At 43.0% G+C, this 72,089-nt stretch overlaps 1 protein-coding gene across 3 annotated transcripts; it reads right to left on the bottom strand.

Annotated features, from left to right (window-relative positions):
* Window positions 1–37,290: 37,290 nt before the first annotated feature.
* LOC138675542 (uncharacterized) lies at window positions 37,291–65,427 on the bottom strand. 3 transcript variants are annotated; one of them, XM_069763870.1, is made up of 4 exons: window positions 65,247–65,427; window positions 44,200–44,277; window positions 41,928–42,587; window positions 37,291–39,387 (listed from the first exon to the last, which is right to left on the bottom strand). In XM_069763870.1, exons 1-4 carry the CDS (start codon window positions 65,304–65,306, stop codon window positions 39,364–39,366), a joined length of 822 nt encoding a protein of 273 aa, XP_069619971.1. In that variant the 5' UTR covers window positions 65,307–65,427; the 3' UTR covers window positions 37,291–39,363. The 3 variants fall into 3 exon arrangements, with proteins under 3 accessions (XP_069619971.1, XP_069619972.1, XP_069619973.1); XM_069763871.1 differs by having other exon boundaries at window positions 37,291–39,384; XM_069763872.1 differs by lacking the exon at window positions 44,200–44,277.
* Between the last annotated feature and the right edge of the window lie 6,662 nt (window positions 65,428–72,089).

The raw sequence follows: 72,089 nt of genomic DNA, 5'->3' as shown, positions 1-72,089 counted from the left end.
ATTTCTCTGAGGCAAGGTAGGCTTATTTTCGATCTTCGGGCTAGCTAGTTTCTCAGGCTGTGTCGAGTTGCATAGGGAGCGTTAGGCGCAATCCACGGCTGCCTTTAGTGTGTTGGTGAGGATTAGGGATTGCGGTCAGCAGAGTTTCCACGTCTCAGAGTTCGTTCTATGTTTTTGGGTTATTGTCAGGTCACTGTATGTGCTCTGACCTCAATGTCCATTGTGGTACTGAATTACCTTTTCATGACAGAAAGGGGTATTGTGGTGCGTCGTATTTCTTGGCAGGCTGTCCACTCACAGCATATGCTACAACAGCTTAGGAGACCCACTGTTTAGTAATGGCCCTTTAAGAAGATTAATGCCGACTGATGAAAAAATTGGCTCTGTGACTTTAAGAGTCCCTCTTTGATAAATGAAACAAGATGGGTCTGCTTATGTGTCACACACCACATGGCCAGCTAGGGTTGTTAAATGTTACAATGACATTTCCAAGTGAATGCATTTGTAGTGGTTGAAAGAGGACTAGAACTCTAGTGCCACCTATTGGAAGTAGCAATCCTAACAGTCAATGTCGACTCTTTAACGAGCCTTGTCACATGACTTAGGATAATAGCCAAACCATAATCTCAATTTGCAGACACTGTGTTTCGGGGTACTGCCCCTCGTCAGTGCAAAGTGGAGTCGACATTGACTGTTAGGATTGCTACTTCCAATAGGTGGCACTAGAGTTCTAGTCCTCTTCCTCTCTGAAGAGACAATTTGCATATTTCCCAGAGGAGCATTGTGGCTTTAAGTCTCCTCACCTTGACATGCTTAACATGTCACTCTCCGCAAGGAGGAACGATACTTCTTGGATAGTGGTTGAAAGCAATGTTAAAGTTGAAAAACGCTTCAAAACGCTGCGTCTGAACTAAGCCTAAGTGGGGGAGGAAATTTTCGGTCTGGGGTTAATTTTTTAGCCTTACAGGCAAGTCATTAACCTGCAAAGGATGTACCTTGACATATTTCCAAGCAAAATCCGTTTTGGTTTCATTTTCATGTGTTTTTTGTGGCAGCGGGAAAAATGGCATGAATCTCTGAAAAAATTGATTAAAGCTGTGAACTAGGAGTCAGGAATGCTTCCAGGGGCGATCCCCATGGTGTCCCTGTGTCATTTGAGCAGTGATTCCCTCATTTTCAGACGTTTTCGACCTTAAAAGGACTCCCCGGGGGGATTGCGGTAAAAATACTCGGTTCTCCCATAAACTTACATTGGTCTTGTTGTTCTGGCCGAGTACCCGAGTATACCATTGTGCTCGACCTGAGCAACGAGCACCCGAGCATTTTAGTGCTCGCCCATCACTAATCTTAATATTTGGTAAAGAAACCTTTGTATGCAATTACAGAGGTCGTACGTTTCCTGTAGTCCTTGACCAAGTTTGCACACACTGCAGCAGATATATCACCTAGCCATGCAGTCTGCTATATAAATTGAAATTCTCTTACACAACATATTATATATTATATAATAAATGATACTATATATATATATATATATATATATATATATATATATATATATATATATATATATATATATATATATATACTGAAAGAGAATTGGAATTTTGGATATCACTGTTGAAGTTCTAACATGATTATAGGCAATAAAATCTTTCAATGAATGACTCACTGAACCAAAGATAAGGCATCTCTTCTCCCGCATGTGACAGTAAAAAGCCTGGCATATTTGTTTTGTTTCCATGTTCTCTGCAATCAGCACGTGGAATACAATGACAGCAGTAACCTCTAACATAGACACTAATGCTAAACTATTCATTTTAAATAAGAAGCCTCCAGGGAGGGGGTTAGACTTCAGCAGCTCTTGCCATATCTGGTTCTTTCTGGTTCATTCTCACTATCACTAGAAAAGAGAAAGTTAATAGTCTGAAAACATTATCACCTGTGTTCAAAAAGGGATTGTGCTGAAAAAAAAGTCTTAAATTAGTTGCTATCTACTTCACAAGTCTTTTCTTTTACATCAGTTGTATCTGTTCACTATTAGCTAGAATGTAAAAAAGTAAGGAAAAACTGGAGACAGTTCACATTTACTCTTTCCGTATTAAATATGATTGACTAGCCAAGAATTTTACAGGTGTTGTGTGATTGCTGAGATATCCCAACATGCAATCTCCTATTTAGCTGCCTGAGAATAGCGACGCAAAACTGGCAGGAGCTTTTCAGTGATTAGTGAAGCTCACAGCAATCGGTCGCCTAATGATCTAATATTGGTGGAAGCATATTGGCCATATACCACCAAAGGCAGCGACTGCATAGCTTCATAGCGGATATGCTTGTAAAAAGACAAAGATCCATCAAGTTCAAATGAGGAATAGGACAGGATAAAAGGGATGTTTGTATGTACAACCACTATTCAGGATCCAGTCATCCCCAAAGAACGAATCTTTCCCTTCTGATCCCAATTGTTGATCCACTGAACCATCATTCATTAAATAACTATACCAAAGCATTTATGTTATTTTCTTCTAAAAGCAACTAGGGCTTTTCTGAAACCATCAAAGGTTCCCACTGTGAACAGCTTTAGAGGTAGACTGTTCCACAGATTAAAGGGACACTGTCACCTGAATTTGGAGGGAACAATCTTCAGCCATGGAGGCGGGGTTTTAGGGTTTTTGATTCACCCTTTCCTTACCCGCTAGCTGCATGCTGGCTGCAATATTGGATTGAAGTTCATTATCTGTCCTCCGTAGCACATGCCTGCGCAAGGTAATCTTGCCTTGCGCAGGCGTGTACTATGGAGGACAGAGAATGAACTTCAATCCAATATTGCAACCAGCATGCAGCCAGCGGGTAAGGAAAGGGTGAATCAAAAACCCCAAAACCCCCCCTCCATGGCTGAAGATTGTTCCCTCCAAATTCAGGTGACAGTGTCCCTTTAAGGCTTCCGTCACACTAGCAGTATTTGGTCAGTATTTTACAGCAGTATTTGTAAGCCATAACCAGGAGTGGGTGATAAATGCAGAAGTGGTGCATATGTTTCTGTTATACTTTTCCTCTAATTGCTCCACTCCTGGTTTTGGCTACAAATACTGATGTAAAATACTGACCAAATACTGCTAGTGTGACGGCAGCCTAATAGTTCTTATGGGAAAAATAATGTCTTTCTCCTCTGGAGATTAAACCTTTCTTTTTTCTAGGTAAAGGGAATGCCTCCTTGTCTTTTTAAGGTGGGTTTTGCTAGAAATTACTTTTAACCCCTTAGTGACAGAGCCAATTTGCAGCTTAATGACCAGGCCAATTTTTACAATTTCTTACCTCTGTCACTATATGAGGTTATAACTCTGGAACGCTTTAACGGATCCCACTGATTCTGAGAGTGTTTTTTCGTAACATATTGTACATCATGTTAGTGGTAAAAATTTGTTCTATATTACTGGTGTTTATTTATGAAAAAATGAAAAAAAGGTGAACATTTTTAAAATTTTGCAATTTTCAAATTTTGAATTTTATGCCCTTAAATCAGAGAGATATGTCACACAAAATAGATAATAAATAATATTTCCCACATGTCTACTTTACATCAGCACAATTTTAGAAACAATTTTTTTTTTGTCAGCAAGTTGTAAGGGTTAAAAAATGACCAGTAATTTCTCATTTTTACAACAAAATTTACAAAACCATTTTTTTAGGGACCATCTCACAGTTAAAGTCACTTTGAGGGGTGTAAAAGACAGAAAATACCAAAAAGTGACACCATTCTAAAAACTACACCCCTCAAGGTGCTCAAAACCACATGCAAGAAGTTTATTAACTCTTTACATGCTTCACAGGAACTGAAACAATGTGGATGGAAAAAAATAACATTTAACATTTTCTTTTTAACAAACATTTTACTTTAGAACCATTTTTTATTTTCACAAGCGTAAAAAGAGAAAATGAACCACAAAATTTGTTGCGCGATGTCTGAATACGCCAATACCCCAATATGTGGGGGCAAAGCACTGTTTGTGCGTATGGCAGAGCTTGGAAGAGAAGGATTGCCGTTTGACATCAATGCAGAATTGGCTGGAATTGAGATCGGACACCATGTCGCTTTTGGGGGGCCCCTGATGTGCCTAAACAGTGGAAACCTCCACAAATGACACCATTTTGGAAACTAGACCCCTTAAAGAACTTATCTAGATGTGTGGTGAGAAATTTGAACCTCCAAGTCCTTCACAGAAGTTTATAACATAAAGCCGTGAAAATAAAAAATCGTAATTTTTTCCAGAAAAATAATTTTTTGCCCCCAAATTTTTATTTTCACAAGGGTAACATGATAAATTAGACCACAACCTTTGTTGTCCAATTTTTCCTGAGTACGCTGATACCCAATATGTGGGGATAAACCACTCTTTGGGTGCACGGCAAAGCATGGAAGAGAAGGAGTGCCGTTTGTCTTTTTCAATGCAGAATTGGCTGGAATTGAGATCGGACGCCATGTCGCGTTTGGAGAGCCCCTGATGTGCCAAAACAGTGGAAAACCCTACAATGACACCATTTTGGAAACTTGACCACTTAAGGAACGTATCTAGATGTGTGGTGAGCACCTTCAACAGAAGTTTATAACGCCGAGCATTGAAAATAAAAAATCTTTTTATTTTCCTCAAAAAATTATTTTTTAACCCACAGTTTTTAATTTTCACAAGGATAACAGGAGATATTGGACCCCAAAATGTTGTTGTCTAGTTTTTCATGAGTACGCCTATACCCCATATGTGGGGGGACCACTGTTTGGGCACACATCGGGGCTCGGAAGAGAAGTACTGACATTTTAAAATGCAGACTTTGATGGAATAGTCTGCTGGCGTCATGTTGCATTTGCACAGCCCTTAATGTACCTAAACAATAGAAATCCCCACAAGTGACCCCATTTTGGAAACTAGACCCACCAAGGAGCTTATCTAGATGTGTGATGAGCACTATGAACCCCCAAGTGCTTCACAGAAGTTTATAATGCAGAGCCATGAAAATTAAAAATCATTTTTTTCCACAAAAATGATATTTTCACCCCCAAATATTTACTTTCACAAAGGTAACAGGAGAAATCGGACCATGATAATTGTTTCGCAATTTGCCCTGAGCACGCTGATACCCCAAATGTGGGGTGGACCACTGTTTGGGTGCATGGCAGTGCTCGGAAGGGATGGAGTGCGTTTTGGAATGCAGATTTTGATAGAATGGTCTGCGTGGGTCATGTTGCGTTTGCAGAGCCCCTGATGTTCCTAAACAGTAGAAACCCCCCACAAGTGACCCTATTTTGGAAACTAGATCCCCCAAGGAACGTATCTAGATGTGTGGTGAGCACTTTGAATGCCCAAATGCTTCACATAAGTTTATAATGCAGAGCCGTGAAAATACAAAAAAAAATTTCCCACAAAAATGATTTTTTAGCCCCCAATTTTTTATTTTTCCAAGGGTAACAGGGGAAATTGGACCCAAAAAGTTGTCCAATGTTTCCTGAGTAAGCTGATGCCCCATGTATGGGAGAAACCTCATGTTTGGGCACACGTAGTAATGTTTTGGAATGCAGACTTTGATGGAATAGTCTGCAGGCATCATGTTGCATTTGCAGAGCCCTTGATGTGCCTAAACAGAAGAAACCCCCCACAATTGACCCCATTTTGGAAACTAGATCCTCCCAACACACCCCTAATGCAAACCCTAACCATATCCCTAATCAAAACCCTAACCCCAACACACCCCTAACCCTAATCCCAACCCTAACCATAACCCTAATGACAACCCTAACCCCAACACACCCCTAACCCTAATCCCAACCCTAACCATAACCCTAATCAAAACCCTAACCCCAACACACCTTTAACCCTAATCCCAACCCTAAACATAACCCTAATCACACATCTAACCCCAACACACCCCTAACCCTAATCCCAACCCTAACCATAACCCTAATTACAACCCTAACTCCAACACACCCATAACCCTAATCCCAACCCTAACTATAACCCTAATCACAACCCTAACCCTAGCACACCCCTAAACCTAATCCCAACCCTATCCATAACTACAAACCTAATCCTAATCCCAACCCTAATCCCAATATACCCCTAACCCTAATCCCAACCCTAAAAATAACCCTAATCAAAACCCTAACCCCAACACACCCTTAACTCTAATCCTAACCCTAACCATAACCCTAATCAAAACCCTAACCCCAACACACCTCTCACCCTAATCCCAAACCTAACCATAACCCTAATCACAACCCTAACCCCAACACACCCCTAACCCTAATCCCAACCCTAACCATAACCCTAATCACAACCCTAATCCCAATACACCCCTAACCCTAATTCCAAACCTAACCCTAATCCTAAACCTAACCCTAATCCCAAACCTAGCCCTTATCCCAACCCTAACCCTAATCTCAACCCTAACCCTAATCCAAACCTTAATCCCAACCCCAACCCTAACCCTATCTTTATCCCCAACCCTAAACTTAACTTTAGCCCAACTCACTTTAGCCCAACTCTAACCCTAATTGGAAAATATAAATAAATATATTTTCTTTATTTTATAATTTTTTCCTAACTAAGTTGGTGGGGTGGTAAAAAAGGGGTTTATTTACTTTTTTTTTATTTTGATCACTGTGATAGGGTCTATCACAGTGACCATAATGAACCAATAGGAAAAATCTTCCAATTGTTGCTGGGTACCGGCCGGCAGATCTCACCTGGCGCACTGTAGCAGGAGGGACGAGGAGCACTGGGAGACACTGGTAAGTATCGGGGGCCATCAGAGACCTTATTTCTCTGTCCTCTGATACAAACTTTTTTTTGTGGTCACCGGTAAACGGTTAATACCGGCGATCGCAACCCTGGGGTCAGTAAAAACTGACCCGAATCATGTTCTCTGAGGTCTCAGCTACCCCCGGCAGACCCCGGAGAAAATCCAACTCTAGGAGGCGCTATATACTTTTTACAATGCTGTGGTTTAAGTACCCTTAACTACCGCCATTAAAAGGCGTAACGACAGTCGTTCAGGGTTTAATTATGCTTCTTGCATGAACCATTTATAAGTTCATCATGTTACTCCTTATTCATCTATTCTCATTACAAAATAAATGTAATCATTTTAATCTTTCCTCATAACCCATATCCTCCATCACCTTCACTAGAAAACTCTATTCAGGAAAATCTATTAAAGGGAACTTGTCATGCGAAAAATGGTATTCGATCTTCAGGAAGGAGGTTATTAAACTGGAGGAGCTGATCAGAATTATATATATACATTTTTTAGGGAATCATTTCAGTAAAACTTACTTTTTATCCATTGAAATCACTGGTATTGTATGCATATGAGTCTGGGGCATGGTCCTATTCAGTGATTGACAGTCTCCCCAGCAGAGATAACTGTCAATCACTGAGTAGGACCGCCCACATGACTCATATGCATAGAACTCCAGGGATTTCAATCAATAAAATACGTGTTATGCTGAATTTTTTTCAACAAATCTATTTCTGATTGTGCTCAGCTTCTCCTTCTCTATACCGTGCTGACGACAGATATACAACATATACAATGTGACAAGTTCCTTTCAATGTCTTGTTTCTTTTCAGTCTTTTGTTCTGATATATTTAATGAGAGACTAAATGTAACACATTACTTTTCTTGACAAATGTGCGGCGTCATTACATCCAGAAGTAGTTTGGTAAATTAGTAATAATGACTTCATATAACAATATTGCAGCAAGGCCAGGTGACATACTCTAAAGCATGTTCTCGGAATTGAACGATGTAGGAGCATGGAAGGTAGTTATTTTTTGAAATACTGTTTCTATCATGTGACCGTACTTCCTCATAATGAGTAGCTGCTATGCAAAGTAGTATCTGACAAAGACCTGCATATCTGTCTTTACTCAAGCCAGCGTCTTGTGGTTCAAAGCCAGGAGGTGTTGGCAAGGTGCGTGCTCAGCTTTATGGAGCGCCTCGAAGCTGTTTCTGTCATCACAAGGATCTGGTTTGATCTAGCGCAGCCTGCCTCCCTTTGTTTACTACAAACATAAGAAGCATGCCTGGCTCCTGCCCTGTTTATGCACAGAAATACCCTTTCGCTTGTACTTTATTTCTAGACAATTATTGTAGACAGAATAGAATCAAAGTTAAGTGTGTGGTTCAATGCAGGCCACAACAATCACATTTGTTTTTCCCTCCTTTTTACCTTGTGAGTGATAACAACAGTAAGCGATCATTGATCGGCATCATTGACTGATCAAAATCAAGGTTTGGCTTCTGACACAACATTTTCTGGCAGCATTCTGTTTGGCTTGTGGTAAATGAATTGCATTTGTTTCTACAAGCGCTTTTGATTTTTCACACTTTTTTGCATGCTTTTTTTTTTTTAGATAAGTATAAGCATAGCAGAATATATTAAACAAGTTAAAGAAGTGTCTAATAGAGTTCCCAGAAGGGGACTACTGCACAACCTCGGCTTCCAGCCATGTTGGCACCACTGTTCCTGGTGGTGACAGGATATCACTGTGTCACATGGCGGCTGAAGCCAATAACCGGCCTTTCTATGTCATCACAGCATGCATCTTTGTACCACACTTTGTTCATATGTTGATCATCAATTCAACAGTATCAGCAAATACAAATATTTATTTTATAAAGGTTGAAACCTTTTATAAAGGTCATATATGGCACGCTAGTATTTTGGACCTCCCCGAGTCTCCCCGATATAATGAACTTGGCTGTTGTACCAGTTCATCTTTATGAATGGAACCTAATGACTAACATTAAGATATAATCCATACAGGGGTCTGTCAAGTGTGTCTCTAATATGTTTCAAGGCATCTTATATTTCTGATTTTCAACGCTGCCAAAAAATAACAGAAGCCTTTCTGAATCGGAAAAAACAGAGCCTGAGATTTAAAAAGCAATCTTAGCACAACAATCTTTCTGTGATATATGTAAATGAACTGTTACAAAGTAGTATAGGAAATGTGGCTGAAAATGGTAAATAGTTCATGAAGTCCAACCATAATACTATGTTAGTGACCCCAAAACAGGAATCCCTTTAGGACAGATGATCCATATTAAGTTAAAAATCCTTCCATCCTAAGGGATGGGCTGTGGTGAGACATTTACTTTTCATATGCAAAGCGTCATGGAATATATGGTGCTATATTAATAAATAATAATAATACGAGGGGCGATCCAAAAGTAATGATAATCAATACTAAACACAATGAATATAGTCAAAAAATTTTTTTATTTTTTTACATAGTCTCCTATCAAGTCTATTCATTTAGTCCATCTCTTTTCTAAACTTAGAATTCCCTTAGAAAAAAATTCTTGATCTTAACCCTCAAAAAAATCCCCAACAGCGGTTATCACGTAGCTATTGTCATCAAATTTCTTGCCCCGGAGGTGTTCCTTGAGTCGAGGAAAGAGAAAGAAGTCACTGGGGGCTAGATCTGGCCAATAGGGGGGGTGTTCCACCAGTTCAAAGCCCGCTTCTTGAATGGTAGCCATGGCAACTGCAGCTTTGTGAGCCGGCGCGTTATCTTGGTGAAACAGCACTCCAGCCCGCAGTTTGCCGCGCCTTTTCTCCTTGATAGCCTCCCACAATCTTCTTATTTGTTCTGCGTAGTAGGAGCCCGTAATAGTGGCTCCCTTCTCCAAATAGTCCACCATAATAATTCCTTCATCGTCCCAAAAAACGGACGCCATAACCTTCCCTGCTGAGCTTGACACTTTGAATTTCTTCGGCGTTGGTTCGTCGGCTCGTTTCCACGTCATCGATTGTTGTTTAGTTTCGGGATCAAAGTGGTGGATCCAGGTCTTGTCCATGGTCAAAAAACGTGACAAAAAATTTTCCTTGTCTGCTTGGAACTTTTCGAGATTTACTATTGAAATGTCAACTCGTTTCTTCTTTTGCTCGTCGGTTAACATTTTTGGCACCCAACGCGCGGAGACCTTTCTCATATGCAATTCTTTTGCAAGGATTCTTTGAATACTGCCATATGAGATCCCTGGGACCTCAGCTACATGCCTGATAGTCACTCTTCGATCTGCCAATACAACTTCTTCAACTTTTTTCACGTTTTCTTCATTGAGGGACGTGGATGGGCGTCCTTGACGATGTTCATCTTCCGTCGATGTTCTTCCCAGCTTAAATTCCTTGGCCCAGCATGCAACTGTGGAATATGGAGGAGAAGAGTCCCCCAATGTTTCCACCAAGTCGCTGTGTATGTCTTTGGTAATCATTTTTTTCAAGCAGAGGTATTTGATGACAGCTCTGAGCTCGTTTTTTTCCATTTTGATGTTCACTCCTCGGCAGTTCATATTCAAATGAATGTAGCTCCCGGGAATCGTGGTCTATTTAAGTGATTTTGTTTCCTGGACTAGTGGGTACCTAAGAGAGAAGAAAACATTTTATTTTAATTTCTGTGTGCAATAGAAATAACCGATTATCATTTCTTTTGGATCGCCCCTCGTATAATAACAATTTGCATATCAAAACTGGATTTGTGATTACACAACCTTAATAAATATTCTTACTACAGTCATTCTATTCATGGAGATTCTCCAGGATAGGATGTCATAGAAAACATCATATTTTACCTATAATAGAGGTAAAACTTGCAAGCTTATAGAGCTCATAGAGCGCTGCACCGCTTTAAGAGAATGGGGTTCTTGCCAGTCCATCACAGTTTGGCAGCATCCATAGCCAATCCCTGGGCAAAGATGATATAGCCAAGGAAAGGCAAGGACTCCTGCTCAAACACACACTTCTCCAACTTGGCATAGAGGGAATTAGCTCGTAAGAGGTCGAAGACTTTGCAAACATCTCTCCGGTGGGAGTCTATATCCGGAGAGTAGATGAACTACCATCCAGATAGACTATGACCGAGGTGGAAAACATATCCCGGAATATATCGTTTACAATGTCTTGGAAAAAGGCTTGGGCATTACAGAGCCCAAAGTGTTGTGAATTCTGTGGCTGAGTTCACTTCTGTGGTCACAAGTGGTATTGCAGTCTCTGGGCTTCCTCCCTCAGGTGTTTTGGTGAGCTCGTTGGCTGCCTTGCTATTTAGCTCCACCTGAGTCTGTCTTCCTTGCTCCTTGTCAATGTTCCAGTGTTGGATCTGAGCTACTGCATCTTTCCTTGGGCCTGATGCTCTGCTAGATAAGTGCTTCTAGTTTGTTTTCTGTTTTTTCTGTCCAGCTTGCTATTAACTTTTGCTGGAAGCTCTGAGAAGCAAAGGGGTGCACCGCCGTGCTGTTAGTTCGGCACGGTGGGTCTTTTTGCCCCTTTGCGTGGTTTTCGTTTTAGGGTTTTTTGTAGACTGCATAGTTCTCTTTGCTATCCTCGCTCTGTCTAGAATATCGGGCCTCACTTTGCTGAATCTATTTCATTCCTACGTTTGTCTTTTCATCTTGCTAACAGTCATTATATGTGGGGGGCTGCCTATTCCTTTGGGGTATTTCTCTGAGGTAAGTCAGGCTTGTATTTCTATATTCAGGCTAGTCAGCTCCTCAGGCAGTGCCGAGTTGCATAGGTAGTGATAGGCGCAATCCACTGCTGCTTATAGTTGTGTGAGGATAGATCAGGTACTGCAGTCTACAGAGATTCCACGTCTCAGAGCTCGTCCTATTGTTTTTGGTTATTGCCAGATCTCTGTATGTGCGCTGATTACTGCACGCTGTGTTGCCTGATTGCCGGCCATAACAGTACAAGGAGCCACACCAATGATTCCCAATAGAGGGAAAAAAGAAATCCTGACATCATTTTTTTTTCTTAGCTCTGTCTTCAGTCTTTTTTTCCCCCTAGACATTAGAGTGCTTCAGGACACAGCTGTGGACATGGATATTCAGGCTCTGTGCTCCTCAATGGATAATCTCGTTGTAAATGTACAAAAGATTCAAGATACTATTGATCAGAAATCGATGCTAGAACCAAGAATTCCGATTCCTGATTTGTTTTTTGGTGACAGAACTAAGTTCCTGAGCTTCAGAAATAATTGTAAGCTATTTTTGGCCTTGAAACCTCATTCTTCTGGTAATCCTATTCAACAGGTTTTGATTATTATTTCTTTTTTGCGCAGCGACCCACAGGACTGGGCGTTTTCTCTTGCACCAGGAGATTCTGCATTGAGTAATGTTGATGCATTTTTCCAGGCGCTGGGATTGCTTTACGATGAGCCTAATTCAGTGGATCAGGCTGAGAAAAATCTGCTGGCTTTATGCCAGGGTCAGGATGATGTAGAGGTATATTGTCAGAAATTTAGGAAGTGGTCAGTACTCACTCTGTGGAATGAATCTGCACTAGCGGCTTTGTTCAGAAAGGGTCTCTCTGAAGCTCTTAAGGATGTAATGGTGGGATTTCCTATGCCTGCTGGTTTGAATGAGTCTATGTCCTTGGCCATTCAGATCGGTCGTCGCTTGCGCGAGCGTAAATCTGTGCACCATCTGGCGGTATTGTCTGAGAGTAAACCTGAGCCTATGCAGTGCGACAGGACTATGACTAAAGTAGAACGGCAAGAACACAGACGTCTGAACAGGCTGTGTTTCTATTGTGGTGATTCTACTCATGCTATTTCTAATTGTCCTAAACGCACTAGGCGGTTCGATAGCTCTGCCGTTATTGGTACTGTACAGTCCAAATTCCTTTTGTCCATTACCTTAATGTGCTCTTTGTCATCGTATTCTGTCATGGCGTTTGTGGATTCAGGCGCTGCCCTGAATCTGATGGATTTGGATTATGCTAAACGTTGTGGATTTTTCTTGGAGCCTTTGCGGTGTCCTATTCCGTTGAGAGGAATTGATGCTACACCTTTGGCCAAGAATAAGCCTCAGTACTGGGCCCAGCTGACCATGTGCATGGCTCCTTCACATCAGGAAGTTATTCGCTTTCTGGTACTGCATAATTTGCATGATGTGGTCGTGTTGGGGTTGCCATGGCTACAAACCCATAATCCAGTATTGGATTGGAACTCTATGTCGGTAACCAGCTGGGGTTGTCAGGGAGTACATGGTGATGTTCCATTTTTGTCTATTTCGTCATCCATTCCTTCTGACATCCCAGAGTTCTTGTCGGACTTTCAGGATGTATTTGAAGAGTCCAAGTCTGATGCCCTACCTCCGCATAGGAATTGTGATTGTGCTATCGATTTGATTCCTGGTAGTAAATTCCCTAAGGGTCGTTTATTTAATTTGTCCGTACCTGAACACACCGCTATGCGCAGTTATGTGAAGGAGTCCCTGGAGAAGGGACATATTCGCCCATCGTCGTCACCATTGGGAGCAGGGTTCTTTTTTGTAGCCAAGAAGGATGGTTCGCTAAGACCGTGTATTGATTACCGCCTTCTTAATAAGATCACTGTTAAGTTTCAGTATCCCTTGCCATTGATTTCTGACTTGTTTGCTCGGATTAAGGGGGCTAGTTGGTTTACTAAGATTGATCTTCGTGGTGTGTATAATCTGGTGAGAATCAGGCAGGGAGATGAATGGAAAACGGCATTTAATACGCCCGAGGGTCATTTTGAGTATCTGGTGATGCCGTTCGGACTTGCCAATGCTCCATCTGTTTTTCAGTCTTTTATGCATGACATTTTCCGTGAGTATCTGGATAAATTCTTGATTGTTTACTTGGATGACATTTTGATCTTCTCAGATGATTGGGAGTCTCATGTGAAGCAAGTCAGAATGGTTTTCCAGGTACTGCGTGCTAATTCCTTGTTCGTGAAGGGATCAAAGTGTCTCTTCGGTGTGCAGAAAGTTTCATTTTTGGGGTTCATCTTTTCCCCTTCTACTATCGAGATGGATCCGGTTAAGGTTCAGGCCATCCAGGATTGGACTCAGCCGACATCTCTAAAAAGTCTGCAGAAATTCCTGGGCTTTGCTAATTTTTATCGTCGCTTCATCTGTAATTTTTCTAGCATTGCCAGACCATTGACCGATTTGACCAAGAAGGGTGCTGATTTGGTTAATTGGTCTTCTGCTGCCGTGGAAGCTTTTCAGGAGTTGAAGCGTCGTTTTTGCTGTGCCCCTGTGTTGTGTCAACCTGATGTTTCTCTTCCGTTCCAGGTCGAGGTTGATGCTTCTGAGATTGGTGCAGGGGCGGTTTTGTCACAGAGAGGTTCTGGTTGCTCAGTGTTCAAACCATGTGCTTTCTTTTCCAGGAAATTTTCTGCTGCTGAGCGTAATTATGATGTGGGCAACCGAGAGTTGCTGGCCATGAAGTGGGCATTCGAGGAGTGGCGTCATTGGCTTGAGGGTGCTAAGCATCGCGTGGTGGTATTGACTGATCATAAGAACCTTACTTATCTTGAGTCTGCCAAGCGCTTGAATCCTAGACAGGCCCGTTTGTCGTTATTTTTTGCTCGTTTTGATTTTGTGATTTCATACCTTCCGGGCTCTAAAAATGTGAAGGCGGATGCTCTGTCTAGGAGTTTTGTGCCCGACTCTCCGGGTTTATCTGAGCCGGCGAGTATCCTCAAGGAAGGAGTCATTGTGTCTGCCATCTCCCCTGATTTGCGGAGAGTGTTGCAGAAATTTCAGGCTAATAAACCTGATCGTTGTCCGGCCGAGAAACTGTTCGTCCCTGATAGGTGGACTAGTAAAGTTATCTCTGAACTTCATTGTTCGGTGCTGGCCGGTCATCCAGGAATCTTTGGTACCAGGGAGTTGGTTGCTAAATCCTTCTGGTGGCCATCTCTGTCACGGGATGTGCGTGCTTTTGTGCAGTCCTGTGGAATTTGTGCTAGGGCTAAGCCCTGCTGTTCACGTGCCAGTGGGTTGCTTTTGCCCTTGCCGGTCCCGAAGAGGCCTTGGACACATATTTTGATGGATTTCATTTCTGACCTTCCCGTTTCTCAAAAAATGTCGGTCATTTGGGTGGTCTGTGATCGCTTTTCTAAAATGGTCCATCTGGTGCCCTTGGTTAAATTGCCTTCCTCCTCTGATTTGGTGCCTTTGTTCTTCCAGCATGTGGTTCGTTTACATGGCATTCCTGAGAATATTGTTTCTGACAGAGGTTCCCAGTTTGTCTCGAGGTTCTGGCGAGCCTTTTGTGGTAGGATGGGCATTGACCTATCTTTCTCCTCGGCCTTCCATCCTCAGACTAATGGCCAGACCGAACGAACCAATCAGACCTTGGAAACATATCTGAGATGTTTTGTTTCCGCTGACCAGGATGATTGGGTGTCATTTTTGCCGTTGGCTGAGTTCGCCCTTAATAATCGGGCCAGCTCGGCTACCTTGGTCTCTCCATTTTTCTGCAATTCTGGGTTCCATCCTCGTTTCTCTTCAGGACAGGTTGAGTCTTCGGACTGTCCTGGTGTGGATTCTGTGGTGGACAGGTTGCAGCAGATCTGGACTCAGGTAGTGGACAATTTGACCTTGTCCCAGGAGAAGGCTCAGCTTTTCGCTAATCGCAGATGCCGTGTGGGACCCCGACTTCGTGTTGGGGATCTGGTTTGGTTATCTTCTCGTCATATTCCTATGAAGGTTTCCTCTCCTAAATTTAAACCTCGTTTTATTGGTCCGTATAGGATTTCTGAGATTCTCAATCCGGTGTCTTTTCGTCTGACCCTCCCAGACTCCTTTTCCATACATAATGTATTCCATAGGTCGTTGTTGAGGAGATACGTGGCACCTATGGTTCCATCTGTGGAGCCTCCTGCCCCTGTTTTGGTGGAGGGGGAATTGGAGTATATTGTGGAGAAGATTTTGGATTCTCGTGTCTCTAGACGGAAACTCCAGTATCTGGTCAAATGGAAGGGTTATGCTCAGGAAGATAATTCCTGGGTTTTTGCCTCTGATGTCCATGCCCCAGATCTTGTTCGTGCCTTTCATGTGGCTCATCCTGGTCGGCCTGGGGGTTCTGGTGAGGGTTCGGTGACCCCTCCTCAAGGGGGGGGGGTACTGTTGTGAATTCTGTGGCTGAGTTCACTTCTGTGGTCACAAGTGATATTGCAGTCTCTGGGCTTCCTCCCTCAGGTGTTTTGGTGAGCTCGTTGGCTGCCTTGCTATTTAGCTCCACCTGAGTCTGTCTTCCTTGCTCCTTGTCAATGTTCCAGTGTTGGATCTGAGCTACTGCATCTTTCCTTGGGCCTGCTGCTCTGCTAGATAAGTGCTTCTAGTTTGTTTTCTGTTTTTTCTGTCCAGCTTGCTATTAACTTTTGCTGGAAGCTCTGAGAAGCAAAGGGGTGCACCGCCGTGCTGTTAGTTCGGCACGGTGGGTCTTTTTGCCCCTTTGCGTGGTTTTCGTTTTAGGGTTTTTTGTAGACTGCATAGTTCTCTTTGCTATCCTCGCTCTGTCTAGAATATCGGGCCTCACTTTGCTGAATCTATTTCATTCCTACGTTTGTCTTTTCATCTTGCTAACAGTCATTATATGTGGGGGGCTGCCTATTCCTTTGGGGTATTTCTCTGAGGTAAGTCAGGCTTGTATTTCTATCTTCAGGCTAGTCAGCTCCTCAGGCAGTGCCGAGTTGCATAGGTAGTGATAGGCGCAATCCACTGCTGCTTATAGTTGTGTGAGGATAGATCAGGTACTGCAGTCTACAGAGATTCCACGTCTCAGAGCTCATCCTATTGTTTTTGGTTATTGCCAGATCTCTGTATGTGCGCTGATTACTGCACGCTGTGTTGCCTGATTGCCGGCCATAACACCAAAGGGCATCACTAGATATTTATAGTGCCCATTCCTGGTGTTAAAAGCCGTCTTCCCTTCGTCCCCCTCACGGATGCGAATCAGGTTGTAAGCACCCCGCAGATCTAGCTTAGTAAATACCCTTGCTCCCCGAAGCCTATCAAAAAGCTCAGATATCACGGGCAGGGGATATTTATTCTTAACATTGATGGCGTTAAGGCCCCTGTAGTCTACAGTATGCATGGACGTAGTTCCCCGTTCTTCTTCTGCACGAAGAAGAACCCAGCCCCTGCAGGTGACACTGACTTCCCAATGAATCCTCTTGCTAGATTTTCCTGGTTGTACTGAGACATTGCCTCCATCTCCAAGAGAGATAATGGATAGACTCAACCCCGGGGAGGCTCACCACCAGGCAAGAGGTCAATAGGACAGTCATAGGGGTGGTGAGGCGGAAAGGTCTCAGCAGCCTTTTTGGAGAACACGTTCACATAGGACCAATATTGCTTGGGGAGAGAGGATAGATCTGCGGGTACCTCAGTAGTAGCAACCTGAACGCTTTCCCTCTGACATCTACCCCCACAAGATTCAACCCATCCCAAAATTCTGCCTGTGGACCACTCGATATGAGGAGAGTGGTACCGTAGCCAAGGTATCCCTAACAGGACCTCTGTTATGATCTGGTGGCCTGGGAGCAGCATGAGACGTACTCTGGAGAAGGTGGTACCTGTACTGACTGCAGACCCTGAACTTAACACCGCAACTAGAAGCAGCCGTGGGATGTACCTAACTCTCCCTAGACACCTCGACACAGCCTGAGGACTAAATACCCCTAAAGATAGAAACGGGAAAACTATCTTGCCTCAGAGAAATTCCCCAAAGGATAGACAGCCCCCCACAAATATTGACTGTGAGAGGAGAGGGAAATGACATACGTAGACTGAAATCAGGATATAGCACAGGAGGCCATTCAAGCTAGAAAGAAAGTATAGGACAGAGTACTATGCGGTCAGTATTAAAACACTAGAAAATATCCACCACAGACCATACAAAATCTCCACATCTAACTAAAGACATGGAGGGTATATCTGCATCTCCAGAGATACAGCTTGGCTGAATAAATCCTTACACAGACCAAGCTGGACAAGGCAAAACATATAAATGCACTGAACTATAAGGCCCACAGAATGTGGACAGCAAAAACAAAGCCAGAATTTATCTTTGTTGAAATGAACAGCAAAAGCAGGAGAGACCATGCAGGATGTGAATCCTCCAAAAACAATGGACAACTGGCACTGACTAAAGAAACAAGCAGGACTAAATAGCCCAGTCCAAAACACTAAGTGGACACACCTGATGAATGCTGTGATCCAAAGACAGCAGCACTACCACTCATAACCACCGGAGGGAGCCCAAGAGCAGAATTCACAACAGTACCCCCCCTTGAGGAGGGGTCACTGAACCCTCACCAGAGCCCCCAGGCCGATCAGGACGAGCCAAATGAAAGGCACGAACCAAATCGTCAGCATGAACATCGGAGGCAACAACCCAAGAATTATCTTCCTGTCCATAACCCTTCCATTTGACAAGATACTGAAGCTTCCGCCTCGAAAAACGAGAATCCAAAATCTTCTCAACCACATACTCCAACTCCCCATCAATCAACACCGGGGCCGGAGCATCAACAGAGGGGACAACTGGCATCACATATTTCCGCAACAAAGATCTATGGAAAAGATTATGGATGGAAAAAGAGGCTGGAAGGGCCAAACGAAAAGACACAGGATTGATAATCTCAGAAATCCTATAAGGACCAATAAACCGAGGCTTGAACTTAGGGGAAGAAACCTTCATAGGAACATGACGGGAAGACAACCAGACCAAATCCCCAACCCGAAGCCGGGAACCAACACACCGACGACGGTTAGCAAAATGCTGAGCTTCCTCCTGAGACAACACCAAATTGTCCACCACATGAGCCCAAATTTGCTGCAACCTGTCAACCACAGAATCCACACCAGGACAATCAGAAGGCTCAACCCGCCCTGAAGAAAAACGAGGATGAAAACCAAAATTAAAAAAAAAAAGGCGAAACCAAGGTAGCAGAACTAGCCCGATTATTAAGGGCAAACTCGGCCAATGGCAAGAAAGCCACCCAATCATCCTGATCAGCAGGCACAAAGCATCTCAAATAAGTTTCCAAAGTCTGATTAGTTCGCTCGGTTTGGCCATTTGTCTGAGGATGAAATGCGGAAGAAAAAGACAAATCAATGCCCAGCCTAGCACAAAAGGCCCGCCAAAACCTAGAAACAAACTGGGAACCTCTATCGGATACAATATTGTCCGGAATGCCATGCAAACGAACCACATGCTGAAAAAACAACGGAACCAAATCAGAAGAGGAAGGCAATTTAGGCAAAGGTACCAAATGAACAATCTTAGAAAACCGGTCACAAACCACCCAGATAACCGACATCCTCTGGGAAACCGGAAGATCTGAAATAAAATCCATAGAAATATGCGTCCAAGGCCTCTCAGGGATCGGCAAAGGCAAAAGCAACCCACTAGTGCGGGAACAGCAAGGCTTGGCCCGCGCACAAGTCCCACAGGACTGCACAAAAGAACGCACGTCCCGCGACAAAGAAGGCCACCAAAAGGATCTACCAACCAAATCTCTGGTACCAAAAATCCCAGGATGGCCAGCCAATACAGAACAATGAACCTCAGAAATCACTTTACTAGTCCATCTATCAGGAACAAACAGTTTCCCCACTGGACAGCGGTCAGGTTTACTAGCCTGAAATTCCTGAGAACCCATCGTAAATCAGGGGAGATGGCAGAAAGAGTCACCCCTTCCTTCAGAATGCCGACCGGCTCAAGGACCCCCGGGGAATCAGGCAAAACACTCCTAGAGAGGGCATCAGCCTTAACATTCTTAGAACCCGGAAGATACGAGACCACAAAATCAAAACAGGAGAAAAACAGGGACCATCGAGCCTGTCTAGGATTCAACCGTTTGGCAGACTCGAGGTAAATCAGATTCTTATGATCGGTCAGGACTAGGGTTGAGCGACCTTCACTTTTATAGGATCGGGTCGGGTTTCACGAAACCCGACTTTTTCAAATGTCGGGTCGAGTGAAATCGGCCGATCCTATAAAAAAGTCGGGGTCGGTGTCGGCCGAAACCTGAAACCCAATGCAGTGCATTGGGTTTCCATGGTTCCCAGGGTCTGAAGGAGCGGAAACTCTCCTTCAGGCCCTGCGATCCATATTTTAGTGTAAAATAAAGAATTAAAATAAAAAATATCGCAATACTTACCCTCTGACGCGCCCTGGTACTAACCGGGAACCTTCCTTCCTTAGAATCAGCCTTCCAGGACCTTGCGGTGACGTCGCGGTGACGTCGCGGCTTGTGATTGGTCGCGCGGCCGCCCATGTGACCGCTCGCGCGACCAATCACAAGCCGCGACGTCACCGCGACGTCACCGAAGGTCCTGGAAGGGCTGATTCTTAGGAAGGAAGGCTGCCGGAAAGAAGCAGGGCGCGTCCGAGGGGGAGTAGATTCCTATTAGGTATATACTCACCCTCGGACGCGCCCTGCTTCTTTCCGACAGCCTTCCTTCCTAAGAATCAGCCCTTCCAGGACCTTCGGTGACGTCGCGGCTTGTGATTGGTCGCGCGAGCGGTCACATGGGCGGCCGCGCGACCAATCACAAGCCGCGACGTCACCGCAAGGTCCTGGAAGGCTGATTCTAAGGAAGGAAGGTTCCCGGTTAGTACCAGGGCGCGTCAGAGGGTAAGTATTGCGATATTTTTTATTTTAATTCTTTATTTTACACTTAAATCTGAATTCCGATACCAATTCCCGATATCTTAAACATATCGGGAATCGGTATCGGAATTCCGATTCTAGATTCAAAAGATCGCCGACTTCATGGCCGACCCCACACAGGGGTCGGGTCGGGTTTCATGAAACCCGACCTTGCCAAAAGTCGGCGACTTTTGAAAATTTTCGACCCGTTTCGCTCAACCCTAGTCAGGACCACAATATGGTGCTTGGGCCCCTCAAGCCAATGTCGCCACTCCTCAAATGCCCACTTCATAGCCAACAACTCCCGATTGCCGACATCATAATTGCGTTCCACAGGCGAAAACTTCCGAGAAAAGAAGGCACACGGTTTCATCAAGGAACCATCAGAATTCCTCTGAGACAAAATGGCCCCTGCCCCAATCTCAGACACGTCAACCTCAACCTGAAATGGAAGAGAAACATCCGACTGACGCAACACAGGGGCAGAAGTAAATCGGCGTTTAAACTCCTGAAAGGCAGAACCAATTCGTCACATCAGCGCCCTTCTTCGTCAAATCGGACAGGGGTTTAACCACACTGGAGAAGTTGGCAATGAAACGGCGATAAAAATTAGCAAAGCCCAAAAATTTCTGAAGGCTCTTCACAGATGTGGGCTGAATCCAATCATGAATGGCCTGAACCTTAACCGGATCCATTTCTATAGATGAGGGAGAAAAAATGAAGCCCAAAAAAGAAACCTTTTGCACTCCAAAGAGACACTTAGACCCCTTCACAAATAAAGCATTATCACGAAGGATCTGAAATACCATCCTGACCTGTTTCACATGAGACTCCCAATCATCGGAAAAAATCAAAATATCATCCAAATATGCAATCATGAATTTATCAAGATAACTCCGAAAGATATCATGCATGAAGGACTGGAACACAGATGGAGCATTAGAGAGTCCGAATGGCATCACAAGGTATTCAAAATGGCCTTCGGGCGTATTAAATGCTTTTTTCCATTCGTCACCCTGCTTAATTACGAACAAGATTATATGCCCCTTGAAGGTCAATCTTAGTAAACCAACTAGCCCCCTTAATCCTAGCAAACAAATCAGAAAGCAAAGGCAAAGGGTATTGAAATTTGACCGTGATCTTATTCAAGAGGCGATAATCAATACAGGGTCTCAGGGAGCCATCCTTCTTGGCAACAAAAAAAAAAACCCGCTCCCAATGGTGAAGAAGATGGCCGAATATGCCCTTTCTCCAAAGACTCCTTAATATAGCTCCGCATGGCGGTATGTTCTGGCACAGACAGGTTGAAAAGTTGGCCCTTAGGGAACTTACAACCTGGAATCAAGTCAATAGCACAATCACAGTCCCTATGCGGTGGAAGGGAACTGGATTTGGGCTCATCGAATACATCCTGGAAATCTGACAAAAACTCAGGAATTTCAGAAGTGGGGGAAGAGGAAATTGACATCAAAGGAACGTGACCATGCACCCCCTGACAACCCCAACTAGTCACAGACATAGATTTCCAATCCAACACCGGATTATGTACCTGCAACCATAGAAAACCCAACACAATAGCATCATGCAAATTATGCAACACCAGAAAACGACAATCTTCCTGATGGGCTGGCGCCATGCACAAGGTCAGCTGTGTCCAAAACTGGGGCTTATTTTTAGCCAAAGGTGTAGCATCAATGCCCCTTAAGAGAATAGGGTTCTGCAAAGGCTGCAAGGGGAAACCACAACGTCTGGCAAATTTTAAGTCCATTAAGTTCAAAGCGGCGCCTGAATCCACAAATGCCATGACAGAAAATGACGATAATGAGCAGATGAAGGTCACAGATAACATAAATTTAGGTTGTACAGTACTGATGGTAACAGAACTAGCGATTCTCTTTGTATGCTCAGGGCAATCAGAAATAACATGAAAAGAATCGCCGCAGTAAAAACACAACCTATTTTGACGCCTGAATCCTTGTCGTTCAGCTCTAGACAAAATGCTATAGGCTCAGGACTCCGCTTGGAGGACAACGCCACAGTGTGCACAACTCTGCGCTCGCGCAAGCGCCGATCAATCTGAATGGCCAGAGACATAGAGTAACTCAGACCAGCAGGCGTGGGGAACCCCACCATAACATCTTTAACGGATTTAGACAGGCCCTTTCTGAAAATTGCCGCCAAGGCATCCTCATTCCATTTAGTCAACACAGACCAAGCTGGACAAGGCAAAACATATAAATGCACTGAACTATAAGGCGTACAGAATGTGGACAGCAAAAACAAAGCCAGAACTTATCTTTGTTGAAATGAACAGCAAAAGCAGGAGAGACCAGGCAGGATGTGAATCCTCCAAAACCAATGGACAACTGGCACTGACTAAAGAAACAAGCAAGACTAAATAGCCCAGTCCAAAGCACTAAGTGAATGCTGCGATTCAAAGACAGCAGCACTACCACTCATAACCTCCGGAGGGAGCACAAGAGCAGAATTCACAACAGACCTCATCAATTCCCTCAGGAATGACGAGCAGAGACATTATCTCCTAATGAGATGGCGACATGGACAAAGAGAAAGGGATGGTCTGGTGTGTTATCTGAGAGGGCAGTGTCGACCCATTCACCACTCGTATGGTAACTGGTTGAGCTAGCATTACCAGGGGAATTGCATGACGTTGGGCGAAGGCAGAAAACATAAAATTTCCCTCCGCCCCAGAATCCACGCAGAGCTCTACTGAGTGGGAGAATAGACCTATAGTAATTGTCCCCTTAAAGGACAATTTGGAGGCAAACGTCGCCGTGTCTAGTGTATCTCCACCTACTACCACTGGAGGCTGATGTTTCCTCGACCAGTGGGAACATCTGGTGGCAAGATGTCCTGACTGCTGGCAAACATGACAGACCGTGAGTGCACAGCGAAGCACTCTGTACCACATGATCACCACGATCCCACAGCGGTGTAGCCCATTCCAACGCCCTGTTCGAAAGGAGAGACACTATAAATCCCACCTTTGCCCGCTCTGCAGGGAAACGTGCGGCCAGAAGCTCGAGATGTATAGAGCACTGGCTCATGAAACCCCTAAAAGATTTACTATCTCCAGAAAATTTCTCTGGCAGCGGGAGGCGAGAAAGAGTCGGAACAGGGGTGGCAGTGGATAAGGTTGCTGCAGCCACGCTAGCAGCCTGAACAGCAACTGCGGTAACATCCACTGCTGAGATTGAGCGCTCAAGAGCTGCCAATCTACCCTCCATCTGCTGGATGCACCGCAAAGGTTGCTGTTGATGTGCCATTTACTAGCCAGACCCTGGCGCTAGTATTATGTTAAGGCTGGTGGAATGCACCGAGTAAATGTTATTATTGGTGCGTTCGCATCCCGGGGTCCACCATGCAGGAGGAGATCCTGCTGCTAGCAAATTGCACTATATGGCGGTATAAGTGACCTCTGTTACTTCACACCATGAAGTCACCGTGATAGAAAAGCACTGTGTCCTGTTAAGCTCACAGGAGTACACTGCTGAGCTGATAGCAGTCAGTGGTCACGCAGTCAGAGAAACACACAAACAATTCCTCACCGGAAGTGTCGGTATTTTAGTGGCTTACTTCAGCCGGGCCCTGACCACAAGGATACATGACCACACTGGCGCAAAGCTCATGACAAAGGTTGCTACTAGTGCATGGCTGTGCGGCCATGCAAGCCTTTTATAGTTGCAGCAACTTCAGGACCTTCCTAGAGGACCAATGGGAGTTGCTTCAGGACCTGAGCATGTGACCCCTGACCTCCAATGAGAGGTCTTCCTTTGGGCATGCTCAGAAGGGAAAAAGCAGAACTTAGTCCCAGAAGCGAGACCTTGCCGCTGACCAGTACTAGCTATAATGGCAGAGCCTGGAAGAACAGCAGTAGCCAGACGCTGGGACCGATGTCTCTGCTGAGCAGGCTCCACTGTGGCTGGAGAAGAATGGGAGATGGCTCGAGATTCCCCTTGTGCAGAGGCGGAAACTCAGCCCCTAACACCAGAGTGCCCAACTTAAAAATCCAAAAACTTTCCCTATTAATCAAGCTCCCATACCGATCAGATACATTGTCTGGTATAAAATCTATAACAGTTAGTTCTCCCTTAATAAACTTCCACCTGATGAAGTCCGTTGAAACGCATTGTGGTTCAACACTAAAATCCTTGCTTTGGTCTCATTTCCAGCGCTCCTAGGACCGTTTTTACTCTTTTCTATTGTGTGCAGTGAAGGCTGATAAGTAAAAAAGCTTATTACTATATATCAAATGTAAAATGAAGGATTGCACCAAATAAATGTATTTTTAGAATTATTGACGGTTGAGTATTTCTAGCTGCCTATTAAAATAAGATGCAAATCTTTGACAATAGCCTGCTAATTCTAAACTTTGTACTTTGGGTGTATAAATGACATCCCTGATTAAGCATTGTGTTTAGCCATATGTCAGTCATGAAATGAACTCCACAGGTGTAGCAGTATAATACCACAAACATCCAAACTTATTTCTGCAGCTCTATTTCATTTCTTATTCAGAATAGCAGAGAAATAGATATTAATGTGTCCTGTTACTGCATTCATTGCCAAACTTTGAATATCAAATTTATTGCTATAGTTGGATGATCTGTTGTCTTGAAAGGTTATCTAGGTGATCAATGCTCATATTGTAATTTCAGTAGAAAAATGATTTAGCATATTGTATTAAATATTCCTAATACTTTAGGTAATATTTAAAGTCTAAACTTTTGTTTTATTTATTTTGTATTTTTGTCATAAATTAAAAGTATACATAGTTAAATAGTTACATACAGTAGGTTGAAAAAGACCTAGGTCCATCAAGTTCAACCTTCCTCCATCAATTGTACATTTTGTCACTAATTTAACTATAACCCCCAATGTTATGTGTATCAAGGAAATCGTCCAGCCCTTTTTTAAAAGCTATTATAGTGTCGGCCATTACAACCTCTTGTGGTCGGCATTCCACCGTCGGACTGCTCTAACTGTAAAGAACCCTTTGCTATTTAGCTGTCGGAATCGCCTTTCTTCCACGTATAATGAGTGGTCCTTAGTATGGACTTTGGAAGGAATAAGTCACGTGCCAGTACTCTGCACTGATCACATACATGTATACATATAAATAAGATCTCCTCTGAGGCATCTTTTTCTTAGCTAAAAAAGTCCAACTTTTTAATCTTTCATCATATGAGAGACCTTCCATCCCTTGTAATAATCTAGTTGCCAGGATTTGAACTGATTCTAACTTCTGTATTTCATTTTTAAAATGTGGCTCCCAAAACTGGATCCTATATTCTAGATGTGGCCGCACCAGCAATTTATAAGGGGTAATAATATGTTGGGATCACAGGATTTTATCTCTCTTTTTATACATCCTAAAACAGGGGTGTCAAACTGCATTCCTCGAGGGCCGCAAACCATGCGTGTTTTCAAGATTTCCTTAGCTTTGCACAAGGTGCTGTAATCATTATGTGTTTAGGTGATTAAATTATCACCTGTGCAGTACAAGGAAATCCTGAAAACATGACCTGTTTGCAGCCCTTGAGGAATGCAGTTTGACACCCCTGTGACCTAAAATCCTGTTTGCTTTTGCAGCTGCTGCTTGACATTGAGTACTGCTGCTCAGTTTACTTGTAATCAGAATACCCGTGTCCTTCTCCTGTTCTGTAGTCCCGAGTACACACCCATTTAATGTATATGCAGCAATAGGATTGCTCCATCATGGGTGCATTACTTTACATATATCTACATTAAACCTCATTTGCCAAGTGTTTCCCCATTCAGTCATCTTATTTAGATTAATTTGCAATATTGTAATGTCAAGGTCAGATTTTAATATCCTACATATTCTATGTAGTTTGGTGTCGTCAGCAAAGACTAATATTTAGAATTGAGAGTCCTCAGTGGTTGATACTATCTTTTTAGTTAGCCATTAAAAGGTAACAAATTGCAAGCTATTTTAATGCCGTTGTTGATTTGTTTCTCTGTAGATAACTTTTTAAGCTTGATTTCTTTTTTACATTTCTTATTTAGATCTTTATACTCCTGAAATGCCATTTCAGTATTCTTGGCTTTCAAGATTTTGAATGTTCTTTGTTTTTGTCTTATTAATAGTGTTGAGCGATACCTTCCGATATTTGAGAGTATCGGTATCGGATGGTATTGGCCGATACCGGCAAAATATCGGATCTCGCCGATACCGAGATCCGATACCAATACAAGTCAATGGGACACAAATATCGAAAGGTATTCCTCGATGGTTCCCAGGATCTGAAGGAGAGGAAACTCTCCATCAGGCCCTGGGATCCATATTAATGTAAAAAATAAAGAATAAAAATAAAAAATATGGCTATACTCACCCCTCCGAAGGACCCTGGCTGTCACCGCTGCGAGCGTCCACCTCCGTTCATGAGAATTGCAGAGAGTGAAGGACCTTCAATGACGTCGCGGTCAGGTGACCGTTCACCTGACCGCGACGTCATCGAAGGTCCTTCACTCACTACAGTCTCAGGAACGGAGGCGGACGCTTGCAGCGGTGACAGCCAGGGTTCTTCGGAGGGGTGAGTATAGCCATATTTTTTATTTTTATTCTTTATTTTTTACATTAATATGGATCCCAGGGCCTGAAGGAGAGTTTCCTCTCCTCCAGACCCTTGGAACCATACGCACCGCACACTCCGATACCGATGTCCGATATCACAAAAATATCGGATCTCGGTATCGGAATTCCGATACAGCAAATATCGGCCGATACCCGATACTTGCAGTATCGGAATGCTCAACACTACTTATTAAACTTTGTACTGTCTTATTTATCCTTAATGGTTTCTTTTTATTCCTTGACATTTTATTACCAAAGGTCATAAGTTTTCTGCAGGATTCTAATAGCATTTCATTAAAAATGCCCCATGCGGCATTTATGTTCAGGTTTTCAAATGCCGCAATAAGCCTTGGGGCACCGATGTGCTCAACCGGCTCCCAAGTCCTATCCTCTGGACCATGACACTTCCAATCAATCAAAAAATTTTTTGCCACGCACCACCTTGGCACCAACAGTAGCGTTTACCTCAAAATCACCAAATATGGACACGAAGTCCCAGCAGAAGACTCAGAAAACCGAGACATATGAACAGGTTTCAAGAGGAAGACATGAAAGGTCAGTGATATAAAGGCGCGCCGGAAGAGACAGTCGATGCACTACAGGATTACCCTGTTCAAGGACTTTAATAGGACCCAGATAGCGGAGAGCAATCTTAGTGGACTCTACTCGCAGCTTGATATTACGTGGTGAAAGCCACACCAAGTCGCCAGGTTTGAATACAGTAGTGGGACAGCGATTTGCGTCAGCAATGACTATCATTCTCTCCTTCTAGGCCTTGATGGCATCCTGTGTGCAATCTCAGTTGTCACGAGCCTCCACAGCCCAATCCACCTCTCTAGATTTGTCTTTGCTGCCGCCGTCCATCTTGTGCCTCTGCCTTATTGGTCTCCCTCAGTAGCTCCGACCTTCCCCCATCTTCTGTTCTCTCTCAGTCCTATCCTCAGTGGTCCCTTTGGCTCTGGCAGTTGCGGCTTCACCCTCCTTGGGCCTGTCCCTAATGCTCCCTGTACTGGGGGTGGCTCCACCTGGTCCGCTCGCCCTCGGGGGCTCTGAAGCCGTAACCCAGATGGTCCACTTCTCTAGTCCTCATAGTACGCAAAGGCTATGGATCCCGTTTGAGCTGCGGCTGCTCAGAAAGAGCTTGTTTTCCTGCGGGAGCACCAGACTTGGATGATGTCCTTTATGAAATCTATGGACTCCCGTCTCTCTGCCCTCCAGTCCTCTGATCCGGGGAATGCCTCTCTGCTGGACAGTTTACAACAAGAACTGGCACAGCAGCGTGACGCTCAGTCCTATATCCTGGGATATATGGCTTCCGTTGATAGTCGTCTTCTATCTCTCCAGTCTGCTGCGTCCGTTCCTTCACCAGCTCTTGCACCTCATCCCACTCCCTGTTTGGCCAAACCTCCTCACTTTAATGGAGATCCCAAACTTTGTCGGGGATTTCTCAATCAGTGCCGTCTTCATTTTGAGCTTCTTCCTATGCAATATCCTACGGATCGGGCCAAGGTGGCTTTTATTGTTTCTCATTTGGAGGGGGATGCTCTAGCTTGGATTAATCCTCTTTGGGAGCAGGGTGATCCAGTGGTTCTACAGCTCACTCCATTTTCAGAGACGTTTCGTCGGGTATTTGATGAACCGAGTCACTTGGCCTCAACCACTGAGGCTTTGTTTAATATACTGCAGGGGTCTTTAACTGTTGGGCAATACGCTATCCAGTTTTGGACCTTATCTTCTGACTTGGGTTGGAATAATGAGGCGTTAGTGGGGGCTTTCTGGTGGGGGCTATCTGGCCGTATCAAAGATGAATTAGCAGGTTGTGATACTCCAACTAATTTGGAGGATTTAATTGCTTTAGCTACCCGCATTGACCTTCGCTTTCAGGAGCGCGCTCGGGAAAAAAGATTTCCTTGCTCTCCTATGCCTTCTCGTAGACCTCCCAGTCCACGGCCCAGAGTCTCTGCTTCGGTTTCTGCCCCAGAACCGAGGCAAGTGGATCGCATTAAACTCTCCGAACAACGTCGGATGGAGAGAGGCACCCAGGGCCTCTGTTTTTACTGTGGAAGCTCCTCTCATCTGCGAGCCTGCCCAGATTGTCTGGAAAACTCCTCCACCTAGGACAGGTAAGAGAGGCCTCCCTAGGTGTATGTGAAACCTCTCTACCCCTCACTCTACCTGTATTGTTGCACATTCATGATATGCATATTTCCCTTGAGGCTTATGTGGACTCCGGTGCAGCGGGAAATTTTATCAGGTTGGAGGAGGTTGTTAAATTTTCTGTCCCTGTTAGGTCACTAGAGGATCCTCTTTTCCTCGCTTCCGTAGACGGAAGACCTCTGCAAGAGACTGTCACTCAAGTTACTCAGGTAGTTGAGCTTCAGGTAGGGGCTCTTCATAGGGAGAGAATCTCGTTCTTTGTTTTAGCCAACATCTCTCATCCCATTCTTCTTGGTCTTCCATGGTTACGGGTCCACAAACCCTTCTTAGACTGGCATAGAGGCAACATTTTTTGCTGGGGGGATTCCTGACGGACTCGTTGTCTGCTGCCGGTGCGTCCTGTTGGTGTTCCCTGTCCCTTCTCCATCCCTTCCGGGTTGCCCTCTGCCCTATGCTTCCTTCGCGGATGTTTTTGACAAAAAGGAGGCAGATACTCTTCCGCCACATTGACGTTACGACTGTCCTGTAGACCTTGTACCTGGTACCACTCCTCCTAGAGGACGAATTTATCCTCTCTCGCCTGCAGAAACTCAAGCTATGTCAGACTATATTCAAGAGAACCTAATCAAAGGTTTCATTTGAAAATCTTCGTCTCCAGCTGGGGCGGGTTGGATTGGTGGAAAAGGAGGAACGGGTTAGGAGGTTTAGAAAAACTAGGAAATTATTAACATGAGGGTCTTACCTTTTATTCATTCACTGGCATTACTTTGGTATCCTGTAACTGCATTGCATTTTCATTTCCTAATGGAACATATGGCTTTCCTTTAGGACGTGAAAAGTCATACTGTCTCTTCTTTCAGGATTTGTGATCTCAGTGCTTCCTCACTCTCACTCCTGATTGCAATGGGGAGTAAGCACTGTCAGTTGTCAGGAGCTGCTCATTTAACACATTACGTAGAGTGGTTGATAGCAAGTTTTGAATGAGTTTTCAAAAGAAAGAAGCTCCCTCAAATACCCTCTCAGCTCCTCACAGCAAATCGCAGAATGCCAATGCTTTACCATGACAAGTAAGTAGATGACAAGCAGAATCTAAGAGACAGCATGTCAGTATAACATTAACATAATGATCTGAACTAATTACATATTATATCTGTATTATCGATGTGGTCAAATGATGATATATTAAAGTTCTCATATGGAATTAATAAATATTGTGGAAAAAGGATTTCAAATGTGGAAAAAAGTTTGAGCTTTCTCAATAAAAATTGGTTTAATCTGTAAAAAATTAAAAGTTCAAAATGTCCAATATTGTGCATGGTAAAAAAAATAAATGAATAAATTGTAGGGATATCATGATGTGTGTGTGTGTGTGTGTGTGTGTGGAGGTAGGTGCTATAGTGTTACAATAATATGTGCGGGGGGACTGTGGTGGCATCATACTCTGTGGGTGGCTCTGGGGGCCATCATACTGTGGGAATGACTGTGGGGACATCATACTTTGCAAGGAGTTATGGTGGGTATCATACTTAGTATGGGGAGGAATGTGGGGGAATAATACTGTGTGTGGGGATGGGTGGCTGTGGTATCATACACTCAGAGATTCATACTGTGTGGAAGTTGTGAGTGCCATCATAATGTGTGTGGGGAAGGCTTTAAGGGCATAATACTGGGGGACTGTGGGGTATCATATTGTGTTGGGATGCTGTGGCGTCATCATACTGTACGTGTGGAAGGTACGGTTAAAATTGCAGCTTTTGTACATAAAATACATTGCACAATCTCATTGCACAAAAAACAATGCCCTCACGTAGCACTATAAACAGAAAAAATGTAAAGTTTTTCTCTTAAAATATGACAAAAGAAAAATAATTTTTAAGGGATTTTCTTGTGTAAAAGTAGTACAACATACAAAATATAAATTGAGTATCATTATAATCATAAATCTGTACTATAAAACTATATTAATATTTAGCACTCATGGTGAATAAAAAAATGTGTTTTTTTCTTCCCGCCTACCAAACAACAAGATAAAAAATATTCAAAAATTGTTATGGAGCTAAAAAACTGGCACAAACGAAAACTAGTTTGTTGTACAAAAGAAATTTTTTTGTTTTCTATACAGTACAAGTAGAAAACAAAACATTTACATACATTTGGTATCTTTATTATCCTATCAAACTATGGGGTGAAGTTATTACAGACGGGGAAATAAGTATTTGATCCCTTGCTGATTTTGTAAGTTTGCCCACTGGCAAAGACATGAACAGTCTATAATTTTAAGGGTAGGTTAATTTTAACATTGAGAGAGAGAGAATATCAAAAACAAAATCCAGAAAATCACATTGTATAAATTATATACATTAATTTGCATTTTGCAGTGAGAAATAAGTATTTGATCCCCTACTAACTATTAAGAGTCCTGGCTCCTACAGACCAGTTAGGCTACATTCACACTAGCGTTGTTTGCTGTACGTCACAATGCGTCGTTTTGGAGAAAAAACGCATCCTGCAAATATGCCCGCAGGATGCATTTTTTCTCCATAGACTTGCATTAGCGACGCATTGCGACGTATGGCCACACGTCGCATCCGTCGTGTGATGGATGCATCATGTTTTGGCGGACCCTCGGCACAAAAAAACGTTACATGTAACTTTTTTTGTGCATCGAGTCTGCCATTTTCGACCGCGCATGCGCGGCCGGAACTCCGCCCCCACCTCCCCGGACATTACAGTGGGGCAGCAGATGCGTTGAAAAACTGCATCCGCTGCGCCCGTTGTTCATTTTTTTCACAACCTGCGTCGGTACGTCGGGCCGATGCATGGCGACGGCCCCGTACTGACACTAGTGTGAAAGTAGCCTTAGACGCTCCTAATCAACTCGTTACCTGCATTAAATACAGCTGCCTTACATAGTCACCTTTATAAAAGAATCCTGTCCACAGACTCAATTAATCAATCAGACTTATAGAGCTTTATAAGGATGTCAAGGACAAGATCATAGACCTGCACAAAGCTGGAATGGGCTATGAAACCATAAGTAAGATGCTGGGTGAGAAGGAGACAACAGTTTGTACAATAGTAAGAAAATGGAAGAAATACAAAATGACTGTCAATCGACATCGATCTGGGGCACCATGCAACATCTCACCTCGTGTGGCAATCATGAGTAAGGTGAGAGATCAGCCTAAAACTACATGGGGGAGACTTGTTAATGATCTCAGGGTAGCAGGAAACACAGTCATCAAGAAAACCATTTTTAACATATTACGCCATAAAAGTTTAAAATCCTGCAGTGCCCACAAGGTCCCCCTGCTCAAGAAGGCACATGTGCAGGCCCATCTGAAGTTTGCCAGTGAACACCTGGATGATTCTGTCAGTGATTGGGAGAAGGTGATGTGATCAGATGAGACAAATATTGAGCTCTTTGGCATCAACTCGCTGTGTTTGAAGGAAGAGAAATGCTGCCTATGACCCAAAGAACACTGTTCCCTCTGTCAAGCATGGAGGTGGAAACATATTTTGGGGGTGTGTCTCTTCTAGGGGCACAGGACCACTTCACAGCATCAATGGGAGAATATATGGAGCCATGTACCATAAAATCCTGAGTGACAGCCTACTTCCTTCTGCCAGGACATTAAAAATGGGTTGTGCCTGCGTCTTCCAGCAAGACAATGACCGAAAACATACAGCCAAGGCGACAAAGGCGTGACCCAACAATAAGCGCATTAAGGTCATGGAATAGCCTTGCCAGTCTCCAGACCTTATTCCCACAGAAAACTTATGGAGGGAGTTGAAGCTCTGAGTTGCCAAGCGATAGACTCAAAGTCCTAATGATTTAGAGACGATCTGCAGAGAGGAGTGGACCAAAATTCCTTCTGACATGATGGGCGCAATCCTCATAATCAACTACAGAAAGCTTCTGACTGCTGCGCTTGTGCTTGTCAACAAGGGTTTTGCCACCAAATATTAAGTCTTGTTTGCCAGAGGGATAAAATACTTATTTCTCACTGTAAAATGCAAATAAATTCATATAATTTATACAATGTGCTTTTCTGGATTTTATTTTTGATATTCCATCTCTCAATGTTAATATTAACCTACACTTAAAATTATAGACTGCTCATGTCTTTGTCAGTGGGCAAACTTACAAAATCAGCAAGGGATCAAATACTTATTTCCCCCACTGTATATAAATTATATGGTATAGTGAATGGTGTTTTTCTTAAAAAAAATATATAAATAAATACATTTTTCCCTCTTTTCTTCTACCAAAAAGTGTAACAAAAATTATTTAAAAAATCATGTAAAGCCCAAAGCTATACCAATGAACAACTAATGAATATTACATCTTGTCAGACAAAAAACATGTCGTCACATACTGTAGATCACTAGGAAGAAAAAAATGTAATCCTCTGTTCTTTTTTCTTATACCATGCTGGCAGTTGTAGTCTGGAAAAACTGGCTTCTGTCCCTACATGGAGTCCAATGTAGTTTCCGCCATCGTCGGAACACTAAGGCTATGTGCGCACGTTGTGTATTTGCTTGCAGAAATTTCTGCAAGGTTTCTGCATCTCTTGGCAGAAAAACGGAGCTGGAAATACACACTTTTTATGCTTTTTTTACATTTTTGCATGCATTTTTTATGCGTTTTTGTAAATCAATACAGCTAAATAAAGATATATTATTTTAATAAAAAGAATTGTGATGTAATTTCCTTGTTCAACTTCTTCAGCCAGATACCCTCATTAATATTAAATAAAGACACACACATACAGCCTATGTAGGAGCATTAAAGGCAATTGTCAGAATGCTGCGTGAAATGCAATATCTGTTTATTTTTCAAAAAAATGTAAAAAAAAAATTGCTTGGGTTCTCGCTTAATTTTAATAACCAGCATAGGGAAAGCCGACGTCTGTGGACAGATGTCAATATTCTTGAAAGGAGCCAATAGCCAAAGGTTCACAGGCTATTAATATCAGCTCACAGCTGTTTTCTAAGCCTTTGCTGGCTAGTTTACAGGGGAACCCCAGAAAAAAATTGACATGGGGTCCCCTATAAAATCGAACCAGCAAAGGCTAGGCAGTCAGCTCTGGACTGATATTAATAGCCTGTGAAGGGGCCATGGATATTGGCATTCCCCAGGCTAAAAACATCAACTCTCAGCTCCCCTGGAAATGGTGCATCTTATAGCTGCACCAATTCTGGCACTTAGCCTTGCTCTTCCCACTTGCCCTGTGGTGGTGGCAAGTGGGGGTTATATTTGTGGGGTTAATGTCACCTTTGTATTGTCATACTTTCTGAACCCCTAATCTGCGACACCCTCATCTCCTGAAAACAATAAAAAAATATTAAACCAACACATAATACTATCTTCTCCGACGTAGTCCATTTAATACTAAGTGTCCCACGGTGACCTCACATGTAGAACAGTCACATCAGGGGATGTGACCGCTCTACCCAGCCTCCAGCGATATACTGTTGGAGCAATTACCTCCTGTCAGTGTATCACTGATCCGCCATGAGAGCTCACTGGAGTTCATCAACTCCGGTGCTCTCACTTATGGCACTACTGCTGTGTTAGAACTTTCCAACGTAGCGGTGCCGTAAGTAAGAGCACCAGAGCTGTTCAGATGATGAACTTCTGTGAACTCTCACGGCGGCTCAGTGATACACTTCGGGAGCGATCACCTCTTGTCAGTGTATCGCCAAAGGCCAGGTAGAGTGGTCACATCTCCCGATGTGACTGTTCTACACATGAGATCGCCATTAGACACTTGGTATTAAATGGACTACGACAGACAGGTGAGTATATGTTGGTTTATTATTTTTGATTGTTTGCAGGAGACAAGGGCATCAGGGATTAGGCGTTCAGTGAGTATGTATTTTGTATGTGAATATCTAAATGTTTTGATTTTTTTTTTACAATTGAACACAGTCACCGGATGATGAGACTATTCTCCCATCATCAGCTCATGCTGTCTCTATTACATGTGACAAAACACATAGTCAGATGGGAGTAGTAGTCCTGTCAGATGATGCCTGAGTACACACGTTGCATGGGTACACACACAGACATAATTAACAATTTGCCATGAGGCAACAAGACCCAACTAATGATTATGATAAAACTTAACTTTTATTCAACTAGTAAAGACAATTATTACCTGCTGAGCTAGTGTGCATCCTTGACCAGAATAATTAGTAATATTCTTATCTATTCGATTTATATCTGGTGTCTTTAGAATTATTGATACTGTGGGATTGGTGCGGCCACTACCTAAACCTTTATTCAGATTATTTGGCATTACTAACTCGGTAATAAAATTCACTCCTATGCCTCCATGACATGTTTCACCAACTAAACTGGCTTCATCAGGGTATGAGGCTATAAGGGTTTATCATAAGTAAGGGTCTTGTTGCCTCATGGCAAATTTTTATTTATGTGTCTAACCCTACGCTGATTATTGAACAGTGATTGTTGTGGTATCACACACAGACAGACACACACACACAGACACACGCACATATTCTCCGCCCACACACTTATTCTCCACCCACACACTCTTCTTCTTTCTGACATCATTTCCCTTTGACAAATCGCAGCATTTATGGCAGCAAATACGCAGCAAATAAGCAAACCTTTTTACACCTGTGTTTTTGCTGCAGATAGCTTAAGAGGCGCTCGAACTGCTTTCAATTCATTTTACTGAGTTGGCCTGAGTGCTGGCTGGGATTTCATGCACTGCACAGATGATAGGATCACTAAATATGTCTCAATATGGATATGAAAACTTACCCAGTATTAAAATTTACTAAAGTTTATTTTTTTGCATCTTATGAGCTTAAAGACATCAAGAAAAATCAGGAACTTTTTATGGCTTATGTATCCCAGTCGAACCTGTTTAACAGTCAAATAAAGCAAATTTTATGCAATCAAATACAGCCGTCTTTCCAGTTCTTTTAGTTAGGTATTACTAACTCATTTTCCGGTATTACTGTGTACATAATTTATTGCCATGTAATCTATTTTGCTGCTGGAAAATTAACTGTGACAAATAAAGATTTTAGGTAATAATTTCCAACTGTACTGTGAAAATATTCTTTAACAATTCATGCATTGTCAGAAGGGACTTTAGGAAATAACGTTTTTAGGGAGATCCAGAAATAATGTGGCGGTGCCTTGGCCTCCACCATTGTTATTACATAGTAATAGTACCTACATTCCTACATTTATTGCTAAAAATGTGCTATAATTTCTTTCCTGAAGCCAATAGAAAGGTAAAAAAAAATATAAAAGGATGTTATGCTGCTAAACCAACAATTTAGAAACATCTCACAATTTGAAAAATTATTGAAAATATGGAAAGTGGAAGGTTATTTGGCAGTCTAAATTAGTTACTTTATCAGTTTCTTGCAGTGCAAGATCTTTGCATTCAGTTACTGAATGTCTGAATGTATAAATGAATGAACAGCGCAACAACTTAAACCATTGTGCCAGTGCACATACAGTTGTGCTGAAAAGTTTACATTCCCCTGCAGAATTTTTGCTTTCTTGGCATTTCTTTTCAGAGAATATGATTGATAACACCAAAACTTTTTCTCCGCTTATGGTTAGTGGTTGTGTGAAGCCATTTATTGTCAAACTACTGTGTTTTTTAAATCATAATGACAACCCAAAATATCCAAATGACCCTGATCAAAAGATCACATACCCTGGTGATTTTGATAACAATCACAGAAGTTGACACAAATTGATTTGAATGGCTACTAATGGTAACATCCTCACCTGTGACCTGTTTGCTCGTAATGAGTGTGTGTGTTTAACAAGGTGACACAAGGTGGAAGTCATAGCCGAGTCCGCTAGGTCACAGTCAGTGAGCACCCCGGCCCCTTGCATATGAAAAGGCAATTACAGTCCAGGTCCTGCAGCACAGTCAGTTATCTCTAGCACATGGTTGCTCCCATCACTGGCACGGCGTCCTCTGGATACACCACACATTACGCTTCAGTTCCAACATTACTGAACTTTTAATAGGGATAGGGTAGGTGAGGTAAATGATGTAAATAAGGTAACAATTCCTGGGCTGTCCCTAGTTAAAGATGCTGCTCCATCGGCAACAGCAGCAACAGAAGCATAAACTCCCAATCGCTCATGGGAGCTAACAGTCTCTTGGAAGGCACCTCCTCAGTCCTAGTGCCCATTCTTATTGCCAGACAGTCCTGGGCCAATTCTTTCTCCAGCCAGGGGTCCTTTCTGTCCCAAGCGAGGACACACATATTCCCCAGATGGGGGTCCCTTCTGTCCCAGATGGGGACACACGTCCTGCCTCAGGCAATCCTGCCCAGGCTCTGACTGGCAGACAGGTACTTCCTGTTCCTTTGAGGCTGCTGACCCAGCCTACCAAATTAACCCTTGCTATCTCTAATGTTAACATGTTCATTTCAACACAGTATATACAATACAAGGGCATGGAATAAAAAAGCAACACACAGTACAAAAGTATTAATAAATCAGTGAAATGTAGCCAAACCATCAGGGCACTGCATGGGGAACTCAAGCCAGGCATATAAGAGAGAAGGAGTACTGAGGGCCTCCGCCACCTCCTTACATGTGCATAAAAGCTGAGTGAGTTTCTGGGATCCAGACAGACTCTTGCATCTTTCATCCATCCGAAAGCAAAAAATTGTCAATGGATCTGTGGGAAAAAGTAGTTGAAATGTATAAAACAGGAAAAGGATACAAAAAGACATCCAGGGATGTGATAATGCCAGTCAGAAGCGTTCAAACTGTGAATAGCAAATGGAAAATCAGGGGCTCTGTAAACACAAAACCACGGTCAGGTAGACCAACAAAAATGTCGTGTACAACTGGCAGGAAAATTGTTTGGAATGCAAAGAAAAACCCACAAACAACATCAGCTGAAATACAGGACTCTCTGAAAACTAGCAGTATGGCTGTTTGAAGATGCACAATAAGGAGGCACTTGAAGAAAAATGGGATTACCTCTTGAAGCTCATCAAGAGAATGCCAAGAGTGTGCAAAGCAGTCATCAAAGCAAAAGGTGGCTACTTTGAAGAACCTAGAATATTTTCATATCAGGATATATCAAGAGAGTGCTCACTGTAAAATTCAGGTGCTCTGGAAAAAATACTATAACAGTCTCAAAAAAATCCGGCACACTAATTAGTTCCAAGCGAAAATTGATTTATTGCATTTCAAATGATTAATATTTCATATAATATCAAAGCCATTTCCATACATGGTGGACAAGTGAAATAAATGATTCTGGTATCAGAGTTCGACGTTTCGGCTTATTATAAGCGTTTATCAAGAAATACCTAAATGCAAGATGACATAAGCAATAATTAAACTCACTCAATTAATAATAAGGAGAGAACCAGTCAATTAACAAAAAAGCAAACTTGAACATAATACCAGAAAGTAAATTTTTCATACTGGAAATATACGTGTAGACTGAAATGTATCTATCATACTCAATAAATTCACAGATTATTGTTATCAAAAACAAGTATATGTATCAAAGGAAGGTATACATAGAACGTCCACTTATATGCGCATGTCTGCTAGTGTACATAGCTGTCTGTATAATATATTACAATATAATATATTACAATATAATATAGTGATCCAAGTCCCGGATTATGTCCGTAAGAAAAAACAGTAGGAAGGTAAATAAAGTCCATATATAGAGACAAGACCCGATTCCTTATGGGCCAAGATTAGTAGCAGTGAGGCAGGAGGAATAGTGTCTGACCCAAAATTGTATAACTTAAGATCCATGGCTGAAGACGCCCACGCTCCCATTGAGATGAAAAAGAATGAGTGAAAAAAAGGAAAAGAAAAAAAAGAAAATCCTAGTGACCAGTTGCACTAATTTACCTAAAGGAGCAAGTTCGGGTGATCAGAAGTCCGTGGTGCGGTACTAGGACGCTGTATTGTGCGTCCTCTTATTCACACTGGGTGACCCCTGTGTGCAAGTGCTTCCGGGTGACCTGGAAAAATTGAAATGCTTAGTGCACACACGCAGACGGCCGAGTAAGCCGAAAAGAGCCGATAAGATCGGCTAATCATGTGACTGCCGTGCATCAAGACTAGCGAGGGTCAGCGCCTGCCTGCTGTGAATAGAAAAAAGGAAAAGAAATAGTTACAGACTACCGGGACCATATATTAGACTGCATAATAAGTAAAGAAAGATATACAAATCTCATACAACAGTAAATAGATTAATGCATGAAAATATAACAAGTAGAAATATGACAATATGAAAATGTCAAAGTATAGAGATATGCAAGACCGCCCTATATAATGGACCCTATATGAGAGCCATACAATGGGTGGACAGAAAAGGGTTTGTTTAGAAAAAATAGTAACCTAATACATGATTTCATACTCCCTGTTGAGGCCCAGTGGAAAGAGAGTTTGTAATTTGTGTATCCAATAAGACTCCCGTACCATGAGTTTTCTAACCCTGTCGCCCCCTCTCCTCATAGGGTGGAACCCAATCTATAACTTGATATTTAAGTTGTGCGACAGTATGGTTAGTTTAAGAGAAATGTGCAGGGACAGGTAACAGAGTACGTCCACAGCTAATTGTAGATTTGTACTGGGATATGCAGTCTCGGATATGTTGAGTAGTCTCGCCAACATATCCGAGACCGCACGGACACTTAATAAGGTATACCACAAATAATGACTCACAGGTAAAATGACCCTTAATTGGAAATCTGTGACCTGAACGTGGATGAGTAAATGAATGACCCTTGGTAACATTGGAGCACAGTAGACATCCTGGACAAGGGAAGGTCCCCTTGCGTGGAATACTCAAAAATCTCTGTTTAATCAAAGGCTTAGAAGAGCCTATATCAACCCTTACCAAATAGTTTCTAATATTATCTGATCTTTTGTTACAAAAAATTGGTCTGATATTGAACTCAGGGATTGTTGGGTAAGAGTCCTGTAGAATGTTCCAGTGTTTCAATATACACTGTTGGATACATTGTTTAAACGGATGAAAGACACTCACAAAAGCAATCCTAGGGGTCTTGGATACTGGTACAGACATGTTGATATCTCCTTCCATATTATTATCATAAAGAGTAGATGGGTAGCCCTTATCATGAAATTTCTGGTCCATCTCACTATGCCTAAGGTTACGTTGGACCTGATTAGAGACAATTCTCTTGATTCTATCATGCTATGACTTGGGTAGTGCCCTTTTAATATGTCGTGGATGATTGCTCGTATATAGGAGCAAACTATTCTTGTCAGGGGGTGAGGTAGAAACTGATTTATATGTCAAACCTACTATCTGTATTATCATAAGTGTGTCCAAAAAATTAATTGACTGGTCACTATATTGTAGGGAGAAAGTAATATCTGTTGTACTGTAATTCAAGTACGCTTGAAAGCCCAAAAGGGTTTCTACACTGCCGGTCCAGATAAAGAACATATCGTCGATAAAGCATCTCTAAAATATAACATACAATGAAAATAGTGGATGGCCATATACAAAGGATGTCTCAAAATAGTCCATAAATATGTTTGTGTATGGTGGCGCAACATTAGACCCCATAGCTGTGCCTTTTTTTGCATATAATACTGGTCCTCAAACAGGAAATAATTTTTCATAAGAATAATTCCCAATGCATCTTTACAAAATTGTAATTGGTTCTCTGTGACATTTGCGTGTGCTGTAACATATCTCGTCACTGCTTCAAGGCCCTCCTGATGTCCAATGTTGGTATATAAACTAGTGACATCCATGGTGACCAATATGCTGCCTGGGGGCAAGGAACACATGTCTCTCAGTAGTTGAAGAAAATGTGTGTTATCCTTTAGGTAGGATCTCATGTAAGGTACAAGTGGGGATAAAATATTTCTAATGTAATTGCAAGCGGAGACAAGACAGAATTAGTAGATGCCACTATAGGTCTCCCGGGGGGTCTAATTAGATTTTTGTGCACTTTTGGAAGTGTATAAAACACTGGAATGACCGGATGATCATTGATCAAAAAGTCCCCTAGTTTCTGATCAGTAACTCCTAATTGTTGGTAATGTGACACCAGCTCTCTGATCTGTCTCCCTATATCAAAGGTCGGATTATTAGGTATAGGTGTATAAGTGTTAGTGTCCGCCAGTCGTGAAATAATTTCATCAATATAATAAGTTCGATCTAACACCACAATTGCTCCCCCTTTGTCAGCAGGTTTTATAATTAAATCTCTAATATTTTTCAAAGCAATCAGTGACCTGTATTCTTCCCTAGACAAATTATTCTTAATTTTAAACAAGGCCCTTATCTATCGATCCAAAATAATTTTAACATCTCTTTGTACAACTTCAATGAAAGTCTCCACAGGATGATATGACCGTGGTGGTTGAAAGGTGCTAGGATTCCTCAAACCTTGGAATTTCAATGAAAAGCATGTTGAAACCTGAGTCAAATTAGGAATAACATCCGATGATGTATTAGCAAAATGTACTTTAAGTGTCAGGGTTCTGAAAAAACTATGCAGTTATTGATCGACTTGGAATGTATCCAAGTCTGGTACTGGACAAAAGGTTAAACCTTTTTGAAGAAGTGTCATATCTGTGGGGGAAAGGATCTGGGAAGAGATGTTGTACACGGTATTGTTGGTGGTAGAGGTATCCCTACCTTAGATCTCGTGGCCATTCTCTGTCGATCCATGTTTCCTCCTTCCCCTCTGCGTCTTCCTCGCTGTGGGCGAGCGCGACATGCCTCTAAAAAAGATCCTCGTGGAGCTCCAAAGTCGCTGTCCAAGCTGGTGGAGATAGAACTGTGGCTTCTCCGGAATGTTCTGGATCCTCTGAATGAGCCAGTGGAGCGCCATCGATACACTTGATTATTCCTATAGTCGTCTGTGTCTCTAAGGAACTTTACTCTTTTCTTGTCTTGTAAACTGTTACAAAACTTAGAAATAGTGTTATCAAGTTTAGTTTTTAATACCTTGAAATCCTCAGGTGAAGTAGTATCGGTCAGTTGTTGTTCACTCGTGGAGATTTTAGTTTTCAACTCCATAATTTCCTTCTGTAAAAAATCGATTGTCAGGACTATAAGGTCCATAGAATATTTATTGAGAATAGACTCGAATTTAACACAATAATCGGTATTCTCCTGAAATAATGTTGGTCTGAGGGGGACCCTGAGGCCTCTGGGGATGCGTTGTACTTTATGATACTCTGCCAATATCATCGAGTGCAGGCCTAGTGCTGTAAGTCTCCGCAAATCCCTTTCAAAGTCTCTAATCCATATCTCTTCAGACGGTGTATGGAGAAAGGTCCCTGGGGTCGTGACCTGAGAGATAATATTCGACAATTCATCCGCGTTGTATGATAGAGTCAAAAAAGACATTTGAAAAAATGAAAAAAATTATTAGAAAAAAATATATATATAAACACATACACACACACACACACACACGAGCACAGCCATCTAAAAAAATTAGAATCAGGATTAGTGTTGAGCATTCCGATACTGCAAGTATCGGGTATCGGCCGATATTTGCTGTATCGGAATTCCGATACCAAGTTCCAATATTTTTGTGAAATCGGAATCGGCGTGTGCGGTGCGTATGGTTCCCAGGGTCTGAAGGAGAGGAAACTCTCCTTCAGGCCCTGGGATCCATAGTCATGTAAAAAATAAAGAATAAAAATAAAAAATATGGATATACTCACCCTCAGACGAACCCTGGCTGTCACCGCTGCAAGCGTCCGCCTCCATTCCTGAAAATGCTGAGATTGAAGGACTTTCGATCACGTCGCGGTCACGTGAGCAGTCAGGTGAAGGTCCTTCACTCTCAGCATTCTCAGAAACGGAGCCAGACGCTTGCAGCAGTGACAGTCAGGGTTCGTCCGGGGGGTGAGTATATCTATATTTTTTATTTTTATTCTTTATTTTTTACATGAATATGGATCCCAGGGCCTGAAGGAGAGTTTCCTCTCCTTCAGACCCTGGGAACCATCCAGGATACCTTCCGATATTTGTGTCCCATTGACTTGCATTGGCATCGATTATCGGCGATATCTGATATTTTTTGGATATCAGCCGATACCATCCGATACCGATACTTTCAAATATCGGAAGGTATCGCTCAAAACTAATCAGGATATATCAAGGGGGAGCTCACTGTAAAATGCAGGTGCTCTGGAAAAAATACTATAACAGTCTCCAAAAATCCGGCACACTAAGAAGTTCCAAGCGAAAATTGATTTATTGCATTTCAAATTATTAATATTTCCAGGGGTGGATTAAGGGTAGCTGTTCAGACACTGTAGGCCCCCCGGTCATGTGACGGGGGTCATGTGACGGGAGTCACGTGACGGGGGTCATGATATACCCGAACCAGATTATTCTAGAAAAATGGCCGGGCCCTACTCTACTGTAACCTATTAAATATTTGTTAAAATCTGCATTACAATTTAGGTATATTTTGACCAATAATATCACATACAAGGAACAAATACCACTGCACCATGACCAGACCACAAATTACAACCACAGTGATCGAATAATATCACATACAAGGAACAAATACCACCGCACCATGTCAAGACCACATATTACCACCACTTGGTGACCAAATAGCACATACAAGGGACAAATACCACAACACCATTTCCAGACCACATATTACAACCACGTAGTGACTGAATACTACAAAACTGATCAGTAATAAAAAAAAACAAAAAACACAATACTATCACCATAAGTGCCAGTATTCACAGGAGATCTTTACTTAGTATGCAGTGTCTGTGTAGAGGTAATACAGAGATCACTGGTGACATTATACACAGGAGCTCTGTATATAATGTATAGGTAATACAGTGATCACTGGTGACATTGTACAAAGGACCTCTGTATATAGTATACAGTGTATAGTGTCAGTGTATAGGTAACACTGACTCACCAGTGACGTCTCTAGGTGAAGTCCTTCATCTTTCATCCAGCACAGACCACCATCATTTCTTCCAGCCAGGACTCGTTTCTGCAGGAAATAGCACAGTTATCTCAAACTCCGATTGCAGAACACATTACTTAATTTTTCACAACTTCTACATTACACCACATGAAGAAAAAAAGGCGATATAGTGTCACTCTGCACAGTAACAGGACCGCCCCCCATTTAAAACAGTATACTCAAAAATAAAATAAATACATCACTGCAGTAATAATATCCCTTAATTAGCCCCTATGGTAAAAATATTCCCCACCCTGGCCCCGTGTGTCTCATTCCTGGCTCCAGCCATATGTTCTCCCATCCTGCACTCATGAGTATCCATTCTACACCATATGATCTCCCCATCTCTCTACATCGTATCCACCCTGTCCCATGATCCAATCCTGCCCCATGTCTTTCATTCTGCCCCGTGTCTACATTCTGCCCATGCCTTCAGTCCTGCCCCCAGTGTGTCCAGCAATCTACCCCAGTGTGTCCAGCATATTACCCCCAGTGTGTCCAGCATATTAACCCCAGTGTGTCCAGCAATCTGCCCCAGTATGTCCAGCATATTGCCCCAGTGTCCTGTAATCTGCCCCAGTGTGTCCAGCATTGCCCCCAGACAGTGTCTCCAGCAATCTGCCCCAGTGTCTGACTCCAGCATATTGCCCCCAGTGTGTCCAGCAATCTGCCCCAGTGTGTCCAGCATTGCCCCCAGACAGTGTGTCCAGCAATCTGCCCCAGTGTGTCCAGCATTGCCCCCAGACAGTGTGTCCAGCAATCTGCCCCAGTGTGTCCAGCATATTACCACCAGTGTGTCCAGCAATCTACCCCAGTATGTCCAGCATTGCCCCCAGTGTGTCAAGCAATCTGCCCCAGTATGTCCAATTGTCCAGCATTGCCCACAGTGTGTCCAGCAATCTGTCCCAGTGTCTCCAGCATTGCCCCAGTGTCTCCAGCATTGCCCCAGTGTCTCCAGCATTTCCCCCAGACAGTGTTCAACAATCTGCCCCAGTATGTCCATCATATTGCCCCAGAGTATCCAGCATTGCCCCCAGTGTGTCCAGCAATCTGCCCCAGTGTCCAGCAATCTTCCCCAGTGTCTCCAGCATATTACCCCCAGTGTGTCCAGCAATCTGCCCCAGTATGTCCAGCATTGCCATCAGTGTGTCCAGCAATCTGCCCCAGTGTCTTCAGCATTGCCCCAGTGTCCCCAGCATTGCCCCAGTGTCTCCAGCAATCATCTGCCCCAGTGTGTCCAGCAGTCTGCCCCAGTGTCTCCAGCATTGCCCCAGTGTCTCCAGCATTGCCCCAGTGTCTCCAGCATTGCCCCAGTGTCTCCAGCAATCTGCCCCAGTGGGTCTTCCAGCATTGTCCCAGTGTGTCCAGCAATCTACCCCAGTGTCTCCAGCATTGCCCCAGTGTCTCCAGCATTGCCCCACTGTCTCCAGCATTGCCCCAGTGTCTCCAGCAATCTGCCCCAGTGTGTCCTCCAGCATTGCCTCAGTGTCTCCAGCATTGCCCCAGTGTCTCCAGCAATCTGAACCAGTGTGTCCTCCAGAATTGCCCCAGGGTGTCCTCCAGCATTGCCCCAGTGTGTCCTCCAGCATTGCCCCAGTGTGTCCAGCATTGCCCCAGTGTCTCCAGCATTGCCCCCAGTGTGTCAACCATTAGGTTATCAAAAAAACAAAGCAAACAAAAAAAAACCAAACAGAGTCTCCTCACCTGGCCGCTCCAGGCGGTGAGCTCCCTCCAGCAGCGCACACTCGCCGGCGACTGACAATGACGTCAGACGCCGGCGACGTGTGCGCTGCGGCCAACTTCAGCTGCCAGCCTCCAATTGGCTGGCGGCTGTTGTTAACTATTGACATGCGGGAGCGCGCGCCCGCAAGTCAATAGGAAACCGCCGCAGCGCCGGAAGGGGCCCGGTGAGCAGACGAGAAGGGGCCCGATGCAGGCCCCCTCTCTCTGCCCACCGGGTCCGGGGGCACATAAATGCCGGCGGGCAGTCACACTCGGGTGGATTAGCAGATTGCAGAGGGTCAATCTGTGCGGTAGCCCAGGCCCCCCCACACCACTGGGCCCTGGGCTACCGCCCATATTAACCCTCTGATAATCCGCCCCTGAATATTTCATATCAAATCAAAGCCATTTCCGCACATAGTGGACAAGTGAAATAAATGATTCAGGTACCAGAGTTCGACGTTTCGGCTTATTATAAGCCTTTATCAAGAAATACCTAAATGCGAAATGACATAAACAATAATTAAACTCACTTAATGAATCATAAGGAGAAAAACCAGTCAATTACCAAAAAACAAACTTGAACATAGTACCAGAAACTGAATTTTTCAGACTGGAAATATACGTGTAGACTGAAATGTATCTATCATACTCAATAAATTCACAGATTATTGTTATCACAAACAAGTATATGTATCAAAGGAAGGTATACATAGAACCTTCATTTATATGCGCGTGTCTGCTAGTGTACATAGCTTTCTGTATAATATATTACAATATAATATAATATATTACAATATAATATAGTTGTTAGGGTTAGCGGAACGCACCAAATAATAAGAAAGAATAAGGTGCGTTCGCAGCCCGAGGTCTACTGTGCAGAGATGGAACCTGCTGCCAAGTAATGATGGACTATATGGCGGTACAATCTGAATACACACACTGGTTAACTTCACCCTGTGTGAAGGAAGTGAACCCTGTTGCTTCACAGGGCCGCGGTACCGTACCAAGAGTGCAAGCAAGGAGTCTCAGAACTCAATCCCAAGACACAGGATTTGAGTTCAAATAGACCTCTTGCGCTCGACACCGCAACTGGGGTGTCAGAGAGACAGAAATAAAAATAATAAAGATGCACGAGAGTGCGTGCGGTGCCGCACTGGCGGACGCCACTAACCACCCAGGCTTGGGTCAGGAAAGCGCTGTGAAAGCGCACGGCGCCGCACTGGCGGTCACAGCAATAGACGCTTTATAGTGTGTTACGTGCTGATGGCTAAGTCGGGCGCTAGATAGCAATCATCCACCTTACGCGAGCAGTCATATAATAGGGAGGGGATTTTACAGAATGACTTTCACTCACAACACACACGTATACAAATGTACACTAGCGCATGGCCGTGCAGTCATGCGAACCTTATATAGCTGCAGCATGTACAGGACCTTCCCAGAAGGACCAATGGGAGGCTGCCACAGAGGTTGAGCACCTTCAGGACCTTCCTGGAGGACCAATGGGATCTGCTGCAGTATCTGAGCATGTGACCCTCGATCTCCAATGGGAGATCTTGCCCTGGGCATGCTCAGAAGGGGAAAAGCAGGACTTAGTCCCAAAAGCGTCTGCTCGCCGCTGCCCAGCACTGGCTTCAATGGCAGAAGCTGGAAAATCAGCAGTAACAATATGCACAGAGTGAGACTGAGCAAGACACTGTGACCGATGTCTCCGCTGAGCAGACTCCACTGCGGCTGGAGAAGAATGGGAGACCGCAGCAGAGATGGTTCATGATTCCCCTAACATTACCCCCCTCCCAGTGCCCCCCTCCTTGGACCTCGCTACACTCGAAGGCATCAATGAGCTGTGGAGCTCGAATGTGTTCAGCAGGCTCCCAGGACCTGTCCTCTGGGCCATAACCCCTCCAATCCACCAAATAGAATTTTTTGTCACGTACCACCTTGCACCCCAAAATAGCGTTCACCTCGTAATCGTCCGTAGATGAATCCGAGGTCCCGGCAGATGACTCGGAAAACCAGGAAATGTTTACGGGTTTCAAGAGGGACACATGAAAGGTGTCATTGATACCAAAGCGTGGAGGAAGGGCCAGATGGTAGACCACAGGGTTAACCTGTTCGAGGACCTTGAAGGGACCCAAGTAGCGAGGTGCAAACTTAGTGGACTCAACACGCAGCCTGATGTTACGGGCGGAGAGCCACACTAAGTCGCCAGGAGCAATGGTCGGTGCGGGCGCCGATGAGCATCGGCAGAGGACCTCATTCTCTCATTGGAGGCCCAAATGATATCCTGAGTGCGGTCCCAAATGTCCCGTGCCTCCACAGCCCAGTCTGCCACCCTGGAGTCGGCGGAAGACACGGGCATGGGCACAGGGACACGCGGATGCTGGCCGTAATTTAGGAGGAATGGAGTCTGATCGGTGGAGTCGGCTACGGTGTAATTAAGCGCATACTCTGCCCACGGTAGCCAGGATGCCCAGTCATCCTGCCTGGCAGAAACAAAATGTCATAAATATGTGACCAGGGTCGGGTTGGCCCTCTATATCAACCCATTCGTGTCGGGATGATATGCCGAAGAGAGATTCAACTCAATACTGAGTAAACGACAAAGCTCTCTCCAGAATCGAGACGCAAACTGGGGACCCCGGTCACTAACAATTTTGTCGGGCATACCGTGTAGGCAAAAGATATGTTTGATGAACAATGCAGCCAGAGCCCGTGAAGAAGGTAGCCATGGAAGAGGCACCAAGTGCACCATTTTGGAAAAATGGTCGGTGATCACCCAGATAATGGTGCAGCTACGAGACTTGGGTAAGCCAACCACAAAATCCATCCCGACCATCTCCCAGGGCCTGTCCGCCACCGGCATGGGGTAAAGCAACCCAGCTGGCCGTAGCTGGGGAGACTTGTTCTTGGTGCAGGAGACATATGCCCGAACATAGTCTGCGACGTCAGGAGCCATATGCGGCCACCAGTACGTCCTAGCCAAGAGCTCAGATGTCCTCTTGGTCCCAAAGTGTCCACCCACCATGGATGAGTGAGCCCAAGAGAAAACCTCCGGTCGCAAATTAGATGGAATGAAAGTCTTGCCTGGGGGCACCGTTCTCAGGCTCTCTGAAGGGACAATAAGCCAAGGCTCCTCCTCTGATGATGATGACACTACAGAGCAAGAGAGAGCATCGGCACAAACGTTCTTCTCCCCAGAAAGAAAATGGAGGGTGAAATGGAACCAGGAGAACAGGGACCATCTAGCCTGATGAAAATTTAGTCGCTGGGCTGTCTGTAAATACACCAAGTTCTTGTGGACTGTGAACACCTGAAAGGGAAAGCAAGCTCCCTCCAGAAGATGTCTCCACTCTGAAAAAGCCAACTTCATAGCTAGCAAATCCCTGTCCCCGATGGAATAATTCCTCTCCGCTGGTGAAAAGGTCTTAGAGAAGAAGAAGCAGGGATGCTTCCGACCTTGAACATCCTTTTGGAAGAGGACTGCTCCAGCAGCAATGAATGAGGCATCCACCTCCATAATAAATGGCCTATCTACATCGGGGCGATGCAGGATGGAAGCGCTGGTGAAGTGTGACTTAATCAAGAGAAAGGCCTTGGAGACCTCCTCCGACCAGAACGTGGGATTTGCCCCCTTCTTGGTGAGGGCAACCAAGGGAGCTACCAAAGTTGAGAAGTAGGGAATGAAGTGGCGATAGTAATAAATGAACCCCATAAAGCGCTGCAACGCTTTAAGAGTATGGGGTTCCGGCCAGTTCATCACAGCCTGTAGCTTGGCAGGATCCATAGCCAATCCCTGGGCAAAGATGATATAGCCAAGGAAAGGCAAGGACTCCTGCTCAAACACACACTTCTCCAACTTGGCATAGAGGGAGTTAGCCCGTAGGAGATCGAAGACCTTGCAAACATCTCTCCGGTGGGAGTCTATATCTGGAGAGTAGATGAGAATATCATCCAGATAGACTACGACCGAGGTGGTAAGCATATCCCGGAAGATGTCATTTACAAAGTCTTGGAAAACGCTGGGGCATTACAGACCCCAAAGGGCATCACCAGATATTCATAGCGCCCATCCCTGGTGTTAAAAGACGTCTTCCATTCGTCCCCTCATGATGTGAATCAGGTTGTAAGCACCCCGCAGATCTAATGTAGTAAATACCCTTGCTCCCCGTAGCCTATCAAAAAGCTCAGATATCAGGGGTAGTGGATACTTATTTTTAACGGTGATGGTGTTAAGACCCCTGTAGTATACGCATGGATGCTTTTCTCCACTCTTCTTCTGTACGAAGAAGAACCCAGCCCCTGCAGGTGACACTGACTTCCTAATGAATCCTCTTGCCAGATTCTCTTGGATATACTGTGACATTGCCTCCATCTCCGGGAGAGACAAAGGATAGACTCGACCCCGGGGATGCTCAGCACCAGGCAAGAGGTCAATAGGACAGTCATAGGGGTGGTGAGGCGGAAGGGTCTCCGCAGCCCTTTTAGAGAACACATCCGCATAGGGCCAATATTGCTTGGGAAGAGAGGATAAATCTGTGGGTACCTTAGTAGTAGCAACCTGAACGCTCTCCCTCTGCCATCTACCCCCACAAGATTCACCCCATCCTAGAATTCTGCCTGTGGACCACTCGATATGAGGAGAGTGATACTGTAGCCAAGGCGTCCCTAACAGGATCTCATCAATTCCCTCAGGAATACTGAGCAGAGATATAATCTCCTAAAGGGATGGCAACAAGGACAAAGTGAAAGGGATGGTCTGGTGTGTTATCTGTGAGGGCAGTGTTGACCCATTCACCACTCGTACAGTTACTGGTTGAGCTAGCATTACCAGGGGTATTGCATGACATTGCGCGAAGACAGAAGACATAAAATTGCCCTCCGCCCCAGAATCCACGCAGAGCTCTACCGAGTGAGTGAATGAGCCTTCTGTAATTGTCCTCTTAATGGACAATTTGGAGGCAAACGTTGCCGTGTCTAGTGTACCTCCACCTACTACCACTAGACGCTGATGTTTCCTCGACCGCTGGGGACATCTGGTGGCAAGATTTTCTGACTGCTGGCAAACATGACAAACCTGGAGTGCACGAGTGGTCCGGGAATTAGATCCCACTCGTGACACTTCCATGGCCTCATGTGACTCAGTGCCCTGGACTGGAGATTTCAAAGGTTTGGCAAAGGTGGGAGCCAGCCGAAACCTCTGCCTACACTGGGCTCGCTCTATCCTCTGCTCGTGAAAACGGAGGTCAATACAAGTGGACACTGCTATTAACTCCTCCAGTGTGGCGGGAATCTCCCTTGTGGCCAGGGCGTCCTTCACGTGGTCAGCCTGCCCCCTCCAAGATATAGGAATTAGGGCTTTATCCGAACACTCCAGCTCAGATGCTAGAGTGCGGAAGTGGACGGCAAAATGACTGATCAAGGATGAGCCCTGAGACAATGCCAAGAGTTGGAGAGCCGTATCATGGGTGACACGAGGTCCTAAAAAGACCTGTTTCAGAGTGCTCAGGAACAACGAAGCACTCTGCACCACATGATCGCCACGCTCCCACAGCGGCATAGCCCACTTCAACGCCCTGTCCGACAGGAGAGACACAATAAACCCCACCTTGGCCCACACTGTAGGGAAACGAGAGGCCAGAAGCTCGAGATGTATAGATCACTGACTCACAAAACCCCTACAAGACTTACTATCACCAGAAAATTTCTCTGGCAGCGGGAGGCGAGATAGAGTCGGTACAGGGGTGGCAGTGGACAAGGTAGCTGCAGCCACGCTAGCAGCCTGAACAGCAACTGCGGTGATATCCACGGCTGTGCACTCGAGAGCCGCCAACCTACCCTCCAGCTGCTGGATGTACCACAAGGATTGCTGTTTGTCCATCATTATTAGCCAGACCCTGGCGCTAGTGTAATGTTAGGGCTAGCGGAACGCACCAAGTAATAAGAAAGATAAGGTGCGTTCGCAGCCCGGGGTCCACCGTGCAGAGATGGAACCTGCTGCCAAGTAATGACAGACGATATGGTGGTATAATGTGAATACACACATGGGTTAACTTCACCCTGTGTGAAGGAAGCGAACCCTGTTACTTCACAGGGCCGCGGTACCATACCAAGAGCGCAAGCAAGGAGTCTCAGAACTCAATCCCAAGACACAGGATTTGAGTTCAAATAGACCTCTTGCACTCGACACCGCAATTGGGGTGTCAGAGAGACAGAAATAAAAATAATAAAGATGCACGAGAGTGCGTGCGGTGCCGCACTGGCGGACGCCACTAACCACCCAGGCTTGGGTCAGGAAAGCGCTGTGAAAGCGCACGTCGCCGCACTGGCAGTCACAGCAATAGACGCTTTATAGTGTGTTACGTGCTGATGGCTAAGTCGGGCGCTAGATAGCAATCATCCACCTTACACGAGCAGTCATATAATAGGGAGGGGATTTTAAAGAACGACTTTCACTCACAACACACACACGTATAAAAATGTACACTAGCGCATGGCCGTGCGGTAATGCAAACCTTATATAGCTGCAGCATGTACAGGACCTTCCCTGGGCATGCTCAGAAGGGGAAAAGCAGGACTTAGTCCCAAAAGCGTCTGCTCGCCGCTGCCCAGCACTGGCTTCAATGGCAGAATCTGGAAAAGCAGCAGTAACCCTATGCACAGAGTGAGACTGAGCAAGACGCTGGGGCTGACATGTCCGCTGAGCAGACTCCACCGTGGCTGGAGTAGAATGGGAGACCGCAGCGGAGATGGTTTGAGATTCCCCCTGTGCAGAGGCGGGAACTCAACACCTAACAACAGTGATCCAAGTCCCGGATTATGTCCGTAAGAAAAAACAATAGAGAGGTAAATAAAGTCCATATATACAGACAAGACCCGATTCCTTATGGGCCAAGATTAGTAGCAGTGAGGCAGGAGGAATAGTGTCTGACTCAAAATTGTATAACATAAGATCCATGGCTGAAGATGCCCACGCTCCCATTCAGATGAAAAAGTATTTTGTGAAAAAAGGAAAAAAAAGAAAATCCTAGCGACGAGTTGCACTATCTTACCAAAAGGAGCAAGTTCGGGTGATCAGAAGTCCGTGGTGTGGTACTAGGATGCTGTATTGTGCGTCCTCTTATACACACTGGGCGACCCCTGTATGCAAGTGCTTCCGGGTGACTGGGAAAAATTTAAATGCTTAGTGCACAGATGGCCGAGTGAGCCGATAAGATCGGCTAATCATGTGACTGCCATGCACCAAGACTAGCGAGGGTCAGCGCCTGCCTGCTGTGAACAGAAAAAAGAAAAATAGTTACAGACTACCGGGACCATATATTAGGGAAAAGCCCCTGACATGTGAAAATAGCAAAAAAAAACTCTAGTGACTCCATTTTGGAAACTAGATCCCTCAAGGAATTCATCGGGGGTTAAGTGAGTATTTTTAACCCGTAACCACACGGAATTTTATGACATTAAGAGGGGGAAATATGAGATTTTAGTGGTAAAAATTGAATTTTTGAATTTGATGCAAATTTGTCAGGTACATAAGGGCTAATAGGTGAAACTAGACACCTAAATTTCTTGCAGAATTTCTCCCAAATGCGGTGCTGCCCCATATGTTGTCAGGAATTACTGTTAGACCACCTGTCATGGAGAAGGAAGGAGCACTATTTGGCGTTTGGAGCTAGAATAGTTTGCGGTCGACATTTGCGGAGCCAGAACAGCAGAAAAACCCCCAAAGTGGCCCCATTGTAGAAACTGCCCCTGTCAATGAATTCTTCTGCAATTACCATTTTGTAACATCTAGGCCTTGCTTTATTCTGGAGTATTGCAAATATGACAGTCTAGTACCTATACATTGTTCCTCCATACAATGCAGCGCCATATTGTGCTCAGCTTGTGCTTCTGGTGATACGTACCCATAAACTGCCTTCTCTCCATTACAATAATGCCAAACATGTGGCCTCTTACTGTGGTTTAGAAACAGTGGGGCTCAGGAGGAAGGCATTTGGATTTGGGAGCGAAGAATTCACTGGATTTTATTTGAGGGTTGGGAGCCATGTTGCTTTTGTCTTTGTTCTACCAGTAACATGGGAACCCTTATAGTTCCAGTGACAGATGACAGACCTGAGTGTGGGGCTGGCTTTGTGTGGGATAAATTAGGGGTTTAATTTGTAACATTATGGGGTAGATAATATTATTGGATTGTTTCCAGATTAAGGCTGGGATCACATTCTTGTGTTCTATGTTGAGCAACAATGTGGGGGTTTCCATGTAAATCCAACAAAAATACAATTTAAATGAAACCCCCAAGGGAACCACCCACCAGGGGGTAGATGGAGACGCTTCGTACTCCGTTAGGCATCTAATCCGGTGGTCTCCATCTTTTTAGGAGTGCGCAGATCTGTAGTCGCCACACTTGTGTGCTAAAAAGATGCCTAAAATGATTGGACACCGCTGGAACACAGACCATAAGTGAGTAATTCCATCCAGGGTTTTGTCTGAATCGCGGTTTTGGGGAATTTACACAGAAACCCTGATATAAGCGCTCAGCGGAGTGCGCACGAGAAATGTGAGCCAAGCCTTATTCCAATTTTTGAAAGGTAGAAAGAACAAATTGACAGTAGTAGAAGAATAGTTCTTATTTTTATTTTTGCGCTGTTCAATGTGTATTATAATTGATAAGGTGAATTTATTCTTCAGGTCGATGCGATTGCAGCGATTCCAGATTTATATAGTTTTATTAGGTTTTGCTGGTATCATTCCATAAAAATGCTTTTTTTTTTTAAAAAAGTGCTTTTTGTCTCCATATTCTGAGAGCTAAACTATTTTACTTTTAGGCAAACAGAGCTGTACGAGGGCTTATTTTTTGGGGGGACAAGCTGCAGATTTTTTTTCATTCCAGTTTGGGGTACATAATATATATATATATATATATATATATATATATATATATATATATATATATATATATATATATATATATATTGATTGTTTTTTATTCAAATTTTTCAGATACAGAATGAGAAAAAACAGCAATATATTTTTTGTTTCAATTTTATTTTTTTTGCGCCGTTCACCGTACAGTAAGATAATACCGATTTGTTTGTCGAGATGGTACGATTACACTGATATCAGATATTTTTTTTATGATTTGCTATTTTTACATGCTAAAAACTATATTTTAGAAAAATGAATTTGTTTTTGCATCGTTCTATTCTGAGAGCTGTAAGATTTTTATTTTTTTGCCAAACGAGCCATATTAGGGCTTGTTTTTGCGGGATACAAAAAAAGAAAAAACTATTTTTTCAGCTCACCCAACAGGGATCCACAAGCGATACAAACATCCGAGCAGGAAAACGTCCAGCCCAGGACATGGTAGAAGCACAAAGAGTTCGGTAATCCAGCTCCAGGAAAAAGGGAAAATTCTGATGTATTAAAATCCAATAAACTTTTTGAAACAAATCCATAAAATAGTTGATCCCAATAGGTGGCTAGGCATAGGATCACATATCAGCCCTCGCTGTACGCGTTTCGAACACAAATGTGTTCTTAGTCTTCAGCATGAGGAAAGAGGTTCAGCAGGTAGATATAAATGAACAAAACAGGTGAAAGAAACAAGTAATTAACAAACTCAAAAGACAATCAACATACACCCAAAATCCGACCTGGTGAGAACATACACAGAAAAGTAAAAAAAACAAAGAAGAAAATCAGATTAAAATACATAAAAATATCAAGAAAAATACTGATAGAAAAAAGAAAACAAAATTATCTGTTACGACATACAACAAAGCTAATAGTACAACATCATTTCTTTTCTAAGATTTAAACCAGAGGGAGCTCGAGTATTTAGACACAGTATCCAAAAAGCCTCTCTGTCACGCAAGATCCTTTCTCTATCTCCACCCCGTGAATTCTTATGAATATGTTCAATCGCATAGACTTTCAATGATGTGGTCTTCCTGTTATGAGTTTGTATGAAGTGATTAGAAGCACTGGAGACATGTCTCAATGGAGATTGTGTAATATCATATAAGTGTTCACGGAATCTATCTTTCAATTTACGGATGGTAGATCCAATATAATACAGATTGCATGAGACACATTCTATGATATAAATGACATGGTCTGTGTTACAATTGATAAAGTCTTTTATATTGTAAATTTTCTGATGATTGGTGCCCGTGAAGGTTGCGTTTTTTTTCGAGAACAAACAGGTTTTGCATGGAGAAGAGCCACATTTAAAAAAACCTTTTGTAGATAGCCAGCTGGCTCGTTTTTTTTAAGTACACCAGACTGGACAAAGCTTGGAGCAAACAAGGTACCTAAAGTTGGGGCTTTTCTGGAAACTATTTTAATACCTTCCTGTAGAATGAGATCTATTGTGGGGTCATCTCATAAGATATTTAGATTTCGGTGTACTATATTTGAGATTGACTTAAAGTATGTGCTATAAGTTAATATTAATACCGGTTGTTTCTGATAAACATTTTTATTGTGAAAATGTGTTTTATTTTTATTGACGGAAGTATCATTACTTGAAATTGAGATGTTAACTAATTCCGGTCTGGTCTTATTTTTTACTAAATTGCAGGCTCTGTCAATAGCCCATCTTGGATATTTACGTTCACTGAGTCTATGTCGAATGTCTGCTGTTTCCCTATGAAAAATAGTTTCATTACTGCAATTGCATTTGGCTCTAATGACCTCGCCAACAGGGATAGATTTTATGGTGTGAACAGGGTGGAAGCTTTTGGCATGCAGTATGGTATTACCTGTAGTAGGTTTGCGGTAGGTTCGTGTTTGGATTAACTGCTGTGGAATACCCGAAAGGGTTAAATCAAGGAAGTTGATATGTTCAGAATCCCAATGGTAAGTAAACTTTAGGTTGAAAGGGTTATTGTTCAAATAACTAACAAAATTGTTGACAGAAGATATGTACCCGCTCCACACTAACAATAGATCATCAATAAATCTAGAATACCATTGAATTTGTGTCAGAAATGGATTGTCTACATTAAAAAATAAAATTCTCCTCCCACCAAGACATAACTAAGTTGGCCACTGAAGGGGAAAATTTCGCACCCATCGAAACTCCACCTAATTGCAAAAAGAATTTTTTGTCAAACAAAAAATAATTATGAGAAATCAAAAACGATAAAACTGAAATTATGTAAGATTGTAAATCAGTGGAATAGTTACTGTACTTGAAAAGATGAAATTGTACAGCATGTAGGGCCACTCTATGGGGAATTGATGAATATAATGCAAACACATCACATAAAACTGTCACCTCACGTACTGGAGCCACTGACGTGTGAAACCGGCCTTACATTGTGAAAAATACTGAGAATATCCCGTGAGTCTTTAATATAGCCAGGCACCCGTTGGACTAGAGGTTGTAACAAGAAGTCCAACCACTCCCCCAAATGTTCACTATATGAACCCAGGCCTGAAATAATAAGGCACATGGGGGGGGGGGAAATTTCCTTGTGGGTTTTGGGTAATGCGTGCAGTATTGGGATATTAGGATGATCTACACATATATAATCCTCTTGTTGCTGGGAAAAAATCCCCTCCGAAACACCTTCATTAACCATGTTTTTCAGAAGAGAAGAAAATTCAAAAGTAGGATTAGACTTTAAAGACATGTAACTTTGGTTATTATTTAGCATATTATTGATAGTGTCAAAATAATCAGATTTATTTAAAACCACCACTGAGCCCCCCTTATCCGACATTCTAATTACTATGTCTGGATTGTTTTTAATATTTTCAAGAGACTCCCGTTCTACTTTGGTCAAATTAGGATTACGTTTCTGGCTGTCCGATTGTAAGGTGAGTTGCTGTATTTCTTTCTCTACTCTTTCCTGGAAACGATCCATGGTGTCAGTCCGGGCTTGGACAGGATAGAAAAAAAGGATCTTTTACTCTAAAAGTAGGTCCTGTATCCGTAGGAGTTGTCAAATCCAGGTTAGTATCCAGATCCATAAGGGCCATGAGTCCATTTTGTTCCATGAAGTTTTTGCCAACAAATTCATTCATGATACATCTTGGGTTATCGGGGACAATGTCTTTATCTACTTCAAAAAAATGTTTTTTTTTATCAGTTAGGCTAGATTCACATTGCATTAATGGGTTAACGCTAACGGACTGCGTTGCATGGCGAAAATGTCGCAATTAACGCCGTGCAACGGGTCCGTTAGCGCACCCATTGACAGCAATGTGATTTCTGCCTGTAGCGCATCTACGGCTATCCCATACTTTTGCCTACCTGCTGGTACTTTTTCGGTTTTAACCACTTGGTCCATGATTATGTTTTTTACCGTTGTATACCGCCACCTTGTTATTTCATACTGCGGCATTTGCACACGGCCTGGTACATCCTTAGTACGGTATCTTTATTCTACTTGTGGCCTTTTGTAGGCTCTTATTGCTAGCGTTTTAGCTTGCTATCTGGTACTGTAGTATTATTATTCCCAGCATTTGCAGTAGCAGTTTTTGCATACTTTTTGGTATTGTTCCTACATGGCCTGCCAGTGTTCTATTTTATTTTGACACTGTGTATGTATATATGGTTATTATAGTTCTGTACCGGTAGTTAGGCTGGGGAGACTGAGTATCCGCATACTTGTATCGCTTGAAGTTATATTCATGTTTATTTCCATTTATGTATTAACACATTTACATTCATTTTGCTTTAGACTGCAAGGTATTTAACAGTGTATTGGTTGCGTCTGTCATATGATTGATCCTTCCCTATGGAGGTCTTTTTAGCCCTGTCACTGTTTTGGTCTTTTTAATTATTTTTTGTAATAAGATATAACTTTTTAAACTTTATTTTTTGCCTTATCACTTTTTGTCCATGGGCTATTATTCCATCATGGACGTTGTTGACTAGATGAATGACATGAGATCAAGGACAAATTTGTTGTGTTGATTGAAATAAATAGCTCTAGTTTTCAAAAAAAAATTCATGGCTCTCAGATCCCTGTCATGTGGGATGGTGCTATGGAGAGCTTCCACATCGATTGAGCCCAATAGGGAGTCCTCCTCCACCACCAGGCAATCCATTTTAAGGAGTAATTCTGAAGTGTCCCTGATGTGAGAAGGTAACAAAAGGAAAAAGGGACTCAAGATATTATCCATGTAAAATCCAAAATTTGGACTGATCAGGTTGACTTCAGACACCATAGGATGCCCTTTTAGTGAGTTAAGGCTCTTGTATACATTTGGGAGTGCATAAAATGTAGGAGTAGTAGGATGAGTAGGGGCCATAAATTAAATTTATTGTCAGAAAACTATTTATTATTATGGCCATCCTGCAAGATTCTCATTAGAGACTCTAGATATCTACTCCTAGGATCTCCAGATAGGACCCCAAATGAGCCTGTGTCACCCAGTTTGTGAGCACCTTGTCCAAGTAGTAGCTTTGCAATGTTGTCATAATGCAAGCGGAGTGTGCCTTTTATTTTATGGTAAACACTGCTCCAGGAAAACTACTATCAGTCTATCTGCAGTCAGCCAAGCTGTAAAATAAAACTTCCTTCAGGGCTGAAAAGCACTTATTTATTTATAGTTGTCCAATGGCTGCCAGATAACCATGACATGTGTTGTTCTGGATCCATCTGATGTTGTATGTGTAAACACTAGGCAGCCTCCCTTCACATTGTTAATGATTGCTAGCACACTCCTGCCCGTCCGCATCTAAGCACAGACACAACACACTTTTAAGGGAGCATTTACTTACTATAGGACCACCAAATACGTCTCTTTTTATGTGTGTGTATTGTAGAAACAATGAACTTCTCTGTAATGTATATTCCCTCCATGACAAGCATTCTCTACAAGTTTTAGTCTTTTGCATTGCTCTGTGTACTCTAGGTTTCCCTTGGGCAAGAGACATAAAAGTGAATATGACAGCTTATTGATGTTACCTGAAGCATAGGGAGCATGAACTAGACACTGGCTCTACCATTTAAGCCAGGATTTTCATGTCGGAAGAGACCTGTCCCTGAAAGAGAGTGGGGTGGGGAGAAGCAGCCAGCGACTAGCCTCTCGGACTAATCACCTGAGCTACATGGTCACTGTCAAAATCTTAAGTCGAACCTGACAGGTCCGCCATGCCTTCCAACCCAGCACCATTTGTACATGCCCTTATAAATACCCTGCCTAAGAAGCCCCTTTTCCGGGATGACACTTTAACAGAGGTCTAAAAAAGTATATTTAAAGCCCATTTTTAATGTTGGCACAGAGAAATAGAGTGTCCTTTATTCTGTACTAATTTCTTTTTATTTTAGCAATCCGCATACTTTTTACAATGTTTCTTCCAGATATGCTGTGTATAGCCAGATACCTTTGCTCTAGTCAAATACATGTATGAACATGTTAGTATCGTTTTGATTCTTAGAACTATGATTTTCCACTTGGGCGTTACCCATTCATGTTCTGCTGGAAACTGTTTTTAAATTAATTCGCACAGAGAAATAATTTTGAAAAATGCTGCGTTCAAAAAAAGTACATCTAAATGATAGCTCTTCAGAACGTGAAGGAGACTTTTCCTGGCCAGATTTAATAATGACTTCTATGTATGAAAAAATGCAAACACTGTTAGATTGATCCTTTTTTTAATATAAGACAGTATTGGACAATTCAATGAAAGCACACCTGAAAGAAGCAAGATATGGGATTTACGCATACATGATGTATATTGAACATTAAAGGGAACCTGTCAATATGCAAACTGTAAAGCGCTGCGGAATATGTTAGCGCTATATAAAAATAAAGATTATTATTATTATTAGAAGTTCCCAAAAGCTATTAACCTGCATATTAACCTGGTGGTTAACCCTTTATTTTTCTTTATTCATATTTTTCTTTTCCAGTGCATGCAATTGCCGCTATTAGGAGCAGCATGGCCTGTTATGATATTATTGCATACTTACAATGGGCAGGAGTTTTTCGATCCCTACGTTCTTTATTGAAGAAATATTACATCCACTAGAATGGGTAATGTGAGGGTCTTTAGTAGCAGCAGGCATAAGAATATTACTTCTGTTAAAAAGTCAGACCACTGCCCTTGAGATTCAAGACTGCTCCAGGCAAGCTGCGCGCCATTTTCTTGTGCTGTATCCAGACCTCTCACAGATGTGAATCTAGACAGCTGCACATGGGCAGCAGGTGCAAAACTCCATCTATCAGACATTTGTGGCACAGAAAAACAAAATACAGGGAAATGCATTTTGGTGAGTTTACAAAACCCCATTTACCTATAATGGAAATAAAAATTGAAGATTGATTTTAAAATCCAAACCATGGTCTATTATGACTTCACTAAGTTCAGATATGTTACTGTTAAGAAGGGGTGTAATAATTACAGTCACGTGGAGTGCCTCCAAGGCCTGAAGTGGAGGTGTGCCCAACAGTGGCCATCTCGATTTTCAGTTAGATGTGAGTCATTAGATTATTGCATGGCAGACAGCCACTGACTCCCTGCCCCAAGATACCTATAAAGCAGCAGAGGTGGAAGTCGGCATTCCATCACAGGGGAAAACAGCATCTCGTCCAGATGAAAAGCATTGCAGAACAGAAAGTAACTGACTTCCTACCCCGAAATGTGTCCCTAGAAAGGCAAGCAGTGGAAGTTGCACTTCTGTTGCATCTGGCACAATCAGGTCACTACATTGCAGGAAATGAGCCAGGAAATGGAAGAGAAACACAGAGCAGTTTTCCATGGGACACCTGAGAGGCATTGTTGTTTTTTAAGAAGACCATTGTAGAGACATGACTAGAACTTTCACATTACTTATTCCTTCCAAAGACCATACTAAGGACCAGGAGGCACTCATTACGGGTGGAAGAAAGGTGATTCTGTCAGCCAAATAGGAGGAAAGGGTTCCTTACAGTTAGAGAAGTCAGACTGTGGAATGCCCGACCACAAAAGGTAGTAATGGCAAACACTGTGACAGATGTTAAAAAAGGGCTGGATTATTTCCACGATACACATAACATCATGGGTTATAGTTAAATTAGTGACAAAATGTACAATTGGTGGAGAGAGGTTGAACTTGATAGACCTATGTAACTATGTATGGCATCCACAAAAAGGGCAATAAGCATTAACACTGTTTGAGGGGCCTCCTCTACTGTGAGGAGGTCATGAAATGGGACAATATTACTGTAATGTATTTTATTTTGGAGAATAATGTTACTGTAGGGAGAATTAAATACAAGGTTTTGGTGTTGGGTATGGTATCAGGGGTTCACTACAACAATATTGAGTTTTTGTAATGGTCAAATAAATAGTGGAGACCATGCTCTAAAAAAAATTAGTAATAGATATCTGTGTGTTATGTTTGCAAATTGCCACCTCAGAGAGGAAGAGGACTAGAACTCTAGTGCCACCTATTGGAAGTACTAATTCTAAAAGTCAATGTCGACACTTTAATGAGCCTTGGCAAACCAGAATCTCAATTTACAGACACTGTTTTTTGGGATATTGCCCCTCATCATTGCAAAGAAGAAGATCTGATTTGGCTAGATGAGAGGCTTAAGACTAGGTTCAAAGGGGTAATGTTTCCCCTTTTGGAGAGTGACAAGCCAGTTATGGCATGTCAGCGTGAGGAGACTTTTAAGTCATTTATGCTTCTCTGTAAAATTAAATATGCAAATTAACATTTCAGAGATGAATAGCGCTAGATCTCTACTGTTACCTACTAGTGATGAGCAAGTGTGCTTGTTACTCGAGTTTTCTAAATATGCTCGGGCGTCCTCCGAGTATTTTGGGTGTGCTCATAGATTATGTTTGTGTTGCTGCAGCTGCATGATTTATGGCTGTTAGACAACCTGGAACAACATGGAAGCTCGGGAACCCCTTATAGACTTCTCTTGCAGGGGCTACCATTTAGATGATTGGATCTAGCATGTTTATATCCGACATCCCTAAAATTAAAGAAAGAATGTTCAGTAGCCATTTAAATTGTGTTTCTAGACAAAGTCACATATCCCTTCTAATCTCTTGTTCGGTGAAAACAAGTTCTCACCTGTCCGTCACTGATATCAGGACGGTGCATGCTCAACCAGAGGTTCCATTCATTTTTTTCAGACTACTGAGTGCTGTGCTCTCTTTTTTCCATCAGCCCTATAGAGAATGGTTGGTCTGTTGATCTGTGTGGGTTTCTTGCGGTCCAACACCCAGTGATCAACAAGGAATCACCTATCAATTGATAACTTTTCACTGACCGTGACCGTGAGCGTGACTGAGAATGTGCGTATAAATGTAAATTTATACTAGAGAGTTTATACACATAATTTAGTTTTCACTTCTCCTATATAATCATCAGAGTCCTCCAGTAGCAATCTTGTAAATTGCATTCTACATAATGTCGTCATTAATTCTCAACCATTTCCCATTCTGCTAAGCACGCTTATCAAATAGTTAGTAAAAATCAACTAATGTTAAAGTGAATGTCTACTTCATAACATTTTTACATCCCAAATTGTACAAATACATAGACAAAAAAATGGCACAATCAGAGCATTATGCATCTTGAAAAAATGTTGTATGCCTTGAAACACCAATAAAATGGCACAATATACTGTAAAACAAATTGTATGTTGTGCATTTTATTATGCAGATTCAATGGAACAGCTGCTCAAATAAAAATGTTGTTCCAGATAGCACAAAAAACCTTGGCATTTTTCACAAAACATTGTGTGTGAAACCTTCTTATAGTGTTGTTAAAACCTGGATCTCACCATGTAGAATGCGCATTCGTTTTTGACACTTCTGTGCCTTTTCAGAGGTGTTTGTTTTTAACAGCAGCATGATTTGGATATGTTATTTTCTGTCGCTTTTTTCCCTATGTTCTATGTACACCAGCAAACCACATGTATAAAGTAATACTAAATAAAAAAAAAGGTCTCGAAAAATGGCAAAAAATACTTGCTACATGTAAAAAGGAAGCAGCTTAAATGCTGGAAAATAAAACTGGGTGAAGAAGACCCTAACAATATCATGGAATTGAAATAGCAACTCAAAGAAATTTTCATATCTGTAACTTTTGAACTTTTATAAGTACTGTACATAGAAACCAGAAAAACCGGCTGATCCTGTATTCTATTCACAAGTCCATTCATTGTAAAGAGATAGCAATCTGTACTATTGAGAAATGCCTGCAGGAACCTTGTGTGACACATTGATCGATTATAAAATGCTCACCAGTCTGAACACAAAATACCTGAAAATGATCCCTTTCTGCAGCATCTACATAAAATGAAAGAGCCATCCTTAGAAAAACCATGGCGCGACTTAATGTGCATTAAAGGAATGATTCTCTTTATTAGGGCTCATTTCCTCTTGCGAGGAAAACGGACGAGTGCAATCCGATTAAAAATCGGATTGCACTCGGACCAATGTTATGCAATAGGTGTTTTTTCATTTGCGATATTTTTCTCAGCCGAAATCGGACAAAGAAAAAAATCGCAGCATGCGGACGAGACTCGCCAATGCAAGTCAATGGGTGCGAGAAAAAAAACACATGGAATACGGACCATCCATATTCCATCTGTTTTTTACGGATACCTTACCACCTTTCTGTGGCATAGAACACTGTAAATAGTCCTGTATAAATGACTGTATAAAAAGTAGTTACAGAGAAAAAACCGGATTGCTTACGGATGTCATACAGATGGTGCGATTAAAAAATCGCATGGAACTCGTATGACAATCGCATACTTTTCATCCCTTTTTTCGGTCCAGATTACGGACCGTTTTTTTTCTCGCAAGTGGAAATGAGCCCTTAAGCTTACATCCATTCCAAAATTAGGGATTTGCCCTCCATCATAAAGGATATAAAATGTGCCTCCTTAACTTTATAGAAGCATGCAAATACTTAAATAGCACAGTTGAAAATGGGCATATATGTTAGCTTGAGTCAGGTGAAAGGATAGGGTACAGGAAAATCCCCTTAATTAGACACATTTTCTATATGAGAGGACACAATCTACTGTATTTGCCCATATGTTTTAGAACTCATCTCAAAAGCTTTATTTTTTTAACTTACCATTCCGCTATAAGTAAAGATAATAACAGACCTTGGAAAATTCCAATGGAAAGGTTAATACATGTACATGATGAGCATAATATTGACTAAATTAATAATACATTTAGAAAACCGCAAATAATGTCATTTTGATAATCCAAAGATTTGAAAGAATAGAGGAATTTTAAAAAAAATTAAAAAATTGCATTCAAGATTTGTTTTCAGAAAAATTCAACTTACCTGCAAATGAGAATTGCCATCTTGGAAGGTTTCTGGCATATTAGAATCATCACTATACATTATCTGTGCCAGGTAGCATCACTGGCCTTACATGCAAGTGTAAAACCTCCAGCTGTGTAGAAAAACTTCCTAGAGGCTGCGAAGAAGAAAAATAGATGTTAAAAAGGAGGGAGGGAACAAATGTCAATGACAAATTAATTGTAACATATCAATTTGGTTGACAGTTGGAGCGTATAAGATACTATGTACAAGGCTATCACAGAAAACCAACAAATAATGGCAGGGAGTCTTCGTCAGCATTGTTACTTGCCCGTATGCTGCGTGCTAGGTCATATTTTAACAGCAGGGCACACCTTATTGCATTTGCAGCACCGCACTCCAAAAGCTATATCAGAGATATGTTTTCCTTCATATATTATTATTTTATGTATATGAAGTAATGATGGCTGAAAACTGCAGCCTGTGTGACTGTAAGGTGGTCATAAACTCTGCTTCAGTTTCAGATTAATGTGGTGGTCACCTAACTAGGGGGAACAGTACATCCCCTTACCAAGGAAAGAATAAGATCTTCTTACATAACTATAGGGATCAAAGATTTGTTTTAGACAATATTTGCCCTGTATAAAAGGTCTTTAAGGCACAAAAATCTAAATAAAATATATGTGTATTGCGAGTCATACTGCTGAAATGTATCCACAGGACACAAATTTAGCAATAGAAATTTAAACTGTTAGATAGAAACCAAAAGTTGAATATCCTAGAACATAACCAGATTTTAGTGTAAAAGTATTGTTATTGTTACCGAAGAAAAACAATAAATCTTTTAAGATTAATGTTGAAGATCTGCGCATTTATGATAAATTTACAGACCTTTTCCTCTACATTTGGTGATTCCACTAGCTAGGTGTTTTCCCAGTAAGTGTGGAAAGCTGTCATTGATGAACTGTTATTTCAGTAACTTAGTCTACTGCAAAGTTGCCTACATGAGATGGAAATGAATTTTAGGCTCTACCTGCTGCTTTGCATCAGACCATTTGTCCACTCATTTTGCCATCCCCCGACTCTGTATTGCATACACCGTTTGCACAAATATTGAGCAATTTGTATATTCAATGGGTAATATTTGATATTGTATAACTACAGTGCTATCAGTCAATCCATAAGGTTAAGAAACTTGAAAATGTAGGGAAGTAAAACTGAGGTTTTGTCTTTCTTATAAGAATATCTGTACGTATAATAAGTGGACAACTGTTAGTGTGCAGAATTATCATGCCGCTAAATGAAAAATGGACATGTTGCCATCTCAATTGTTTTTTGTCTCTTTTAACCCCTTCATGACCCAGCCTATTTTGACCTTAAAGACCTTGCCGTTTTTTGCAATTCTGACCAGTGTCCCTTTATGAGGTAATAACTCAGGAACGCTTCAACGGATCCTAGCGGTTCTGAGATTGTTTTTTCGTGACATATTGGGCTTCATGTTAGTGGTAAATTTAGGTCAATAAATTCTGCGTTTATTTGTGATAAAAATGGAAATTTGGCGAAAATTTTGAAAATTTCGCAATTTTCACATTTTGAATTATTATTCTGTTAAACCAGAGAGATATGTGACACAAAATAGTTAATAAATAACATTTCCCACATGTTTACTTTACATCAGCACAATTTTGGAAACAAAATTTTTTTTTCTTAGGAAGTTATAAGGGTTAAAATTTGACCAGCGATTTGTCATTTTTACAATGAAATTTACAAAACCATTTTTTTTAGGGACCACCTCACATTTGAAGTCAGTTTGAGGGGTCTATATGGCTGAAAATACCAAAAAGTGACACCATTCTAAAAACTGCACTCCTCAAGGTACTCAAAACCACATTCAAGAAGTTTATTAACCCTTCAGGTGCTTCACAGCAGCAGAAGCAACATGGAAGGAAAAAATGAACATTTAACTTTTTAGTCACAAAAATTATCTTTTAGCAACAATTTTTTTATTTTCCCAATGGTAAAAGGAGAAACTGAACCACGAAAGTTGTTGTCCAATTTGTCCTGAGTACGTTGATACCTCATATGTGGGGGTAAACCACTGTTTGGGCGCACGGCAGGGCTTGGAAGGGAAGGAGCGCCATTTGACTTTTTGAATCAAAAATTGGCTCCACTCTTTAGCGGACACCATGTCACGTTTGGAGAGCACCCGTGTGCCTAAAAATTGGAGCTCCCCCACAAGTGACCCCATTTTGGAAACTAGATGCCCCAAGGAACTTATCTAGATGCATAGTGAGCACTTTGAACCCCCAGGTGCTTCACAAATTGATCCGTAAAAATGAAAAAGTACTTTTTTTCACAAAAAAATTCTTTTAGCCTCAATTTTTTCATTTTCACATGGGCAACAGGATAAAATGGATCCTAAAATGTGTTGGGCAATTTCTCCTGAGTACACCAATACCTCATATGTGGGGGTAAACCACTGTTTGGGCACTCGGCAGGGCTCGGAAGGGAAGGAGCGCCATTTGACTTTTTGAATGGAAAATTAGCTCCAATTGTTAGCGGACACCATGTCGCGTTTGGAGAGCCCCTGTGTGCCTAAACATTGGAGCTCCCCCACAAGTGACCCCATTTTGGAAACTAGACCCCCCAAGGAACTTATCTAGATGCATATTGAGCACTTTAAACCCCCAGGTGCTTCACAGAAGTTTATAACGCAGAGCCATGAAAATAAAAAATAATTTTTCTTTCCTCAAAAATGATTTTTTAGCCTGGAATTTCCTATTTTGCCAAGGATAATAGGAGAAATTGGACCCCAAATATTGTTGTCCAGTTTGTCCTGAGTACGCTGATACCCCATATGTGGGGGTAAACCACTGTTTGGGCGCACGGCAGGGCTCGGAAGGGATGGCACGCCATTTGGCTTTTTAAATGGAAAATTAGCTCCAATCATTAGCGGACACCATGTCACGTTTGGAGAGCCCCTGTGTGCCTAAACATTGGAGATCCCCCAGAAATGACCCCATTTTGGAAACTAGACCCCCAAAGGAACTAATCTAAATGTGTGGTGAGGACTTTGAACCCCCAAGTGCTTCACAGAAGTTTATAACGCAGAGCCATGAAAATAAAATAAAAAAATTATTTTCTCAAAAATGATCTTTTAGCCTGCAATTTTTTATTTTCCCAAGGGTAACAGGAGAAATTTGACCCCAAAAGTTGTTGTCCAGTTTCTCCTGAGTACGCTGATACCCCATATTTGTGGGTAAATCACTGTTTGGGCACATGCCGGGGCTCGGAATTGAAGTAGTGACGTTTTGAAATGCAGACTTTGATGGAATGCTCTGTGGGCGTCACGTTGCGTTTGCAGAGCCCCTGATGTGGCTTAACAGTAGAAACCCCCCACAAGTGACCCCATTTTGGAAACTAGACCCCCAAAGGAACTTATCTAGATGTGTGGTGAGCACTTTGAACCCCCAAGTGCTTCATAGAAGTTTATAATGCAGAGCCGTGAGAATAATAAATACGTTTTCTTTCCTCAAAAATAATTATTTAGCCCAGAATTTTTTATTTTCCCAAGGGTTACAGGAGAAATTGGGCCCCATAAGTTGTTGTCCAGTTTCTCCTGAGTACGCTGATACCCCATATGTGGGGGTAAACCACTGTTTGGGCACATGCCGAGGCTCGGAAGTGAAGTAGTGACGTTTTGAAATGCAGACTTTGATGGAATGCTCTGTGGGCGTCACGTTGCGTTTGCAGAGCCCCTGATGTGGCTTAACAGTAGAAACCCCCCACAAGTGACCCCATTTTGGAAACTAGACCCCGAAAGGAACTTATCTAGATGTGTGGTGAGCACTTTGAACCCCCAAGTGCTTCATAGAAGTTTGTAATGCAGAGCCATGAAAATAATAAATACGTTTTCTTTCCTCAAAAATAATTATTTAGCCCAGAATTTTTTAATTTTCCCAAGGGTAACAGGAGAAATTTGACCCCAATATTTGTTGTCCAGTTTCTCCGGAGTACGGTGATACCCCATGTGTGGGGGTAAACCACTGTTTGGGCACACGTCGGGGCTCAGAAGGGAAGTAGTGACTTTTGAAATGCAGACTTTGATGGAATGGTCTGCGGGCGTCACATTGCGTTTGCAGAGCCCCTGGTGTGCCTAAACAGTAGAAACCCCCCACAAGTGACCACATTTTAGAAACTAGACCCCCCAAGGAACTTATCTAGATATGTGGTGAGCACTTTGAACCCCCAAGTGCTTCACAGACGTTTACAACGCAGAGCCGTGAAAATAAAAAATCATTTTTCTTTCCTCAAAAATGATGTTTTAGCAAGCATTTTTTTAGATTCACAAGGGTAACAGGAGAAATTGGACCCCAGTAATTGTTGCGCAGTTTATCCTGAGTACACTGATACCCCATATGTGGGGGTAAACCACTGTTTGGGCACACGTCGGGGCTCGGAAGTGAGGGAGCACCATTTGACTTTTTGAATACGAGATTGGCTGGAATCAATGGTGGCGCCATGTTGCGTTTGGAGACCCCTGATGTGCCTAAACAGTGGTAACCCCTCAATTCTACCTCCAACACTAACCCCAACACACCCCTAACCCTAATCCCAACTGTAGCCATAACCCTAATCACAACCCTAACCACAACCCTAATTCCAACCCTAACCCTAAGGCTATGTGCCCACGTTGCGGATTCGTGTGAGATATTTCCGCACCATTTTTGAAAAATCCGCGGGTAAAAGGCACTGCATTTTACCTGCGGATTTTCCGCGGATTTCCAGTGTTTTTTGTGCGGATTTCACCTGCGGATTCCTATTGAGGAACAGGTGTAAAACGCCGCAGAATCCGCACAAAGAATTGACATGCTGCGGAAAATACAACGCAGCGTTTCCGCGTGGTATTTTCTGCACCATGGGCACAGCGGATTTGGTTTTTCATATGTTTACATGGTACTGTAAACCTGATGGAATACTGCTGCGAATCCGCAGCGGCCAATCCGCAGCCAAATCCGCACCGTGTGCACATAGCCTAATTCTAAAGGTATGTGCACACTGCGGAAAACGCTGCAGATCCGCAGCAGTTTCCCATGAGTTTACAGTTCAATGTAGACCTATGGGAAACAAAAATCGCTGTACACATGCTGCGGAAACACTGCACGGAAACGCAGCGGTTTACATTCCGCAGCATGTCACTTCTTTGTGCGGATTCCGCAGCGGTTTTACAACTGCTCAAATAGAAAATCGCAATTGTAAAACCGCAGTGAAATGCGCAGAAAAAAACGCGGTAAATCCGCCATAAATCCACAGTGGTTTAGCACTGCGGATTTATCAAATCCGCAGCGGAAAAATCCGCAGAGGACCAGAATACGTGTGCACATACCGAAACCCTAACCCTAGCCCTAACCCTAACCCTACCCCTAACCCTAACCCTACCCCTAACCCTAACCCTAGCCCTAACCCTAGCCCTACCCCTAACCCTAACCCTAACCCTACCCCTAACCCTACCCCTAACCCTAACCCTAACCCTACCCCTAACCCTAACCCTATTCTAACATTAGTGGAAAAAAAAAATTTCTTTATTTTTTTATTGTCCCTACCTATGGGGGTGACAAAGGGGGGGGGGTCATTTATTTTTCTTTTTATTTTGATCACTGAGATATAATCTATCTCAGTGATCAAAATGCACTTTGGAACGAATCTGCTGGCCGGCAGATTCGGCGGGCGCACTGCGCATGTGCCCGCCATTTTGGAAGATGGCGGCACCCAGGGAGAAGACGGACGGGACCCCGACAGGATCGGTAAGTATGATGGGGTGGGGGGGACCACGGGGGGGGGGGATCGGAGCACGGGGGGGGGAATCGGAGCGCGGCAGGCGTGGAACGGAGCACGGGGGGCATGGAACGGAGCACGGGGGGGCTGGAACGGAGAACGGGGGTGGAACGGAGCACGGGGGGTGGATCGAAATGCAGGGGCGGTGATTGGAGCACGGGGGGGTGATTGGAGCACGGGGGGAGCGGACAAGAGCACGGGGGGGAGCGGAGCACTGGATGGAGGGGAGCCGGAGCAGTGTACCGGCCAGATCGGGGGGCTGGGGGGGCGATCGGTGGGGTGGGGTGGGGGCACATTAGTATTTCCAGCCATGGCCGATGATATTGCAGCATCGGCCATGGCTGGATTGTAATATTTCACCCGTCATAATAGGTGAAATATTACAAATCGCTCTGATTGGCAGTTTCACTTTCAACAGCCAATCAGAGCGATTGTAGCCACGAGGGGGTGAAGCCACCCCCCCCTGGGCTAAACTACCACTCCCCCTGTCCCTGCAGATCGGGTGAAATGGGAGTTAACCCTTTCACCGGATCTGCAGGGACGCGATCTTTCCATGACGCCACATAGGCGTCATGGGTCGTATTGGCACCGACTTTCATGACGCCTACGTGGCGTCAAAGGTCGGGAAGGGGTTAAAGAGAGAATGATAACCAAACAACTCAAAATGTAGAAAATTACATGTCTGACAGTTTGAAAAAATAAAAGTGACCATTATAGCCACCCTTCTTTTCAATACCTGTGAGAATCCTTCCATCCATGGAGTCTGTCAGTTTTTTAATCCGTTGATGATCAACTTTTTGCGAAGCAGCAACCACAGCCTCCAAGTCAATGATTAGAGAGGTGTACTGTTTTCCTCCACAGTAAATCATCTATGTAAAAAGGGCTCACAAGTTCTTTATAGGATTTAAGTCAGATGAGAAAGGCACAATATCATTCTTCTTTAATTTTTAAGGCCTTTACTGGAAAGCCAAGCAGGGCAGTAGTTCAAGGCATGCGATGGAGCATGAAGCATTGTCCTGCATAGAAATT

This window comes from Ranitomeya imitator, chromosome 4, assembly GCF_032444005.1.
Source record: "Ranitomeya imitator isolate aRanImi1 chromosome 4, aRanImi1.pri, whole genome shotgun sequence".
NCBI lineage: Eukaryota > Metazoa > Chordata > Amphibia > Anura > Dendrobatidae > Ranitomeya > Ranitomeya imitator.
Note: the sequence above shows the minus strand (reverse complement) of the source record. Positions and strands in the feature narration are given on the sequence as shown.

Coding starts and splice junctions, on each gene's coding strand:
- LOC138675542 (XM_069763870.1), bottom strand. CDS start 65,306: ATGTATAGTGATGATTCTAATATGCCAGAAACCTTCCAAGATGGCAAT. Junction 44,278..65,246: donor ATGGCAATTCTCATTTGCAG/GTAAGTTGAATT, acceptor TATTTCCTGCAG/AAACGAGTCCTGGCTGGAAG. Junction 42,588..44,199: donor TTCACCTAGAGACGTCACTG/GTGAGTCAGTGT, acceptor ATTATCTCTCAG/GTCACGACCCCAGGGACCTT.